Source organism: Chelon labrosus, assembly GCF_963514085.1.
Source record: "Chelon labrosus genome assembly, chromosome: 1".
NCBI lineage: Eukaryota > Metazoa > Chordata > Actinopteri > Mugiliformes > Mugilidae > Chelon > Chelon labrosus.
Window position 1 is genome coordinate 11,893,111 of NC_140337.1, and position 71,620 is coordinate 11,964,730.

The 71,620-nt window shown below is 42.5% G+C and overlaps 3 protein-coding genes across 5 annotated transcripts; 2 read left to right on the forward strand and 1 right to left on the reverse strand.

Annotated features, from left to right (window-relative positions):
- Positions 1 to 7,013: 7,013 nt before the first annotated feature.
- Positions 7,014 to 18,943, forward strand: LOC311486779 (phospholipid scramblase 2-like). Its single transcript, XM_084542783.1, has 8 exons — positions 7,014 to 7,460; positions 8,049 to 8,125; positions 10,946 to 11,235; positions 11,800 to 11,842; positions 11,978 to 12,198; positions 16,291 to 16,452; positions 17,032 to 17,193; positions 17,289 to 18,943. The coding sequence occupies exons 2-8, from the start codon at positions 8,113 to 8,115 to the stop codon at positions 17,346 to 17,348; spliced, it is 951 nt and encodes a 316-aa protein (XP_084398909.1). The 5' UTR covers positions 7,014 to 7,460; positions 8,049 to 8,112; the 3' UTR covers positions 17,349 to 18,943.
- A 1,293-nt stretch (positions 18,944 to 20,236) lies between these two features.
- Positions 20,237 to 32,566, reverse strand: tnk1 (tyrosine kinase, non-receptor, 1). 2 transcript variants are annotated; one of them, XM_084552518.1, is made up of 14 exons: positions 32,258 to 32,566; positions 29,662 to 29,840; positions 28,945 to 29,015; positions 28,663 to 28,842; positions 27,549 to 27,701; positions 27,172 to 27,449; positions 26,941 to 27,067; positions 26,621 to 26,767; positions 26,401 to 26,495; positions 25,646 to 25,891; positions 25,366 to 25,430; positions 24,312 to 24,799; positions 24,123 to 24,218; positions 20,237 to 20,800 (listed from the first exon to the last, which is right to left on the reverse strand). In XM_084552518.1, the coding sequence occupies exons 2-14, from the start codon at positions 29,822 to 29,824 to the stop codon at positions 20,639 to 20,641; spliced, it is 2,271 nt and encodes a 756-aa protein (XP_084408644.1). In that variant the 5' UTR covers positions 29,825 to 29,840; positions 32,258 to 32,566; the 3' UTR covers positions 20,237 to 20,638. The 2 variants fall into 2 exon arrangements, with proteins under 2 accessions (XP_084408644.1, XP_084408643.1); XM_084552517.1 differs by having other exon boundaries at positions 29,662 to 29,911.
- A 2,476-nt stretch (positions 32,567 to 35,042) lies between these two features.
- trmt44 (tRNA methyltransferase 44 homolog) lies at positions 35,043 to 52,502 on the forward strand. 2 transcript variants are annotated; one of them, XM_084553156.1, is made up of 11 exons: positions 35,189 to 35,593; positions 35,666 to 35,783; positions 37,086 to 37,305; positions 37,395 to 37,463; positions 37,860 to 37,967; positions 38,747 to 38,818; positions 41,473 to 41,579; positions 41,956 to 42,139; positions 43,709 to 44,057; positions 49,011 to 49,127; positions 50,915 to 52,502. In XM_084553156.1, exons 1-11 carry the CDS (start codon positions 35,257 to 35,259, stop codon positions 51,154 to 51,156), a joined length of 1,923 nt encoding a protein of 640 aa, XP_084409282.1. In that variant the 5' UTR covers positions 35,189 to 35,256; the 3' UTR covers positions 51,157 to 52,502. The 2 variants fall into 2 exon arrangements, with proteins under 2 accessions (XP_084409281.1, XP_084409282.1); XM_084553155.1 differs by having other exon boundaries at positions 35,043 to 35,783.
- Positions 52,503 to 71,620: the final 19,118 nt, after the last annotated feature.

A 71,620-nucleotide genomic window follows, 5' to 3' on the forward strand; every position in this document is an offset into this window, starting at 1 on the left:
TGCCGAGTGCCTATGACACGAGGCCACTCCTCCCATAGCAAGCTATGGGAGGAGTGGCCTCGTGCCATAGGCACGAGGCCACTATTGATCTTCTGCGTGTTTCTTTGCAGTTTTATTTTTACTTATTATTCATTTTCCGCCCTTTTTCGCCGATTAATGCGGCCCGAACCGGCGAGAGGACCCCAACACATGATATATCAAAACGTGTGTTTTGATCCCGAATCCCGTGCTATTACTTTTATAAGGGATTGACGAGTTTTTCGCGAATTTATTCGCGAAAAACCGCAGAAAATTTCCCATTGAAATGAATGGAGAAGCCCGAAAAAAAAAAAAAATCAACAGACATTTTCAACAATCAACTGCTCTGGCATACTTTCACCGAGAGACTCCATTTAAATTTTAAAACGTAGGTACTCTTGCCTTCTCTTCAGCGATTCACTTCACTTATCGACTCCTTTTACCGTTTTTAAACTATGAAGCCTCAGAGTTGTGTAGGTTTTTACTCAAATTTCAGGGTTTATAATGGGTGTGTATTGCGCGGAATGTTTGTGCCAGAGTGGATGACATCATCAGCTAGAGTGAGGAGGAGAGAAGAAAATTAGGCAAAAAATAAAACAGAAACTGCTCCCGTGGCCACAAATTTCACACCTCAGATATAATTTATACATAGAAACGTAGGAAAATTTGTCTTCTCGCTCAAATTCGTCTGCTAAAGCTGTAAAGTCTTATAGTTTTGGCGTGAGACGCAAAGATGCGCCAGCAACTCCCATCCACAGCTTCATAGACTGCCATGTTAAAAAGGCAGGGAAATTTCTGGAGGAAAGCAGACGTAACCTTTCTTTGAATCGCTCTAAATAGGTCACATTTCTTCATTTTACCCACAAATTGCATATGTAGACGTTCAGGAAAGCCTCAAGATGCCCAAAGTTAAGTCGGTTCAATGATTGGAAATACGGTTTGGCCACAAGTCCTTCCTGTTCGAGGCGTTTTTTCAGCATTTTCTCTCTCTCTCCCCGTCTTCCAACTGACATTCAAACAGGAGCAGTTGACCTTGGTAGCCATGACAACCAGGCCCCAACCAGCTTACACACGTTCACACACGCAGCTGCTGGGGACGAGAGGCGGGAAAAGAGCTCTCAGTGGAAAACATGATCTGCCAAAACATTAAAACCCCCCAAACCGTCTCCCATGGTGCTTTCACACAGCTGCTGGGCCTCTTAGCTATAGCTCTTCTCGTTGACTGAATGACAACTTCATGTTTGACCTTTTCCTTTATTTTAAACACAAATGATATCTGGCTGCTTTGCTGAAACTCCTGACATAACATCCCTGACCCGTTTCCTTCATCTCATTAGGTCAGTGAATAGCTTAACTGCTAACAGACGCTAACGACTAGCCGCCCAGTGATTTAGCCGACGACTAGCCTTCCAGCATAGCGCATGTATGTTAGCAAGCTAGCGGAGCTAACGGAGCTAGCTAGCCGCTACCTTAACGCCGCGGACTCAACCGCGGAGTTAGCCTCGAGCTAACCGCGAGCTAACCGCTAGCTAACCGGGATTTAACCGCGGACCCGCGGGAGTTAAACACGAATTAGCCGCGGCAGATGGCGTGAGCTAACGCGGGGGCTAGTGGGGTTAGCCGCCGGCTAATTCGCCGCCTTGCTAGCGGGTGCTTATCACAGTAATAATGTTGAAGTTTTACAATTTAAAGGGAAGATATTTTTAAATTAAACTGTGTCAAACTGAAAAATATATTATTCCACCACATAAAGTGGGAAACATTTATGGCTTGCAACAACATTAATGACAGTATATATATAATTGGAGTAATTTAATATAATATGATGTTTTTAATTAAATAAATAATGAGCTGTTGAACACTCATAAGAGTTATATTAAGTATGTTACATAACATTATTTGACATGTCTATTTGTCTGCCTATGGTTTTCCTCCAGCTGATCCAGACAGACTGCAGTGACGTCCAATATGAGACAAAGAGCTGGACTCACAGGACAATTTGAAGGTCTTCACTTCATCGCTGATTCCTTGTTACAGCCTGGATGTGTTAAGTTTAATATTATTGTTTTTCTAACTGTAAGACTGTGCCGTAAACTGTTAAACTATTGCTGAGGTAGGAGTAATGAGTTTTATTGTTAAAATTATTATGATTAACGATCAATTGCTACGATTTGCTCGTTCTTTGACTGGGGATCCTAGTGAGATCCCTCCCACTCTCTTCCTTATTTGATGCTGGCTTTCAGGTGGAGCTGGGAGGGGTCTGCCGCCTGTACCTGCCCTTCAGTTTGTAGAAGGGCGTAAAGGACGACCCTTCTCAGTGTCTCTCTCTCTCAGCCAGGCCTACTGCATCCTCCTCATCCTGTTTGGTTTGTTGTACCCTGCATGACATCAAACTCACACCCATCCAGTCAGAAGGAACCAGGCCTTAAATGACTATTTGAGTTGTGCTTTTTGTTATAGCTGCTGCTCATGGTAGTAAAGACATGCTACTTAGTAAAGACATTCGCAACGTAAGTCGCGAATACTTTCATACCTGTCTTGACCTGACCATTACTTTTTGTAGTCAAACATGAAATTATTTGCAACGTAAGTCGCAAATATTTTCACCAGGATTATATTATGACTATATGAACAGGTGATCATTAAAGCATCATAGCATCTTAGTATAATTGCATTGTAGCATCTTAGCATCGTAGCAACATAGTATCTTAGCTTTGTAGCATCTTAGTATCATAGCATCTTAGTATCTTAGCATCATAGCATTGTAGCATCTTGGCATAGTAGCATCATCATAGCATCGTAGCATCGTACTATCACAGCAATATAGCATGGTATCGCAGACTGCTGCGGCCACTGCATCACTCTCGCGATTTCCCGCAGGGGAATTGTCTAGTTTAATATAATATGATGTTTTTAATTAAATAAATAATGAGCTGTTGAACACTCATAAGAGTTATATTAAGTATGTTACATAACATTATTTGACAGGTCTATTTGTCTGCCTATAGTTTTCCTCCAGCTGATCCAGACAGACTGCAGTGACGTCCAACATGAGACGAAGAGCTGGACTCGCAGGACAATTTGAAGGTCTTCACTTCATCGCTGATTCCTTGTTACAGCCTGGATGTGTTAAGTTTAATATTGATGTTTTTCTAATTGTAAGACTGTGCCGTAAACTGTTAAACTATTGCTCAGGTAGGAGTAATGAGTTTTATTGTTAAAATTATTGTGATTAACAATCAATTATTACGATTTGCTCGTTCGTTGTCTGGGGATCCTAGTGAGGACACCCCTCTTAAAGGTGGGGGTGTGACGATCCCTCCCACTCTCTTCCTTATTTGATGCTGGCTTTCAGGTGGAGCTGGGAGGGGTCTGCTGCCTGTACCTGCCCTTCAGTTTGTAGAAGGGCATAAAGGACGACCCTTCTCAGTGTCTCTCTCTCTCAGCCAGGCCTACTGCATCCTCACACCCATCCAGTCAGAAGGAACCAGGCCTTAAATGACTATTTGAGTTGTGCTTTTTGTTATAGCTGCTGCTCATGGTAGTAAAGACATGCTACTTAGTAAAGACATGCTAATTGCTAACATTAGTGGCTAATGCTTTACTACCAAGAGCAGCCAGCGTGCTAGCTGCTCATGGTAGTAAAGACATGCTAATTGCTAACATTTGTGGTTAACGCTTTACTGCCATGAGTAGCTAGCGTGCTAGCCGCTCGTGGTAGTAAAGACATGCTAATTGCTAACATTAGCGGCTAATGCTTGACTGCATGTAAAGACATGCTAATTGCTAACATTTGTGGCTAATGCTAGAATTAGTGGCTCATGTGTGTAAGTATACATGTTAGAAATTACTATTTGAGGTGTGCTTTTTCAATACAGAACCCCGGCAACAGACGTGACCATTACTTTTTGTAGTCAAACATGGATTATATTATGACTATATGAACAGGTGATCATTAAAGCATCATAGCATGGTAGCATCATGGTAGCATCATGGTAGCATCATTAAAGCATCTTAGCATCATAGCATTGTAGCATCATTAAAGCATCTTAGCATTGTAGTATCTTAGCATCATAGCATCTTAGTATAAGGAAAACACACACTTTATGACAACTACAGATGTTTAACATGTGTCTGCTTTGTTATTAGCTTGTTGCTTACATTTACTTATAACATTTGAAATACGTTTCAATTTGTTTGCATTGTCTTTGATAGGATTAAAGGGTTCCTGTGCTTCGACAGCTGAGAGTGATCATCGTTGATTCATCGCCCTCAACCATCGCAGAGCAGTATCGCCACCTCACCCACACACATACATTCACCACACCTTCATCTACACAGATTTAATTTAAGTATAACATATTACATTAATTTGTCTTAGATTAGATTATTTTACATTAGGTAGTTAGAGTTTAGGTAAAGGTTAGGGTTTAGGTTAGTTTGATAGGTTTGATAGCCTGTTAAGCTTTGAAAAGTATTTTGTCTTGTTTTTTTTTTCTGTCTATTTTTTGTCAGCAGGATGCCTAGGAAGTCCAGACGTTCCATGGCGGTGAAGCAGCGCTGGAGGAGGCTCGACCTGGAGGAGCTGAGGTCCACCCCTTCCCCCCTGGAGGTATTTACACAGTAGATAAGCTTCTGTGCCACAATGACATCTGTCTGCGTGAAAATGGCTCTAGAAATGTTACATCTATTGTTTTCTCCTTAACTGCTGAGTTCTGTATGTGTTTGGTCTTAATGTTTCATCAGACGTCCCCCCCGGCCGGAGAGGAGCCTTCCCACCGACCCTGCTCTCAAGCTCGTCCCCCCGTTCGTGCTCGTGAGTATCTCTCAATGATCAATAAGTTAATTCAGCATCAGTATTGTAGCATCTTGGCATAGTAGCATCATCGTAGCATCGTAGCATCGTAGCATCGTACTATCACAGCAATATAGCATGGTATCGCAGACTGCTGCGGCCACTGCATCACTCTCGCGATTTCCCGCAGGGGAATTGTCTAGTTTAATATAATATGATGTTTTTAATGAAATAAATAATGAGCTGTTGAACACTCATAAGAGTTATATTCAGTATGTTACATAACATTATTTGACATGTCTATTTGTCTGCGTATAGTTTTCCTCCAGCTGATCCAGACAGACTGCAGTGACGTCCAACATGAGACAAAGAGCTGGACTCGCAGGACAATTTGAAGGTCTTCACTTCATCGCTGATTCCTTGTTACAGCCTGGATGTGTTAAGTTTAATATTGATGTTTTTCTAACTGTAAGACTGTGCCGTAAACTGTTAAACTATTGCTCAGGTAGGAGTAATGAGTTTTATTGTTAAAATTATTATGATTAACAATCAATTATTACGATTTGCTCGTTCTTTGTCTGGGGATCCGAGTGAGGACACCCCTCTTAAAGGTGGGGGTGTGACGATCCCTCCCACTCTCTTCCTTATTTGATGCTGGCTTTCAGGTGGAGCTGGGAGGGGTCTGCTGCCTGTACCTGCCCTTCAGTTTGTAGAAGGGCGTAAAGGACGACCCTTCTCAGTGTCTCTCTCTCTCAGCCAGGCCTACTGCATCCTCCTCATCCTGTTTGGTTTGTTGTACCCTGCATGACATCAAACTCACACCCATCCAGTCAGAAGGAACCAGGCCTTAAATGACTATTTGAGTTGTGCTTTTTGTTATAGCTGCTGCTCATGGTAGTAAAGACATGCTACTTAGTAAAGACATGCTAATTGCTAACATTAGCGGCTAATGCTAATTGCTAACATTTGTGGCTAATGCTAGAATTAGTGGCTCATGTGTGTAAATATACATGTTAAAAATTACTATTTGAGGGTATTGTGAAGCTATACCACACTAAGCCAATGCTAAAATTAGTGGCTAGCTCATCATGCTAATTGCTAACGTTTGTGGTTAATGCTTTACTGCCATGAGTAGCTAGCGTGCTAACATTTGTGGCTAATGCTAGAATTAGTGGCTCATGTGTGTAAATATACATGTTAAAAAATACTATTTGAGGTGTGCTTTTTCAATACAGAACCCCGGCAACAGCCCACTCGGCACTCTCAAAATTTCCTGCGGGAATTTTCTAGTATTAAAACTAACATCTGGTGGAAATAGAGAGCCGAAGTCCCGCCCCCTCTACTTCCGGGTTATGGGACCTATCTTTCGAAAAAATATGAACGGCAGTCTATGGCGAAAGATAAATTATTTTCTGGTCCCGATCGACTTGTGCCTTGGATTATACATATGTTGTTTTTCAGAATAAAAAAGGATTTTATATGTCAAAAATGTCACAGTTTGTCGCAAGATAGTTAAGTAAAACGCTATGGAAAATACGTAATTAAACGAACTACAAGTCCCGCATGCTGGCGGGTACAGAACCGACCAAAACTCCCTTCGTGTAACTACAACTCTCGACATGACCCGATTTATAATGATTTTCACCTCGTTTGATGCTTCTGCCTTTGTCCTGGAAGAAGACGGTAAAGCTCAACAAGGAGACAGCCATAGTTCTCTAGGGATCTCTAGAGAGATGTAGTTCACTAAGCGATCTCATACAAAACCTAATGTTGTTCAGCTTATTTACGTCAAATAATTTATGTCTTGACGTGAAAAAATATCTTTTAAATTCACACACATCATATGTGAAATTCATGGCACAATTCGATCGGGACCAAAAAATAATTATTATCTCTCCATAGACTGCCGTTCATATTTTTTCGAAAGATAGGTCCCATAACCCGGAAGTAGGGGGGCGGGACTTCGCCTCTCTATGGAAATGGAGTCCTCTCTGGAGCAGAGGCTCAGCAAGTACAGCTGCTCCAACTGAGGGGACAGAAAGAAGAGCAACATACAAATTGGGCAAACGCTTCAGTTTAACATTCAGTGTCCTACATGAGATATACTTTTAAAGCGGCGTTTGACTATATACTGACAATACTTCAACATATTGTTGTATTCTTTATTTTGTGTTTAAAGTAGTTGTTGTGTCGTACTGAGGAGAAGGAGGCCATCATTTCTGGGACGTTGTCGCCCTCTAGTGGTTGCGACCGACGCAACAGTTTAAACTCCTCCCCCCACCAGCTGCATGCACTGATAATAATGTTTTTCTTTTCCATGCGATAAAGATGCAGCCAACATCCTGTATTTATAAGTTTCCCCCCCACTCGACAGTAATCCACATGTTTAGATATGGGCTCCTTGGTGAAACGGCTGGACACAAAACATTTAAATGTGAAAGGGGAGGAGATTTTATTAAAAAATAAAAAAAAAAGAGATGGTAGGAGGAGTGACTGACGGTCACGAATAACCGGTTAGAAAGAAGACGACCAAAAAGAAAGACGCCTCCTGTGCTCCGAGGATTGCCCTTTATTTCCTCTTTCCATTTGGTTTGCTTTCCACTTTCACTTTTCTAATTTGGGCGCAGAAACAAACCAGCCGAGAGAGGTGAGTCTCCATGGGTTTTTTTTCAGTTGTTGTTTTTCAGCTAGGATTAGAGGGTTTTATCGGCCTTTTACCAAGTACCCTGTGTTCATGAAGCAGAGATGGACTGAAGATGTGAGGGCGGTCGGATCAGCGTTTAGAAGTTATCCGTTTCTTACTAAATTACCTCATATAAAAGGTTTGAAACTTCTAAATGTTGCCTGGGCTCATTTTAATGATAACCGAGGCTAAATGACACAATAGAAAGAGTAGGTGAAGATATGAGTGTTGGGGGCCAGGGGGAAAAATAAACCACACCCACCCTTGTTTTCATGCATCTTAGCTTTCAAACACTCAGCATCAAGGACTGCAGACCAATAAAAGTTTAAGTTGTGTCACATGATTTCCTTAATTATGGTGCTAGTAAACCCACAGAACCCACCATATACGTGTCAGAGTGAGTCTCAGCTCAGCTTGATAGTGTGACTGATTGGGACTGCACCTTTTTTTTTGGTTACTGTCACTTTGTATTTCTGTGAATCTCACTCCCTTCTTTCCGATTTATATCTCACCCCCCGCCTCCCACCTCCCCCTTTCCGCTCTTTCTTCCAGTTGTGTCAGGAAGTGTGACCTTGCTGTGGTCTGTGTCCAGAAAAGTTCCATCCAGCTCCTCGCCATGTCTGCTCCTGGTAAGTGAATTAAAGGGAAACTGGAAATTACCTAGATTGCCCACACGGTTCCAGTTTACTTCAGTTTCTTCCTCGACGACTCGTTCCTTTTATGTTTCGCAGCCGTTGTGAAATGAGCAGGTTCTTGCGTTTCAGAGTTTCCTCGCCAGCTCAGTGAATGAGCACGTTGTCCTCGGAGTGGCCTTCAGAAATCATATCCTCCACAAGGTGGAGAAGCTCGAAAGAAATTCCTTGAATGCTTGCTGGAATGCATTTCTGATTTTGGCCCAGCGCACCCCTTTAGAGGGTGAAAGGTGCTGTTGTACGGGCATGTCAGTTTGTGCTCATAAGATTAGATGGATAATAACCCAGAGGTTCTATATATATATTATTTTGTTTCCTGACATGCAGAGAAAGGAATGTGGAAAGAGGTTGAGTTGCAACGAGCGTTAAGGTTCACACAAACTTCACACACTTCCCTTTTTTTTTTTTTTTTTGAGTTTAGCCTGTTAGAAAGACTAAAGTGTCACCGAGGATTGTTTGCTTTCTAACTGTAAACACTGAGATTGTGTTTCATTCCTTTAGCTTTAAAAACTAAAGATCTCAACCCCGGCGGAGTATCAATTATAAAACCCGTGACCTTTGAAACAGTGGTATGCTTACCGCTAAACTAAAAACCAGTTTGGTCAGCTGTGAGGCAGACCGCCTACACCAACACCAGTGACATGACTATTAGCCAGACTATGTTTCTGTTACGCGGGCTCTATCTATCTGTGTTTTAATCACTCTTTCCATTACAAGTGAACTCTGTCAAAATCCACGTGACGCGAACAGATGATCATAAAACGCACATTGTCCAAGTTTTCCATTCCTAAACAAAACACACCCAGGTTGTTATACTGGCCACAGATTAGAAACAAAAAAAAGACTCACTGTCGTCACTGAGTAGGTGTCACAGATAAACCGCGGTGTGCTTTAAAGACAAGAAGTAGAATTTTAAAAGTAATTGTTTATGATTACTTTTTGGAATAACTGGAATATTACTTTTTAATATCTGATTAATCTGGTTAGATAGATGTTTTCTGGTTGCCCGTTCCAATTCAGTAACAATCATTTCAAGGAAAAGAGCAGAAAACACTTAGATTTCGAAAGACCTGAAGGGTTTTAATCGTTTCAGTCACTTCAAAACAGTCTCTCTGAGAGATTTCCCAATCGTCTAGCATTTAATTGCATTAAACACAGACGTGCCGGTGCAGTCCAGCTCCACGTGCGCTCCTTTTAGTCATTCAAAGTGCTCATTTGCATGATCCAGATGCTGTTTATTGCTCACATTAATTCCAAACGAGCTCCACTCAACATTTGAATTGCTTCGTACATTATTAAGTGAACCACTCAGTGCGTACTCCAGCTTTCTCCTGTGATGTTGTTGGATAACGGTGTCTTTTGATTGCTGCAGCAGTCGATGCTAGTCTTTGACTCGCGCCATAAAACGATTAGCGGGTGCTCCTGTTATTAGCAGATAAGTGCAGGCGCTTGTTCTACTTTATCCACTGAATCCTCAGGGCACCGCGTAAAAACCGTATTGAGACACGTAACGGGCAACAAACATTTCACGATCTTGTTCCCACGGTAGACGCGAATGAATAAGATCTTGATTAACTTATATTTTGCTAAAAATTGTACGCATGATTCCACAAGTTTTAAATATCAAACAATCAAACATCATACCTCACTGTGCTCTCCAAGGAATGGAAACAGTAGATACGATAGTCCTTTCTTAAGTCATTAAACGTCTGAACGACGGGTAAAAAAAATAATAAAAAGAAGCTTAATATTGTGCAAAGTGGCGGTGTTAACCCAACAGGTGCAAAACAAGGTATTGTGAAACCGTGGGCTGCCTTGAAGGCTGTGCAATAAATACTACAGAGCTACCAGTTGTACAAATTTCAATAGTGCAAGTGCATGGGGTTTCCATGTTGCACATAGGTCTCATTAAACACATACAAAATTCTGAATATTTAAGATGTTACACAAACAGGAAACCTCAGTGTGGTCCGTTACATGATTAAATTAAGACTTTCTTTGTATGAGACGAGATGGAAATGAAATGTCAAGCGGTACCAGCGCCCTGAACTGTCAGCTGAAAACCTCGCTGAGGAGTGGAGCTTGTCCAGATCGTAAATGAGTCACCAGCTGCTGAATTCCAGCTCCAAAAAAAAAAAAAAAAAAGCTTCTTATCATTTGATGGTTGTGTTTATACAGCTCGTACCAACAAGTTAAATCAGTGATGGTTATTACTCTTTGGCACGGTCCAGTTTTTTTCCGTTATGTGTACGTTCTGTTTGCTCCCTCCCCTTTGCATGCTTTCCATCTGCAGTATGGCTCAGGAAATAATTAGATTACTGGCTCCCTCCCCCCCACGAGTAAAAGTAGGATGAACCACGGTGAACACACATGCGCTCTCTCGCATACTTATGAGCACGGAGCGCTTGCCTTTATCCAGACTCGCAGAGATCATGACTCTAGTGTTGATGTGACTGCGGCGCCTCAGTGACGTAAAAGGCTCTTTACTGAATTATCTCGCTCTTGTCTCGTTGAAAGGTAAGATCTTGCTCAACATGTGACCGTGAGATAACGGCTTTAGGCTTTTTTTCTTTTGTGCATGCTTTGCATTTTTGCCCTCAATGCTATGGTTCACTTTTGCTCGTTGTTTGAGTTTGTATTGGGTTTGTTTCGTCTGTTTCACGGTTAAAATGCGTCGTTTCGTTCGTGGTTCTTGAAAGCACCTCTCCGTGTGTGAAGGTAAACATCTTTTTTTTTTTTTTTTTTTTTTCTTCCCAGGTTACCCAGGCGCTCCCAGCTACCCTCCCTACCCTATGACTCAGCCTGGCGGCCACTCCGTAGCCCCTTATCCAACACCTCACGGGGGGTACGGCGACCCCAGTAACGCCCCTCCGCCAGGCTTCAACATGGACTACAATGCGGGCGTACCTCCCGTCATGTACCAGCCGGGACCGGTTGTGCCGATGCAGGAGTACGGCGCCCCCCCAGGAGGGATCTCTCCAGCCCCGGTACAAGCTCCAGCTATGGTTGCTGTTGGGGTTCCGCCTGGGCTCGAGTACCTCACGCAGGTAGGCCAGAAATAAACTTTTCTCTCTTGAACTGCTAACGTATCTTATTGCGTAACACCCTAAAAAGCCACTTAAGGGAACACTCATATGCATAAATTGCTGTTCACACTCTCCAAGTTCCTCTTTGTGCTTCTGTCACATAGATTGTGATGACATGAAGTCTCGCTAATGCGTCTTCCTGAAACTTTAGTGTCCATCTGTCCACATTTAAAACAGACTAGGCCTTTTTTTTTTAAACACGTTAGGGCCTCACCCAGAACCGTTCTCTCTCTGTAGGTTTTCTTTTTGCAAATATTAAATGACAACAGTTCAAACAGGCTTTAACGTTTTCAGCAAGCAACTTTTCTTGTGCTCCGTCACAACAGGAAGCCATTTGTTCACGCAGCACACGCTGGTGGCACTGAGATAGTTGGTCTTATGAAAATTCGCTCGAGAAGGTGTTTTGAATTGCAAACGTCTGAAGTGACCGTGCAGCGGTTTCATTTGTGCGTGACAAGACATGACTTTCGGCGGCAAGCCGGCCTCTCCGTGTGTTGTAATTCTCGCACCTCGTGTTGTTTTCAGATCGACCAGGTTCTGATCCATCAAAAAGTTGAACTCCTGGAAGGTGAGGCGTGCTGTTTGTTCATTTGCTTTGTCCGTGAGCTTTAAACCTCTCGACGTGAATCATAAATGACAAAAACAAAAATCTGAATTCTTCACTTATCTGCGCTGTTGTTCATTTCCTTCCAACCCCGCCTAGCATTCCTCGGCTTTGAGACCAACAACCAGTACGAGATAAAGAACAGCCTGGGCCAGAAGATCTACAAGGCCAAAGAGAAGAACGACTGCTGCACCAGGAACTGCTGCGGCTCCCTGCGCAGCTTCGACATGAAGATCAAGGACAACACGGACAGGGAGGTGGTCCGTCTCGTACGACCTTACCGCTGCGTCTCCTGCTGCTGTCCCTGCTGCCTGCAAGAGGTCTGTGTCCAAACTTTGTGTTTGTGTGTTTGCGAATAAGTGAGTGAGTGTGTGTCAAAAGTTGATGATAATAGCCTGATATTAAGTTGATTTACTGCACCGATATCAGTATTGTTCCACTTCGATAGAAGATAACGCAGATATAATGTTGTTAATATTTAACTGCACTGAATGTCTGGAGCGTTCCTGATCATGATTATCTATTACTTTCTCAAGACGTCGATTCCTAGTATAATTAAATAATCATGTTATTGCCAGGAGGGGATCCTTTAGTAAATAAAAAGTGAGAGTAGTACAGATGTTATGGTCTTAAGGAGCAGCAATAAAATGAATTTTACAGCAGAAATATTATTACACAAACATGTACGGTGTCTTTATTCCAGGTTAGGAAGAGACAGACCCAGAAAAGCATTAAACACAATGAGACATCCCTTCTTCCGAGCCACCACTTTGAAGCAACGTCAATTACATGTAATGTGTGGCAAAGCTGCATCATCTGTCCGTTGTGTTGTTACAGCCCGAGGCCGTGTTTCACGATCCCCGTCAGCTTCTGTATTCATCTGTAATTCAATTAACGCGGAGCATTATTTACGCATCAGGCCGAAAGGACCTCCGCAAAGCATGCACCTGCGCCCATAGCTCCTCCGGAAAGCGTCAAGTAGCGTCAAGCGTCACATAAAGCTTCTTCGGGTGACAGGATCAGAGAAGGCCTCAGCTTTCGTCTGAAACTGTTCTGGTTTTAAACGTTTTTCATACTACACTACATAAAGCTAGCAGCAAGCAAGTTGAACACATGTACTGACTATAAAATTAACACCACACCTTAAATATAAAGGTAGGTTCACACTGTTGTATGAGGTTTATATATTGTTATGATTAGGGATGCACCGAATATTCGGCCACCAAAAAATTTCGGCCGAAAATGGCCCAAAAGTGCATTTTCGGTTTTCGGCCGAAAGACTTTTATCACCGAAACAACACGGCCGAAACAGGATGTTGTGATGACGCAAGCAAAAACCGCAGCCAGCACGGGCATGTCTGCCGTGTGGTTGCATTTCAATATATAAAGTATTATATAAAGTATTATATAAACACCCACTGATAGTGATTTGCATTTAATATGTCACCTGAACTCCAAACATCAGAACAAGGAAGTTCCAAACAAAGGACTTCGGGGCTTTCGGCCAAGAATTTTCATTTCTGTGCATCCCTAGTTATGATAACATTACTTGTGCCAATGCACACTAACTACAAGAAAAACACACTTAACTTCACTTGTGATTTATCATTCAGCACCACTAACACTCATATTATCATTTATAAAGTCAGTGCAGCATACCATACACTTCCAAGGACAAAATGTAATCAATCAAAATACTGCACAAGTCACAAGTCGTTTGCGGTTCATCCCGTCTTACTTTTTGTTAAACTATGTGTATGGTTTTATCTTGGGGACACACCTAAAAGTTGAGTTGGTCGGCTGGAGTTATATCCTCCAAATGACCTATTGCCTGAATCCAGTCCACTCGCCGATTGTATTAATTCTAAAGTGTTCTGTCGTCCATGCCCTGTCACCTACATCAGCATACCTAGGGTGTGTCGTCCGATGTCTCCATTCATCGATGTATCTTTAGTTGTTGTAGGCGGTAGCAAGAGTGGAGAGCCTTGTGGGTGGAGGAGAACCTGTTGAGCACCTTTTGCCACTTTCCATCAGCCTGATCGTGTCTTGCAGCGGGCCGATCTTGGTTTGTAGAAATCGCACCTGGTCCTGTAGCGCCACAACGCTGAGACGGTAGCTTGCCTTTTAGACTTAGACTTAGATAAACTTTAATGATCCACAAGGGAAAAAGCTTGGCCACAGTAGCTTAGTTGCACATAAAAATGTACAGAATTAACATATGAACAAATGTACAAGAAATAGAGATGGAAGAATATATATTATATACATAGGAATGATAGGTGCACCAGTGTCCATTAACATGAATAACATGGAGTTATCTGTTACAGAAAGGTGAGTTGTTGGACAGCTGGATAGAGTAGGGTATGAAAGAACCCTGTGAGAGCAGAGCTGGATCAGTCTGTTGGAGAATGAGCTCTGCTGCCCCTCTGTTGTCTGGTGTAGTGGATGAGATGGATTGTCCATGATGGAGAGCAGTTTGTCCAGTGTCCTCCTGTCAACTCACTGAGACAAACGTCTCCAACTCACTGCCAATAATATGAATAGCCTTTCGGATCAATTCGTCAATCCTACTTCCCATGGCTTGTTCTCTGTTGTCACTGTACATGTGCACCTCAGCTACTGTAACCAAGCAAGTTCCCTTGTGGAAGCAATAAAGTTTATCTAAGTCTAAGTCTAAAAAGCACGCTGCCGTCTCAGAATTGTGGTGTTTGCAGGACCAGGTGCAATTTCTACAAACCAACCAGCTCGCTGCAAGATACGATCAGGCAACGTGACAAAGGTTTTCCTTATGTGTGGCGTAGGACATAAAACTCCTTCAGATAACAGGATCAGAGAAGACCTCAGCTTGTCTGACGATTCTAAGTTTCTTCTGAAGACGGGACTGTGGAGCAAAAAGTTCCTCCCTTTGGGCTGGGTTTTTCCCTAAACGTGTTCAGTGCAGATTATTTTGTGCTTACTTGTGTAAATAACTTGCAAAAGTCATGTCATTCCTTCGAGATGACACAGCGGCATTGTTTTCTGTGTCTGCAGCAGGAGGACGTAGTAGAGAGTGGTAAAGAAATGAGAAGACCCCTTGGTCTTTTAACAGGCTTTGTTGCGAATGTGTTTTATGTTTTAAAGATAGCTGTATTGTGTCCAGGTTTTGAAATATTATCTGTGACGTTTCTGCTGCCAGTGTAGCGAAGGTGGAACTACGCGTGCTTCATATTTGGCGAGACACTGCGTCTATTCTCAAACAGTGGCCTGCTCGCGTTGCGCTTCTTTCTGAGGATGCTGATATCGCACAGTTTGTGTGTCTAGAAACGGGTAACACTAAAACTTAAAGGGGAACTACCGTTTTTTTACAACCTGGACCTTATTTCTAGCATAAAATACAGTCGTTTACTCACCCATATAACTTTTGTGTCATTTGCACTCGTTTAGGAAATAATTAGATCAACGTAAATCTATACAGTGGGAGTGAATGGGGCACCGAGACGCAGCCTCTAAATAACGCATTATCTGCCGCGAAACTCGTTCATTTCACCAATATTTTGTTAGGATACCCTAGTGCTATTCCCCGTTGAGTCCAGAGTTACCTGTTATCATCATCTGAGGGTCTGTAGATTGACCTACAGACCCCTGATGATGTCTTCTGACCTGGACAATGTCATCTCTGAGCGGCGCGCACACCCGTTACGGTCGGCTTGTTTACCTGTCCTAAACAGTGCAAATGACGCAAAAGTTATACAGGTGAGTAAACAACCGTATTTTATGCTAGAAATAAGGTCCAGGTTGGAAAAAACAGCAGTTCCCCTTTAAAACTTGCTCTTTAACAAAATATGTTTTCAAGTTAGCGATTCATATGTTGACTCTCTCTCCAGCTGATGAACTTCTTCTTCACTTAGTTCCTATTAACATAAAAACCTGCTACCTCATCGCTCCCAGTGGCTCGCCTTGTGTTAGCTTCGCCGAGCGGTGTTTTGATGTCTTTGTGCGCCCCTCTGGTCAGGCAGTGGTTTGTTATGAGCATGAATGGCCCTTTGTCGGTCCAAGCTGCCTCTTCCCTCCCTTACCCTCTGCCATTCCTCCACTGAGGTCTAACTCTCCCTTCCTGTCTAATCGTCGTTTGTCTGCGTTACGTTCCCACTGGACTGAACTCAAGCCGATACACTCACACACTCAGGTCTTGTCCTTGGTTTTCTGCCCAGACAGCGGCCATGTGAGATGTATTACCTTTGTTATGTGGTTTTACAACGGAGCAGTCATTCTCACTTATCATTCCCGCTGTCCCATGTGACTCTTAACCTGGTGATATTTTATTTATAGCCGACAGTGTCAAGGGTTGATTGTGGATCTATAAAAACAAAAAACAAAAAAATAGCCTTCTGATTTTTTTAGTTTGCGAGTCTAACTATGTGTGTTACCCGCAGATGGAGGTCCAGGCCCCACCAGGCACCACCATTGGGTACGTCAAACAAGACTGGCACCCTTTCCTGCCAAAGTTTTCCATCCAGGATGCGAACAAGCAGACCGTGATGAGACTGGAGGGGCCCTGCTTCGCCTGCAACTGCTGTGGGGACGTCAACTTCGAGGTGAGCGCTCAGTGGAGGCTTGTGTTTGTGGGCGGAAATCAACGAAGCCTTTTGATAAATTTCGTGGAGCTCTGCCAGGAATATGTTGCTGCAAATCCTTGGACCATCTAAACTGAAAATGAGCTTTTCACCCGCAGCGGTCGGCAATTACGGAGGCATTAAACATAGGGCTTCACATTTGTAGCCCACCTCTGCCCAAACAAAAGTAGATCCTACCAGCAGTTCTCATTATATCCTGTTTGTTCAGTCTGTAGAATAAAAACAACTTAAAATAACTTGTACTTTTACACAACTTGTGTTCTGTGCAGGTTTATTTCAGCTGTTATGGCACGCTTCCAGGATGTCATTGCACCTAGTTAAAGATCTTTGGACTGAGTCAGACCATTTGTTTCTCCTCCTGCTGGTGTCATATTTCTCATCAAGAAAGTTAATAGTGTGTAAATATTTCCAATAAAAGTCAAATTTTTGGAAACACCTCAACCACACCTCTGTAGTTTGCAGAAACAGCCAGACCTGAGCACTAACTTGAGCGCTAACTCGAGAGTATATTAACAACCTGACTTTCTCATCGTTCCGCAGCTGCTGGGGAAAGACGGCGGCAAGCCCATCGGCCGCATCAGCAAGCAGTGGAGCGGCCTCCTGAAAGAAGTCTTCACGGACACGGACAACTTCGGCATCCAGTTCCCGCTGGACTTGGACGTGAAGATGAAGGCCGTGCTCATGGGGAGCTGCTTCCTGATTGTAAGTCCCAGACCTAAGTCACCCGTCGCCTTTGTCTTTTTCATCACATGGGATCTTGCCAAATAACGATTACTTCATTCTTTGTTGCGTTTCAGGATTTCATGTTCTTCGAAAAGGTCGGCGAGGCCAACCAGCGCAGCAGCGTGTTTTCGTAAGGGCGAGGAAAAAAGGAGGCGGAAATGACGGCACGAGAGCGAGCGTCTTGTCCCTTTAGGCATTAAGTGTGCTCCTTTTTGGATTTTTTTCCGTTCGTGTCTGTCCCAGAATCCATTTATCTTCACATATCAAGCTATATCATCTAATAATCAGTCCACTCTCGGTGACGGATACTGGCTGCCAGTATCCCGGTGTTCCCCACACTCCATACAGTCTCTAGTGAATGTACCTGCCAAGGAAAAAAAAGCCAACTTCACCCTGAATGTCTTCTTCGGGGGCCTACAAATAAAAACAAGAGTGTAAACCCATACTTTTCATGTCGTGTAGCATACGCGTCTTATGCTACAGTGGCACTGACATTTCAGCTGATGCTTTATGTTTGTATATTATTATTATTTTTACACTGTTGTAATGCTTTAAGGAGAATAGCAGTAGTTCTAATATAAGTGCAATACTGTTATGGTTGTAGAATTCATTGCTAACCCGAAAGCAATGTCCGTCTATTGGTTCACCACTTTTGTCATTATTTGAAAGCGCGTGTAACCGCCTGTCCGTCCGTACTAACTTCGCTGATCACTTTTCACGTGCTGGATTGCTTCTGAGCTAATCCCACTCCCATCTGCCTGAACATTATCCCCTGGTAAAGATCCGTATATAAATATTAGCATTATGAAAATATTAGCATGCTCACATTAGCCAAAAAAAAAGAACAGCTAGCGTATTTGTCTGAAGCTTTATAGAAAGCCTGCATGTTAGCCGCGGTAGAGCAGGCTGTCATTATTTAGCTCTTATAAGGAAGCGGTGGCCGTGTTTGTCAGTGTGCAGTGAGGACAGCATTTAGCCTAAGATTCATAGTATTTACCAAAGTGCAATTTCTCTAGCCCTCCATTGCCTTTTTTCCCGCTAGTGTCTTCACCCTCAGTGTACAAAACAACACAGCACTTAGGCCTCCAGCCTGAGTGCTCTCAAGCTCCTTTGGTGGCTTTTTGCGGTTGCCTTGGACACTAGCCACAGCCGCCCCGCCTCGCCCTTTCAGTTTCTCTGGATACCGCTGTGTTGAACGCGTGCCAGTGTCGCCAAGGAATCGCAAAGTTGAAGGAAAACCCCACCAGCAAAAGGTTTACAGGAACAGGAGCGGAACCCGAGAAGGACTATTGTTCCCAGTTCATCCCATTATATGAACAGTTCTTTTGAACATGGCACGTTCACGTTTGAAAATGTATGCCTTTATCTGATACACAGTCTCGCCTTGTTGAGATGAAATGGGCGTGCCTCCTGTGGGACTTGCTCGCAGCTCACTATTACACTTTCACTAATTTTCACTGGTTCATAGCAGCAGTAATCTGACCTCTGATAAAGAAATGCAGCCAAAAGATGTACAGTGCATTTAATGCTGTTATTAGTTCACTTGCACTAAAATGTTAAATGTTAAAGTTTGTGCTTCTTTTTGTATCAGCTATACGTGCAGCTGGCGGGAGCTGTGGTATCTTTATGCAAACTGATTTGTACCATGTTTCTTGTCTTGTGATTGTACATTTTTTTTTACTGAAACACAAAACATATTTCAGAAATTAAACAAATGTTATGAAATTGTCAGCGTGTCGCTTTTTGTTTTTTTTTCTGGTTTCTGGTTTCGCTTGGAAAAAATGAGTTTGGTTTCAGAGGGAAGTCCCGTCCCTCGCTCTCTGGCTCAGAATGAGTCCGAAGTCCTGCTCTGCTGGTGCTGACACCATGTTACGTCCTGTGTGTCTGCTGAGGACAGTGAACATTAACAGAAAGACTATACATACTGTAGGTATAGCAACGTCTCTCCAGTCAGTTACTGGATAACTTCCACCTCCACCTCCTGGGGGCACATGATAAGCACATATGTCTACCTTTAGGAGCATTGTCTGCACATTTTCACCCCTGCCACAGAGCTGGAAATAACTTTAATTGTCGTCAAGTAAAAGCACAATCGCGTGGTTCTTGTTGCACAGGAATAAACAATTCAACTAGATTATGGGAGAGCTCTGAGTGAATAAGTTGATTCAGCAGCAGGAGTCATGAGCTGAAAATAACCTGAAACTTAAGCTCCACGCAGCTTCGATCCTGAAGTTGAGGCAATATAGGGCAGGGATTCTCAAACTTTTCCATGCCAAGGCCCCCCAAACAGCATTAGCTTCTGGCCAAGGACCCCCTTTGCAAACCCACGGACAGTGCTACAAAATATGTAAAGAAACTTCAACTTTTAGAATGTTTTTTCTTACCTTTATTCACTACTCAATATCTATTGCATTTGTTTAGCATAAGTGCTGCCTCATATTTTCTGATTTTAGTTGGCCAGGAGTATAGGTTTTTTTGCAGCAGTGTCCTCCACAGCAGGACTGTTGGTCTGTCCCTTCGGTCTCTTTCTTGTCAAAAACCTGTCCATTTTGCGCCAGCTACACGCTAGCTTGAGGGGCAAAGCAACTTGATAAATGGTGAAAACCCCCAGGTCTACACAGATTATGAGGACATGATGTTTTGACTGGCAGGAAATCAGAAAGATGAGCAAATAACATTTCAATTTGATATATTATTAATAATTATATTTTATGATAATGATTTAAAAAATAATTCGATTTTTTTATTTTTGCAATTTTCTTTCTTATCTTACCTCCAATTGTCTGAGGCCCCCCTAGCGCCCCCTGGCGGCCCCCCAAGGGGCTGTGGCCCCCACTTTGAAAACCACTGATGTAGGGTACTACATTTAACAATATTATTTTTAAGACGTTAATCTTACTGAACACACTAAAACAGCTCTGTGTATTAATATACAAAAGTATTTTAAATGCACAAAACATTCATTATAATGAATCGAACAGGACCAAAGATTCTTGGTCAAAACTTGCCTACATTACCCACAATGCAACTAATATTAAAACTAACATCTGGTGGAAATGGAGTGTATCTACTTCATTACATGTATCCTGAGTGCAGTCTGACAACAAACCAGGACAGAGAAACGACTTGTCACATGACAGATCATCACTTTTATTTATTAACGAAACAATCCTTTCTAATAAAATATATACAAACTCATTAAGATACAAAAACTATCTGCAAAAAAAAGTGTGCTGATTTGAAATATAAAAACACAGTTTAGGAACGTTCTGCTAAATTCTCACGTTTCTAAGAAATATTATTTTCAAGTTCACATTCACCCGCCTTCATTCTTCGTGTCATATGCGCAGACAGCTCCCGTTTAAAAGGAGCCAGTGACGGTTGTGTTGTGTGTAGCTCCACGGTATCGGACGCTGCTGATCCTCTAGACAAAGCCGGGTCGCTCCCTCTCGCCTGGGCCGGCCCTCTCCTCCCTAGACATTCGGATCAGGTAGCGGCTGGCCAGCTGCAGGTTCCACTGGTGTCTGGAGAGGATCCTGAGGCAGTCCTCTCTGGAGCAGAGGCTCAGCGAGTACAGCTGCTCCAACTGAGGGGACAGAAAGAAGAGGAGCAGGCTCAGAAACAGCAATCAAAAACAGCAGAGGTCGGACAAACGCTATTTGCTTTATAAGGGTCGAAACTTTAGAAACAACTGCTGTTTATTGTACTTTATCACAGTTTCATTAAAATATATCAAATTTCTATTTTATGCTAAATTAAAGCTGCACTGTGCATACTTTTAACCTCATATACAAGACAAATGCCTGTTAAGTACGACTGTATTTAACTACTAGTGCACCTCAAGACACAAATTCACTACTGCATATCTGTCTAACACAACCCCCTACCCATGACCTCCACCTACTGCCTTTTCAAGCTTATAATAAGTTCACTGCACACAGGTTATATATAGCAGCGACGCTACAGGATCAGAAGGACACTCCTACGCAACATTTACTGAGCCTGGCCCCCTGGTGCCAGTTTACTTAATGGTATTTGGATTGCACATTCCTCAAACAAGCAGTTTACAGTTGTGGTACTAACATGTCGCAAGCCCCCCGACAAAATCTGCAGTTATTCTCGCTTTAATCGGATGCTAAAAGCAACTGACATGCAGCCAATTGCCCAAGTTCAGAGCCCTTGGTGATTCAACCTCGGCTTTTGGCTGGAGCGTGGGATGTTTGTCACATTCGAGCTACTTGAAAGAAAGCTCTCCTGGACGGGGGGGGGGGGGGGGGGGGGCGGTGCGGGAGTGTTCACCTAGCAAGTCACACTTACCATGTCATCATATATGCACGTGCCATGTGTGGGTAGGTGCGATAATATAAATTATACCGTTGATAAAATAAATTCTACCCTAAATGCAGGGAGGGACTCGAGTTGAGGCAGCAGCGAGGTGAGCCTCACCTCGGATTGCGCAGTTGCACAAACTGGGTTAGGCTCGTGTCCTAAAAAATGTGTCCTAATTTAGCCTAGTTAATGTATTTCATGTATGAGTGTAACACATTTAGTCTTGTTTATCCGACATTAAACCGCACTGAAAAAGCATGAGATGAGGCAGCCAGTACGTCTGCCTCATGGTAGAGGGCGCTAGTGAGCCACGGGTTCATGCTGTTGCTCTTCTTCTACGCTGATTCAACTGTATGGCCGTGGTCCGTTTATTGGGATCTTTTCTCTAGAAGATTGAATATCTAACCTTAAAACATTCTCAAAACTAGACCTTCTGTCAAAACAGGAAGTGGTAAATGATGGAAGATTTGTGGTTTAACAGTGTATTAAAAATGGATCAGATAATCAGAAGATTTAACAACTCAATATTACTATATATGATGTGATTAAAGTGACGATCTGGTTTTTCTTACTGATTACTCTCATGTTGACTGAGTATGATTGAACTGTCGAACTGCAAAGGCAAACTCTCTCTTTGATTAGACTTTGGCCAAATATGTACCTTATACCTATGCTCATTTGAAATTTGAAACGTAACCAGTTCGTGTGGAAGCAGCCAAGTGAATAGTGAATTCGAGCTATTCCATTGGGTTCATAATTGTAAATCGGTGCCTCAACCGGCCACAACTGTCGCCGCACGTAACTGGTCTAAACGCCCGGATGTGTTCTTAACCTGCCTGTTTTAGGGAGCGTGAGAAGGGAACTTGACTTGGGACGGCCAGGTTTTACCAGAAAGCAGAGTCGACCTACTTAGTGAACTACTAGGTCCTGGTAGTACACAAGTCTGAAGTTCAAGTACTTAGTGCTGATGAAAGCTCTTTGTGTCGGGGAAGAGTAAATTTGTACTGCAGGTACAAATGGAAGCAATTTGTGTACTTATATAAATATTAGGGGTGGGACTTCAATGCGTTAATTACGATTAATTAATTACAAAAAATTTAGTTTAACAAAATGAATGCATTTAATCGCAGTTTGTATTCCAAACAACGCAGAACTTTTGTCAGTGCACGATTTCTTGGTACACCGATTACACTGATGCACACGTCAGAGCTCGGATCAGAGAAGGCAAATTTTATTTAAAAAAGCCACCTCACGGAAGCCTTGATGAAAGCGGGGTTTTGTGAAAATTGTGCAAAAAAAAAACCAAAGTTTGCATACCAGCACTTCAACCCTGCATCTAAATGCAAAACATGTTACAGTGAGCGCAGAAACTGCCGGAGCTGTTAGCGCTAGCAGTCCTGGTCCGAGTACGGACAAGACGTGTCGGCAACCCAAACACTTGATTCGAGCTATTCCATTGGGTTCATAATTGTAAATCTGTGCCTCACCAGCCACAACTGTCGCCGCACGTAACTGGTCTAAACGCCCGGATGTGTTCTTAACCTGCCTGTTTTAGGGAGCGTGAGAAGGGAACTTGACTTGGGACGGCCAGGTTTTACCAGAAAGCAGAGTCGACCTACTTAGTGAACTACTAGGTCCTGGTAGTACACAAGTCTGAAGTTCAAGTACTTAGTGCTGATGAAAGCTCTTTGTGTCGGGGAAGAGTAAATTTGTACTGCAGGTACAAATGGAAGCAATTTGTGTACTTATATAAATATTAGGGGTGGGACTTCAATGCGTTAATTACGATTAATTAATTACAAAAAATTTAGTTTAACAAAATGAATGCATTTAATCGCAGTTTGTATTCCAAACAACGCAGAACTTTTGTCAGTGCACGATTTCTTGGTACACCGATTACACTGATGCACACGTCAGAGCTCGGATCAGAGAAGGCAAATTTTATTTAAAAAAGCTACCTCACGGAAGCCTTGATGAAAGCGGGGTTTTGTGAAAATTGTGCAAAAAAAAAAATAAAGTTTGCATACCAGCACTTCAACCCTAAAATGCAAAACATGTTACAGTGAGCGCAGAAACTGCCGGAGCTGTTAGCGCTAGCAGTCCTGGTCCGAGTACGGACAAGACGTGTCGGCAACCCAAACACTTTTTTTTTTTTTTTTACCATTTAAAGTCAATACTGTTCTAAAAAAGTACTTAAAATACTTACAGTGGCACTTTAACTTTAGTTATGTTCAGTTCTGGCCAGTGATATTTTCTTTCTTTTTCTACTGTTTTGAATTGAAATACAATTAAATGCATTTTTCCAGACGTTAAAAGAGCTTGAGTTTACAATATTCATGTCTGTGTCTATTATTTGATTCAGTCGTCCACAAAAAAAAATCAATTTTAATCAGTCCCACTCTTAATAAATATATTTCCATATGCTTCAATTTCCTCTGTGTAATATTTCATTAAACCTTATTTTCCTATTGTTTGCCTTGTTAAATGTATTTGTTTTCATATCTTGTTTTTTTAAATCCTACATAAAGTGCTGTTAAACGGTGTGATATCCATGAACAGATCTATTTTCCTGGTCTAACCTTGAGTTGTTGCTCAGCCCGCAACGGGTTCCAGTCGTTACGCTGAAGTGCAGCATGAACCTCTTCAATGGTCACTCCATGTACAGCCTCCATAATCTGACCAGGGCAACAGACACACACGTCAATCTACACAGCATGGCTTAAGGTTGAAATAAGTTTCTTGCACGCGAGAAGAAACTCGTCTCTCACCTGTGGAATGAGACTGTCTCTCGTGTTCTGCGCGTTAGGCGCCTTCTCCCGATTACTCATTCGTTCTCGATCTCTCTCCCTGTTGTCTGTATGGTCATCCAGCTGTGGGGTAGAGCGCGCCAGCTGGGACATTTTAGCCAGGTTTGAGTTTACGTTGTCTTGTTGAGGTGGGGGCTGAGGTCGAGGTTGAGGTTGCGTCTGCGACGGAGGGGACAGGACCACCGCCGGAGGCCACGAGGAACCTGGCGCCGTTTGAGCTGCGGCTCTCCTCTGGGCTTTCATCACCAAGCGCTTAAAGTTCGGGGGTGCTGGCCGAGGAGGGGGCATGATGCTGGCGTCGCTAAACCGGCGGTGATCCTGCACCATCACGCTGTGAGCTCCCGTCCCAGGAGGCATGAGTCTGCCGTGCTGATCGACTGTCAACGCCCCGACTGTATTCGCCCGGGGCCTTTGTCCACTCAAGACTGACTCCAGGCTCCGAGACATACCTGGAGACACAGGGAGGAGTTAAAAATGACACTAGTAAGCAGGTCTAACAAAAGTAAACTCTCACTAGAGAACAAACACGTTGTTTTAAACATGCAGCCTGCACAGTTTAGTAGTGTGGCATCTGTAGAGCCTCATTCAGCCAGCAGGGGGCAGACTGGTCTAAGGTGAGTAGGTGAATGAGCTACTTCCTGGACAAGCTAGATGCTTCATGTACTTAAATATGTAAACAATAATAACAAAAAGGAGCTTTTAAAATGTATTTAATATTTAAAATGTATTAATAAAATGTAAGGGTCTGGGATCTTCAGCAGAGACTGTACAGCAGTAACAGCGGCAGGCAAAAGAGATGGCAGCCATTTGTGGAAAAATTACTAATAAATAATTGAGTAATGAGGATGTGTGCTGTCCACTCTTATTAGATTAGAGTACATAAAAATGCCTGCATACCTGCCTTCAGACCACGAACATTACAGATAAGTAAAGTCTCAGGGTATGGATCATATCCAGACAGATTTTTATGTCCATCTTATTTACTGACAACGTTGGGTCTATTTTTAGTTCCTACCTGCCATGTTCTGCAGATTGGACCCCTCCTTCTCCCTGCCAGGGCCCGGCCTCCAGCTTCCGCTGCTGCACATGTCACATCAATAAACACATTAAAATGTCAGGCTCGGCTCGATAACTGTATTATTGACTTGCAACGGGGGAAAGTTCACTGCGACAGTGAGTTTAGCACAGTGCAATAAAACACAGGAAGATGAAACGCTATAGGGTTTGGCTTAAAAGGGGAAAGTCAGAGCTAGAGAGAGAGAGGATAGATAGAATGGATGAAGAGTATTACTGACTCTTCCATTTTCTCAGGAGTCCCCCAGGAGCGTTCAGGTTTGATGTCTCCGTGCCCGGTGTGTTGTAGACTGCCCTTCAGTGGGGTTGAGATAAGGGCAGTGCTAGACGCCGGGGTGGGTACGGGTTTGCTGGGAGCGGCGGCGACGGCAGCAACAGAGGGGAGCGCCGGCGCGATAAGGCTCGCGGGAAACCAGCCGACACCGAGAGTCCTCTGGTTCTGGCCTCGCCACTCACTCAACTCTAGACTGTACAGAAAGATAAAGATATTGTTTTTGAAAACTAAACCTATGTGCTGAACAGACGTCAGTGAACTGACTCTGTAATGTATCGAGTATCACAGTATCTATAGTCTCATTTTATCTTGACATGACGCATCTAAGTAGCGTCACTGTGAACTAGCAGTGATCCTGCCCTCACGTATCCTGAACCTTTACATCGCCTGCAGACCAAATTTTTAAGAAACACTGTATTTATTTTTGTAGATATTTATTTTTGGGATTTATGTGAAATAAATCTCATCCTGATCGCAGCTCAGTTACGTAAAACAAAAACAACACTAAAAAGACAACGTCAAAGCCGCTAAACTTGTTCCACAAACGAAGCACAGATGCATTCGAGGACTGGATGAGATTACAGCTGGTATGCACTTGTGAGAGGAGGGCCGACTTAAACCCCTGTTTCACCGCAACAAAGGCCTATTGTGTCAGACGAAGTTTTTCCTTTCGTCTTTTTGTCCCACCCTTCTTTCACCCACCCGTGGTCTATGACGGTCACAAGGTCGTTGGTCACAAGTGCGAGTTTTCTGGACTCGGAAAAGTCTCTCGTTGCCTGCACCTCCATTGGTTTAGCCTGCAGAGGAAGAAAGATAAAACAAATATATGAGGAAGTATGAAACATTCCTGTACATTAGATTAATGCTCTGATTTTATCACCAAGGAGAAAAAAAACCTTAATATATATATATATATTCAGACCTCTGCCACCATCGTGCTGAGCTGGGCAAAGCTGGGTCTGTCACCAGGACTGCAGGCCCAGCACTTCCTCATGACAGCGTAGAGCTCCTGAGGGCAATCCGGCGGCTTCTCCAGGCGCTCTCCCTCCCGCTCCACGCGCCACAAAATCTAGATCGAAGAGAGTAAATGTCAGCGATGCTTAAAGTCTGAGTCATGCCGCGGATCACGGAAACAAACAGCGTGAAGGCGTGAACACGCATTCCAGTCACAAAGTCAAATATGACGCTTGGCACGGAACAATAAAGGGCAACGTGAATGTTGAACAGCTGACACGTGCGTACCTGTCGACCTGACAGACCGAACCACGGTTCCTCACAGTAGGTGAACATCTCCCACAAGGTAACGCCAAACATCCAGACGTCTGACAAATGGGAGAAGGAGCCAACCCGTAGACTCTCTGGGGCACACCTAGAGGAAAGGCACATACACAGACCAGAAAGTAAGAGGTGATTAATTCCACTTTTAGGTGCTTTTAAATATTATTAGTTATTCTTTTCCCTAAAGACTCTCACCATGCGAAGGGGATCCTTCTGTGCGCCGACATGACGTAGTGGTCCTTCTCTTGGCTCAGGCCTCGCATCAGACCAAAGTCCCCGATCTTCACCATCTCCCTGGACGCCAGCAGCACGTTTCGTGCAGCCAGGTCCCTGTGGATGAATCTCCTGGTCTCCAGGTACTCCATACCCGACACAATCTGGGTGGCAAAGAGCCAGAGGCGTGCCAGAGGGTACTCATACTGACGTGAGCGCAGGGTGTCATACAGTGAGCCCAAGGGCGCCAGCTCTGTTACCTAAAGGGAGGGAAATATAGGTCAGTGTGTATTCAAGCTCCAAAAATCACGAGGTTTGTAAGACACGATGAATCATCATGAATGAATGAATCATCTTACCATCTTCAGCGGCTGCGTTAGCACAACGCCATAGAGACGTATGATGTTGGGGTGGTCTAAGGACTGCATGGTGGTCACTTCTTGGAGGAAGTCTGTCAGCGTGTCTGTCTGTCTGGACATACTGCTCCTCAGTGATTTTACCGCTACAGGCAGCTGAGAAGAGATAAAAGTGGAGGCTCAGGCCCGAAAAACCCTAAACTTAACCATAACTCAGAGTGAGTCAGCAGTTTAACTTTAATAACAATCACATACACAGGGGTGGATAACTAGGTTTCATGTACACGTAAAAGGAATTTCTTTTCACTTAACCCATCCATTTTCTACACAGAAAGAATAGTGAGTTGTCATGCAAAGCCCCCAGAGAGCAGTCTGGGGGCGTTACAGTTCTTTCTTAAAGGGGAACCACCGTTTTTTACAACCTGGACCTAAAATACAATCGTTTACTCACCCACATAACTTTGGAGTCATTCAGACGATATTTACATCCGTGTATATCCATATAGTGGGAGTGACTGGGGCACCGAAACGCAGCCTCTAAATAACGCATTATCTGCCGCGAAACAGGTAACTCCGGACTCAACGGGGAATAGCACTAGCGTATCATAGCAAAATATTGGTGAATTGAACGAGTTTCGTGGCAGATAATGCGTTATTTAGAGGCTGCGTTTCGGTGCCCCAGTCACTCCCACTATACGGATATACGCGGATCTAATTATCGTCCGAACAACTCGAATGAATTACACCAAAGTTATATGGGTGAGTAAACGATCGTATTTTATGCCAGAAATAAGGTCAAGGTTTGTAAAAAAACAGCAGTTCCTTCTAAAGGCACCTCAGTCCTGGACGTAGAGGGGGGTTTGAACCAGTGACCTTACAGTGACAAGTCTCTGTAAATACGAGTGGTCAGCTCATTAATATAAAAGTACTGATTCATGTATTTAGTTTAATTTTGGTACGCTGTCATCATAACACACAAGCAAAGTTTTCAGAGTGGGTTAAAAACCCCCAAAGTAAAATAAAAGCGTCTATAACTTTCTTTCTATACATGGATATTATAAATGTATAGCACCGTTTTAAAACTTAATAAAAGTTGAGGTGATCTCTAAAATCTTACCACTCTCCCCGTAGGCGTGTGCCACTCTCCCCTCTTCACCACCCCGAAGGACCCGGAGCCCAGCTTCTCCCCCAGAATCAGCTCGGTGTCTTGGATTAGACAAGGAAGAGCCCTGGTCTCCTGGGACTGACCCCCTCCGCTCCACTGCTCCCCAGCATCGGGACCCCGGCCGCTTAACACCTGCGAGCATCAGCGAATGAATAACAACGCATACCGCCCGGCTTGATCGCATATAGTTAAAACATATAGGAAATGACAAATAATATGACAAAGGTTTCGGACCTTGGGTATCCATGACCGCAAACGTGAGCTTGTCTTGTAACGTTTCAGAGCCTCCCACAATCTTCTTTGTGCTGCAAGGAAACCACACGTATGACTTCAGGCTGGAAAACGTCACCTCATTACTTTGGACTCTTTCATCATTTTTCACTCATATCTGGCATATGATGCATTAAATGAACTGATAGACTAGTTCCTGATAAGAACGATCACGTGTTACTCCTATTACTCATGAAAACTGTCGCTAGTTGTAGCCCCGGGATGGAAATGTTAAATTAAATGTGAAAGAATCAACACCAAGATACAAAAAAAAAAGCTTTAAATCGACCTGAAATATCATCAAGATTTCATGACTTAAGCATCTCCAATAATTGAATTTTTGTGTATTCAAACATAGAGCTGTCAATATGAAGAGTCAAAATGAACACTGAGTAGCCTCCGTCTGATGATTATAATGATTATAAATATGATTGTTACGGTCAAACAGTTAATGCAAATGGGCCTCGAGTCCATCAATAATGCAAATCTCATATTGATTAGGAGCCTTTTAAAAACAAATACACTACTGTGGGCAAACAGGAGATAATGCTTTTGCATCAGGAGCAGCATAAACCCAGACATCCCTTCCTGAGCCGGAAGGGAAACCTCCTTTGTCCGCGGTAGACCGCATGCATTGATTTTCACCCGGTGCGAGTGATGAAAGCAGATGATTGTGCTCACCAGGTTTGCTGATTCCTATCTGCTCCAGGTCGGACTCTTTCACGTAGGCGAAGTGCTCCACGCGGGTGATGTTGAGGCCATCTCTGACCCGCACGTAGAACTTCTCCAACTGGACCTCGGCCAGGAGTTGGTACAGCCACTGAGTGTCCTGGTCCATCAGCATGACCCGGCCGACCTGCCTGTAAGGTTACAGGTCAGAGGTTAGAAGACGGTGACGGGACTTTTAGAACGGAGGTGCTCTGTTGTGTTTCTGGTAAGACAAAAAAAAAAAAAAAAACACAGATAGCCATTATGACACAGTCTTGCTCAGTCTTCCTCATCTCATTGAAGAGCCACTTTAACAGTTGCTTCACTGCCTCTTGAGGCTTAATAGGTTACCGTGGAGACCAAACAAAAAGCCCTTGGTGAGTGATGCCGGAGGGACATTGTTAATCTTTTAGCTGAGTACCAACTTTTGGCATGTATCTGTGAGAACCTCATACTACTTTCCTGTCGTTCCCGTTGTATCACCCACAGCCTGCTACAGAATTTCAAAGCGCTGTTGTTTGCATCTGCTCATGCTTTAAATCAGGCAGTCAGCTACGCAAATTGAAGTACAATCAGACAGGGAAAATGTTAAAGGCTGATAGAAGGTGCACTAAAAGTAGTACTAAAAAGAACAGGTGGACAAGGGTACGCGGCACACAGGGGCCGAATTCATTTTCCTCAAACGCATGACCAAAAAAACTTGCAGAAGCTTGAGGCTGATTTTGACACCGAGAGACTAAATGATCCTGAAGCAATGCGAAAAACTGAAATGTGGAAGCGTCAGCCTGTCAGTGGTGAGAGGCACCAGTCCGACCGGATCCTGTTCACACAGTATTTATGTGACTACTGATACTGTGTGTTGAAATGACTGTGAAACAGAAGCATGACTTTGAATGATCACTCATACCGTGTAGGTAGTCAGGGCATGGTATTGTTTTTCACATCAACTGTTGTTGCAAACTCTAGGGACATGATGCATTCATATTCGGTGTAAGGCCTCCACACCCTTTTGATTTCACCTTCCTGTGTCAACAGACACGGCCCCTTTAAGTGGAGCTGAGAGTTTTGCTTATCAAGACAAATAATGCAAAGAGAGCAGCAGCTCGGCTGAAGTTACTACACTATCTTTAACGTCGTTAAAAAGTTAAGACTGCACTGTAACAGTAAATGAGCTAGCACAAACGACAAAGTGAAACTCAGTGGATAGTGTTCTATTTCCGGCTTGTAAAGTTATTTAAGAGTCTGCAATCCTAAATCACCTGCTTATCAGCACACCAAGTCCAGAGGGTATGAGTCAGGGAAGACCTTCAACATTCCCCATTCAGCTACCTTGGACAAAATTAACGGCCAACACCTACCAACTGTGTCTTTAGCAATCCGGCTACTTATTCTTGTAGTCAAATAATGCTTTGGAAGACTAGTGCAAGAGGGCACTAGCCTGGGCTTGCTTTAACATACAAGGGCAACTCCCAATTAAATTTCCACTCTGGTTGAGTGAGCAAATTCTCTGCAGGTTCTGATTCAGGGGGGAAACGCTGGGCGCGAATTTGGTAAACAAAGCGAGCTCTGTGATTATGCTCTCTATGTACAGAGAGATGAATCTTTAACCTGAGCGGCTACTGAAAAATCCACTCAGTCTAATGGCATGTGTGACCAAGAGTTCAGCTATTTAGTAAGCAGCATACAATCTGGCCGGACTGTCACGTGCAAAAACCAGCCCAGCTTTTATACGTCCAAGCCCATATTTGCAGCTACACGTGATAATGAATCTGTTTATTCAGCAAGGCTCTGCTTGTTTACACTGCTGATTCCTGCTTCCTCTGCCCGGGCCCATGAGCAAATCAAAACCAACCATGAAAGACACTTTCAAGCCATTAATCACTGACACAGGAAACTCTTAAGAAGGCTCAGTTTGGGCGAATGTGCATAACTTCAGTCTGTAACATTCAGACCTATCATCAAAGAGGTGAAGGGCGTGCCTCTTTAGAAAGAAATGTGCAGAAAATATGAGTATGTGCACAGTAAAGAAGAGACTATGTAATAGTAGGAATATTGCAATATACTGTAGCAGAGCTTGCAGGTATTAGCAGAAAGAAATACAGTTAAAATATAAAATATCAAAGCGCTCATGCAGCAGAACAGCCATGGTAAGTCTTCTATTTTTATACGGTTATCACTGATGGATTCATGTAAGCAGCATTTTTCACATTCAGCCAGTGGAGCTGATGTTAAAGTGATTTCATTTATAAAGTGATCTGTAGTACTAATTAACCATATTTTGTAATGTTTTTATGTACATTTTGAATAAGAAAAGTCAACATTATAGCTGCTAAATGTATTTCTCAGTTAAAAGTAAGTGAAAATGAATAAAGTTGCAGCACTTGTTGTAAACTGACATGAATTTGGCTACCTGCCATTAAAATGTATTCTCAATTACACTCCAAAACAACATTTTATGCACCATTATTGTCAAAAGGAACACATCATTCACTGTTTTTTCATTAAAACCGCAAAAAACTTTCTGATCGTTTTCCTTCAGACACACAGGTAAACAGCTTGTGAAACTCACCGTTAATCAAAATGACTCCCTGATGTTGACGGCTCTTTCTTTAACCACACACGCCCCGAAACAAGGGATCCATGTCGGGATTCAAACCTCCAGCGATATCGACGGATGACTTTGCAATAAATCACAACTCCTGTCTGAAACCACCAAAAAACTTCTTCTTGACGTGTCCCGGTGTGATAGATCCGAACTGTTCACCCGCCTAATGTGCGATCAATGTATTTATATTTCCTGTCCCTGTGAGAAGCTGAAAGTGTGTTAGGCAAACACCTGTACGTCCTCCTCGACTGCTCTCTCCGCCTCTCTCCTGTAGACCACGCCTCTTCCTGGGTGTTCTCACCTGAGCAGCTTCAACAATACAGGAGAAACCTTCACACTAACAGTGATAACAAATGCTCCATTATATTTATGGATAATTTTTAAAGTAGGCATTTCAAACATACATAAACAGAATTATTATTAAGAACTAATAAAGCCGATTATAAGGCTAACTTATACTAAAAGAGAAATTGCATAAGTGTATCTAGTTAAATAATGTGTTAGCTATAAGCAGTCCACCAAGACAGAGTCAATTAGCTCAATAGCTAACCACCTCAAGCTAATGTGTGTTAATGTAAGTACCTGCAATACCATCTAAAAACACTTTATTATTAACCCGTGCATTATGTGTAGCTAAATGGTTCCAGCAAATGAGCTGAACCAGTTAATTAGGCCAAAATGTTAGGTTGCTAAAACTGATGGTGTTAGCTAGGAAGCTGAACTGTTTTAGGCAAGAGTAGGCTACCTAGCTAAAAACCTGTTTAGGAAATGTTAGCCAAAATGTTAGGTAGCTGAAACCAGCCTTGCTTATGTTAGTTAGGGGCTGAAACAATAGACAAGTAGATAAAATAAGTTTATTATGCGTTAATAACACTTTTACCTAATGTTAGCAAAGAGGCTTAAGTCTTTTGAAAAATGTACTTAGCTAAAACCTGTTTATGAGAGATATGATATGTTAGCTGAAACTGTCCTTGTTTGTATTAGCTAGGGGGTAAAACTATTTTAGAACAACTCTACATTGCTTATTAGTTTATTAAAATTAGTTTATTATGTGTTAGCTAAAACGTTAAGGAGCTAAAACTGTTCTAGCTAGTATTAGATAATAATAGTATTAGAGGATAATACTTTTAAATTAAGATGTGCTAAGCTGAAACAAGTGTTAGCTAAAACTTTTGGGAACTAAACCAGTTTAAACTAGTATTAGTGAGGGGGCTAAACCGTTTCTGCCAAGTACCAAGCTAAAATCTGTTTTGTATTAGCTCAACAGTCAGTTACAGCCAGCGTTTACTAGATAATGTTATCTGAAGAGCTAAAACAGATGCATGAACCTAGCTTAAACCAGATGTCTGTATATATATATATATGCTAGAACTGTTCTAGCTATGTGTGTGCCAAGTGTTTAAGGTTTGTTTAATAGCATTAGTTTTAATTAGATTTACATCATAAATGTGTACTTGACATTTTAAATGTACATTATCTTCTAACAATAGAGCCAACCTATTACATTAATTATGTGTTGATTGTTGTTCCATAATCTCAGGACAATACAATAACATTAATGTGGTTTGGAGTGCAACTTATGATTCAGAATAAGATGATACATTCTTTCCATTAGCCATATTTATTTATGCTTAGACTCAGATGAAACTTGCCACAAGCTATGACTCAAAGAACAGCAAATTGTTTTCTTCCTCTATCTTCTTTCTTTCCTCCATACCTGCAGTTGCCAAGCAAGTTTGACTGGATATTTTCAGAGCGACAAGAAGCTGATCATTTGAATGCAAACCAGGCACTGCAATGGAGGCCGCCTGTCTGAACTTTACACTTCCTGGTACGGTATCTCTTGCAGTCACTCCTCCCTGCTTACCTGAATTAAACACAAACAATAAATTTCAGTAAGACAGCCATTCAAAGGGCCCCGCAAGCAGCAACGTGAGACGGGAGATCCGTTTTCACTTATTTTTTTGCTATATCAACAAAACTAGGTGACTGTGTAATGACTGCAATTGATCAGTTGCAGGACTACTTTCAGCTTTATGTTATCGCCAGGAATCAGTTTGGTTTTATTTTTACATCATAAAACAGCACCCATATTTCCGGGATGGTGATAAACACCTGATTTCCAGCTAACAAGGTATAGGGTGGAGTGGACATTTACGCCTCTTCTGCCTTAAATTTCTTCACGTTTGTCACTGAGAGCATACAGTGTGCAGAAATCTGTAAATGTTCCATGTGTGAGTGAAAGTCTTCACATTTTAGAGATATAGAAATTTGATAAATACTGTATGAGCCAGTGTTGCCTCAGGGTTGTATTCAGTATCTGCTATTGTCATCAGCTTATTGTGTCTCTTTTTGCTTAAATGAGAGAGAAATATGATGCATGAAAGATGACAAAGATCCAACAAGTCTGAAGCAAGTTCTTTGAACAGTCTGTTTAAACTTTTCTGCTGTTATATATTTTTAAGAAAAATGATGCCGATAATAATTTGAGATAATAATTTGAGCTATAACATACACATTAGTTGTATTTTGTTTTCTGTCTAGTCATAAAATACCATATACCAACACACAAAACGAACACAATAATGAGCAGAAATAGAAAATATGTCTTATTTCCTAATAAATCACCTGTGATGGTAAATTGGCTGCTGATTAAATCCAGACGAGGCTAAACAGCGCCCTCTACTGTATTAATGTGATATTATTGTTTAGCCGGCGCATACGTCATAAACCAGCGACAATATTGTATTCACTGTCACTGTAATGCACTGAAATGTTAAAGAATTTGTAGACGTACGGCTGTTTTTGTAAGTTCAAAAATAATTCGAAAATGCAGTTTTAAAAGTTTTATCGTAGATTATCATTTTTTTCTTAAACTGCCTTCGACGTGCAAAATAAAAACCCCCGGAAGTTCATTCAGTGATTGTAAACACATGGCTCGTAGTCGCCTCTGATGCTCAGCTATGCCAAAAATCTCCGAGATAAAGTTTCCCAGAGAATGTAAGACTCTTCCTGAAGGCTTTTGGTCAGCAGCAGACGTGTGGATAAAGAAACCTCATGTTGTAAACAAACGTCTTTGCGGAGTCAAAGAAACGGAGAGTAAAGATGTGAGCGGAGAGGACTTGCAATCCCTGCTGGATGATCCTGACCTCTTTGAGCGTGTGCTGTTCTTTCTCACCTGCGGGGTTTCAGCTGCGCAGGCACACGAAAATGACAAAGCATGGCCCTCCAGTGTCAGAACATTTATTCCTAAAGTGAGCCGTTACGAGACATGCCTGCAGAAAGAAGTTATACTGAAAGGTAAGGACGCTGGCTTTGGATCAAAGGCTGAAACGTTTCTGCTCACTTCTAATGCATTCTTGTCTTCTGCAGACTTTGGCAGACAGCAGGTGGCCTTTCTTCCTTTTGAGGAGGATGCAGAAGGGAAAGTGTCTTTCAAGAAAGGCAACATTTATAAGATTCAGCTCTGCAATCAGGACTGTGAGGAGTGGTGAGTCTGAAATCACAAACTCTCCTTCAGTGTCCTAAAACAGACGTCTAGTCAACAATACAACAAAATAAGATCCCTGGTTTCCTGATTCTAATTATTCAATGTCACTAATGATGTCTGAGGGATTCTTTTACATTTATAAACACTGAAAACTTGGAAAAACAGTATTTTAGATATGTAAAGTATGTTTTTAAAGACAAACACCAGCTTTTAAAGTATTCAAACTAGACTAAATGAAACTGGAGTTGAGAATCGTGTACAGTTGTATTATTTACTTGCCCTCAAACAAATAAGTAGACAAGGATAAAATATACCTGAATAAGTATATTTATTTTTAAGGAAACACCTAAGGCAGGTATTCCTGTTGTTCAGTTGTGTAGAATAGCTGTCGTGCTATTTGTGGCATTGATACACAGTACGTATTGTTGTGTTTGGCGTATACAGTAGGCCTATGTTGAGATATTAGTGACGGAGGCCTTCTTCACCCAAGACATTTTGAACTGTCACAGAAAGGAAATTTTTAATGCTACTACTCTTTCAGGGTGCTAGAGCATCACTTGTTGAGTAGTATAACTCTTGACTAAGTGGGACTAATTCACATCAGCAGAAATCTTATGCCTCCGTGAGTTTATCAGTAACATATTTGGAAAAGAGTGGCCACAGTCAGTTTCCAGTGAGTTCACTCATGTTACTGTGTTTAGTTTTTTTCAGCGGAGAGATAGGAAGTAATGGACTGAGTGAGAGGGGAAGACATGCAAATGTGTCAGGCTGGAATCGAACCTGCGCCAGTGAGAGCAGACCATGAGTGAGCCATGTTACCACACCTGATGGGGCCTCTGTTCAGAATGTGTCACTAGGTGTTACCTTGGAAACATGTTGTAGGTTTTAGTTCTAATTATTGATTTGTTAGGACAGACAGCTTTATTCGTCTAATCTTAACAAATGTTCATCGTCATGACTTACATGGGACACAATTAATCAAAGCCATCAGAATTTTGGGCGATAATGTTTCTAGTAACACCTGTGCTTTGTCTACAGTATGACCACATAATAGGACGAAAGAATGGATTTTAATTCAATTCAATTCAATTCAATTCAGTTTTATTTATATAGCGTCAATAACGCTATATATTATATAACGCTATATAGTGGTTATATTTCTGTCTGATATTTAAGAAATTTTCTCGCCATTTTCTTTGTCCAGAATATTAGACACACAGCTTGATTTAGTAGTACATTTAACTTATTATTAAAAAAAAAAAAAGGAAACAACATGGCTGATGAACCTTGCTTCACCTGCAGGGCCTTGGAGCTGCACGTGCTGACGGCGGATGCGTGGTTCTGTGACGGCGTCGCCTACGCCAAGCTGCCGTGGCTGACCTCCGAGCTGCTGCCTAAACTGGTGCGCTGGGCCGGCGAGTGCAAGAGCAGCGAGTTCAGGAGCACCCTGTCTCTGCTGCCAGTGGAGAAGTACAGCCTCATGTACCAGCAGCTGAAGGAGAAGTACAAGGCCATGGTGAAGGTGAAGAGAGTGGACGCTCTGAGGCTCACCTGTACTTTTATTCGCTGGATGCGCTCATGTGTTTGTTTGTTTTTTTTCTTTCTTTTTAGGTTTGGCCCGAGGTTACGGATCCTGAGAAGTTTGTGTACGAGGATGTTGCCATTGCTACATATCTCATGGTGGGTTCAAACCTGTTGTTGTAACAAAATCAATACTTTAGTTGGTCCAGTATCGCTGTTTTGTACTTGAATTGATTCTCAAAGTTTGTTATGTGAAGTGAAGAATAATTCTGACCATCTATAGGATCATGTCTACGCATGTATGTGAAGGTGAAAGCCTCCTTTATCTGTCACATGGCCACAGGCGATGCAGCTACATGTGGGTCAATCAATGTGGGCATGAAAGCCTCAGTCTATTCATATGTCATGCTAGAGGCAGGTGAAAGGAAGGGTGTCAGCAGCAGCAGCAGCAGCAGCAGCAGGTGTCACACTGCAGTTGTAAATTGGACTTAACAAAAATGATGGAAAGCTCCCTGACCATACAGTAGTCGTGATTCTGTGTCACTGTGGCTGCAGGTGCTGTGGGCCGAGGAGAGAGCAGAGAAGGGTCTGACTGCCAGACAGTCCTTTGTGGACCTCGGCTGTGGGAACGGCCTCCTGGTTCACATACTGGCCAATGAAGGGGTGAGTTACGGGCTGTTTCTCGTCTACGAACCGATCTGTTACTTCAAAACCTCTCTGAATAAGTATCTTGTTTTGCATTTGACTTCCCTTCGTTGGTGAATCAAAGCTGATATAAACTGTTACCCCCTGGTTAATATCACAAAAAATACCACAAACTCAACCACGATGTGAAAACACTATTGCAGATACTTGGTCTCAGGCCTGATTGAACAACGCTAACATGGGCCTAGTTTGGTATTTATATGAATGCAACTCTTCAAAAATACGTCAGACTGAGGTAAGAATGAAATGAGGACAGAAGCTGCCTTAACGTAAGCGTCGTATATGATGATGCAAAAAACACATGCACACTACACTGTACAAAAATATGTCTATTGTCAATCTGTACAGTCTTGGTGACAAAGGCTTAGTAAGGCTTTATGCACCTGTCTTTACAGATAGAAATCAGATTGTATCATACATAAATATTTAACAGGAGATTTAATTAAAATAATTGAACACTGATTATAAAAGAGGTGGTAAATAGTTCTTACACTCTACTTGTCTAGTAATTGTGTTACTGTAGCAGCTCTAGTCTGCAGTTCCAGAGCCAATAACAAATGTCTATATATAGGGCCGGTCTGCGCCCAGATGAGGGGACTCATGTCACGGAATATATTAAATCTACATAACTGTGACGCAGTAGTCGCCCGCCAGAAACCAGGACAAGTGTAATTGGAATTACACACGGTCGTCACAGGGCGATTAGCTGCTGACCGTCATGCCGTATTGTGTTGCAGCACCCTGGAAAGGGCATCGACGTCCGAAAGAGGAAGATCTGGGACATGTACGGCCCCCACACTGAGCTAGAGGTGAGCGTGGATGGTTTTTAATTTCGCATTAATTAATCGCGTGAAATTGGGAACCTGGATCACATGCAGTTCTTTTAACTGGTATCTCTGCTTTTAGATGATGCTGTTTACAGCCATGTTAAATTGTGTGTGTTAGGGCGTGAGAACATGTTTTTTTTTTTATCTAAACATAAAATGTACAGTACTGTGTAGTGCTAGTGAAGTATTTGCAGTTTTCTACATTTCTGCCTAAAAATGACTTAAAACATCAACGGATTTTCACACGAGTCCAGACAGATGACAAAGAGAACCCAGTCAAACAAATGAAATGCTTCTGTGTTTCTTTATTCAAGAAAATGAATTATTTGTGCGTGTTTTTGAGTTGTTGTTTTCAGTATCTGCTGTGAAGCAATAACAGCGACCAAATGTTTCTGGTAACTGCTGATCAGTCGTCTACAACGGCTTGAAGGACTTTTAGACTTTTAGAACAGAACCACTTCAGTTCTCAGATGTTGGTGGGTTTCCTCACATTAACAATTGACTTCAGGTCCCTCCATAACATTTCTATCAGATTCAGGTCAGGACTTTGACTTGGTCATTTTGAACATTAATTTTGCTCTTCTTTAACCATCCTATTGTAGAGCAACTCATGTGCTTAGGGTCTTTGTCGTGCTGCATGACCCAGTTTTCGTTAAGATTCACCTCATGGACACATGTCCTGCTGGTATAATTTCATTGGTCCATCAGCGATGACAAGTTGTTCTGGCCTAGATGCAGCAAAACAGGCACAAACAACGACAACACCAGCCCCATGTTTCGTGGATGGGAAGAGGTTCTGATTTTGATTAGTCTCCAGACATGAGCCTCTCATTTAAGCCAAACAATTCTACTTTGATTCCCATCCATCCACAAAACACTTTCCAAATGGTCTTCTGGCTTGTCCACATGATGTTTAGAGAGCAGCAGACAGACAGAAATGTTCTTTTTGGAGAGCAGTGGCTGTGTCCTTGTCACCCTGCCATGCACACCATGGTCATTCTGTTTTCGCCTAATGGTGGATTCATCAACATTAACATTAGCCAATATGAGAGAGGCCTTATCGTCTTAAATCTCCTCCATTTGGTCACAGTCTGACTCTTTACAGATGGTTATGTAACCTTTTCCAGCCTGATGAGCGAAGGCAACCCTTACACTGCCACCAATCATACACTTCCATGAACATGCGTTGTGAAGATCAGACTGTGACAAACCCCTGATTTTTATTTTTATTTTTTTAACAAACGGGGAACTTAAGGACACCTGAGTCTCATTACATTGATCGGGAACACACACTGAACAGATGGACTATAATTTGGACTTGAAATCAACTTGTAATGCTAGAGGTGCTCTTTTGCACCTCACAGATATGTAATATTGGCTCATTTTCTTGAATAAACAAATTCAAAAGCATAATATTTTAGTTGAATTTGTTTGATTGGGGCAAGTTTTCAAAGTTCAGTCTTAGGCCCTCATGTTAAAATGTCCATGTTTACAGCAGAAATAAACATGTCTACAGCATGGGACAATAAAAACAAAGATTTTAACTGCTGTACCACTTTGAGTGACCGCTGGGTCTCCCTAGAAGTCAGTCGTCAGTTCTGTTGCCCATTTTTGAGTTAGCTGGGAATTAGGAAGGTTCGGGCTCTTTCTCAATATGAGTTCTTGTCTCTGCTTGTCTGTTGTAAAACGTCATCACCTGCTGCACAAGTTCTTTTCCAAGTCAAAGTGTGCATCTGGCCACGTACAGTATGATCCAAATACCCCGGATGTGTTCTCGTCCCACTGGTTCTAACAAAGAACCCATCAGGTGGTGACTTGCGTGGACTTAGTGGCTGTCAGCAAGTACGCTGCTGTTCCAGTTACAGCATAACCGTCCTCCCATCCTTCAGTGTCTGCACGTCTGAATCAATATTGTCAAGTACAAACATGTATGCGCACTTGGTGACGATAAATGAGTTTCAAAACTGCCCAGTGTTTCAGGACAGCTATGGCTAAGCTCACACACGTTTTTTGTCCATCTTTACGTCAATGCCTTGGACACGGTACGGTGTGATTTCATTGTAACTGAGAATAACTGTCCAAATATCCACAAGCTCGAAAAGAGCTACTAAATGGACCTTTTCACATCAATCAAACACTAAACTACGGGACTACAGTTGAATTCAGGCAAATTCATTTGAACGCACACAGAGAAACCTGCCCCCAAATACAGCACTTTCCTGTCTGCCTCCCGGCCACAGTCATTCATTTGACAACAAGCCGCTGACTGCTTCCATTTCAAGTCATCTATTATTGACTGATTTGAGGGGAGCGGACGTGGCAGACCAATCTTTCTGGGCCTCTGGGGCTGCCGTCCTCGGTCCTAAACCTTCATTTGGAAGCTCGCTGAACCTCTTCAGACCTCTTAAGTTACATCTTTTGTGATGTTCGTGACGGGGCTGCCTGTTGAAATATGAAAAGGGTTTACATAAATTCTGAGCTGCTCAAATCGTATCGTTATTTAGCACGTTTTAAGAAGATTAAAGAAGTTTCTGTTTCAAACAATTACCATAAAGTGATTCTGAATTCAATCGTGCCGCTGTGCATCTTCTCTGCTCTAAGGAGCTCTTGTGCTTTTTGGGTCTTTGCTATTTCAGGAAAAGGCAATTACTCCCAGCGAGAGCTTCTTATTCCCGGGTACAGACTGGCTGATTGGGAACCACTCGGACGAGCTCACACCGTGGATCCCTGTTATAGCATCCAGGCGAGTCATCAGGAGACACAATCACACTCAGCCGCTCAAGTGCCAGCTGATCTCTCCAATTCGGAATAACATTATGGGCACGGGATGATGTGTGAATAACAGTGTGTGCGTGTGTGTTGTTTGCTCCCATACTTGTCAGCTTACAAGTTTATTAAGACGACCACCTGATGGCGACGTTGAGCCTCAGTCTGAGAATCAGCTTTTCCTTGCATGTCACCACAGCAACATCTCCAGTTATGGCTCTTTGCTTCCCGTCTGCTAAACAGTTTCACTTTCAGAACCTTAGAAAACACTTAAATAAGCACAAGCAGCGCATACACTCAGCACATTAACCACTAAACATTTATAATCACTATTTTCCTTCTTCAAATTGCAGGTCGTCTCACTCCTGCCGCTACTTTGTCCTCCCCTGCTGTTTCTTCGACTTCTATGGAAAATACCAGAGACGCCAGTGTAAGAAGTCTCAGTACAAGGAATACATCGACTTCATCACCGAGGTCAGCCAAGTGTGCGGCTTCAACACTGAAGAAGACTGCCTGAGAATACCCTCCACCAAACGGGTAGGCGTGCACGGACGAGAGGCGGCTTCATAGTAAAAACATCTGACTTGTGTTATCTGTAAATATTTGTTTGACATCTTTATGTTCTTTTATATGTGCCACAAAAGTCACACAGTACAATTAAAGCCACTTTATGTTTTGCCACTAAGATCCTAAGATCTCCTTTTAAACCCACTCTTTATGAAAGCCAGAGGCCTAAACTGCATACTTTCTAGTTTGCTGCTTGACGTCTCTCCCTTTTCACTTCTGCTCTCAGCTATCAAATAACTTGAAAGCAAAGAAACAAAAACGTGTCTAATAGGACGTTGTAATACGGACACACAGTCCCTGCATATGTATTCACCACGTTCCTGTCAGTATTTAGTCGAGGCGCCCTCGGCTGCAATTACAACACTGAGTCTTTGTGGGTAGGTCTCAATCAGGCTTGCTCATCTGGACACTGCAATTGTACTCCATTTGTCGAAACTGTCGGTTTCGCAGGAATCGGCTGTGAACGAGAAAACTACAAATTTACATCAGACTGAGGTCTGGGCTTTAACACTTCCTTTCCGGAAAATTCACTTTGTCGTCTTTAAACCATGTCTGTGTAGCTCTTGCTGTATGCTTCAAGTCTTCTCCCAAGTCGTGGTTCTCGGATCGTCCTCCTGGATTTCCCTACGTTCTGGTGCTTTCATTTTGCCCTCTATCTTTGCCAGCCGCCCAGGTCCTGCTGCCGAGAAGCGTCTCCACAGCATGATGCTGCCACCACCATGCCTCACAGTGGGGGTGTGGTGTTTGTGCGGTGTCTGGGGTCCGCCAAACATAGTCTTCCTTTGCGCAAGTTGCTTGGAGTGACCATTTCTCTTCATGGTGTAATTGTAGCCAGTGATTCCTGAATCCTGCATTTTCCATAATGCAACTGGACCACATCTTCTTTAGAGTCTTCTTGTTTTGCTCTTTCAAACTCCTCTCACTCGTTCTCAATCCTTCTAAATATTAAAACAAACAATCTAACCCCTTTAAAAGGTAAAGTTTGCAGCTGAAACTAGGCAGACCGATGGCTTAACAATGTGATGTACTCTCGTAAAGTTTGTCATAAAATTTTTCGGTATACCATGGCTATTTTACGGCAGTTCTTTTCGAACACAACTCCATAACCGCAGAGAAGGTGTGTCTGATCTTTCGATAAATATATTGCATGCCCATATTCATAAATGTCCCCAGTGCGGTGTGTAAAAGACCCCACAGAGCTGTAATCAGTGGATGGATCAGTGTCTAGGACTCACTCGCCGATGTGTGTCCACGCCTTTTCTGAACGGACGTAAATAAATCAAGCCTTTATTGTCCCCTGAGGGGTGTTTGTTTAATACCTTGTAGTCATTAAAAGCTACGGTACACGTGCACACATAAAAAGAACAGGCAGTTATTTACTTCAATGTCAAGCTATCAAGTTTGTTAAGTGCATATATCCAAGAATATGTTTATTATGTTGCCATAGTTATTTCATTCATCGTCTCCGTTTTGAGTTTCTGGTTTTACACTTTCGGCACCCGAGGGAGCCGTGTTGACGTTCAGCTCTTCCTCCTGCAGGTGTGTCTGGTAGGAAAGTCCAGAAACTACGAGCCGTCTGACGAGGCCGAGTCGGAGCACCGACGGGCTCATTACATCAAGAGCCGCCAGAGCGCCCCCGGGGTCGCGGTTCAAAGGCCAGCCGTCGGAAATGATGGGGGCTGTTGCCACGGGAACGCAGACGGCGACAGGACCCCCGGGAGCACCTGGGGAGCCGGGTTCCAGCCTCGAGAAAAGGTTGAGACGGTCAGAAACTGCGCCGGTCTCCCGCGGGACTTTGTTGACGGTGTTGTCCTGCGGGTGGCTAATGTTCTTCTGGGAATGACTGCGGGTGACGGCGGTGGGTCCTGCAGTGACTGGAACCGAGGAGGTAAACTGGCAGCACAACAACAAACACATGAGATTAATAAAAAAAAAAAAAAATAATTACAGACGTGTCCCTGGACATGAGCTACTACTGAAGAGATGAACGGGTTCAGATCAAAACCAGAATATTATGCAGTATCTATAAATTATTATTATTATTTTTAATCCTCCTGGGTATTACTGAATGTGTTAAATTGTGGTTAAGATAAGATAATCCTTTCATTTATCCCACAGTGGGATAGAGCTATGCTGTCATTTAAAAGCAAAAATAGGTAAGAGAAACATCGTTTAAAGTTTTCAGGCTGACTAGCAAAAGGCTCTAATACCTTTATTTGTGCCTTTTGGTGTATTTAACATAAATACTATCAACATAATACTTAAAAATACTCATACAGCTCTCTGTGAGAAGAGAGTGCGGTATCTGCTGAGGAAAAATGTCAATTACATTCCCATGTTTTTTCTTGGCTTATAAGATTTACACAGGTCAGCCATAACATTATGACCACTGACAGGTAAAGGGAATAACACTAATGACAGACTTCTTTCATCACCGTGGCACCCGTCTGTGGGTGGGATATATTAGGCAACAGGTGAACATTTCGTCCTCGGAGTCGATGTGTTAGAAACAAGAATTTGAAAGGATTTGAGCAAAACAGATGGCTAGACGAGCGCGTCGGAGCATCTCCAAAAGTGCGGCTCTTGTGGGATGCTCCTGGTCTGGATCAAAACTCAAGCATCTGTGGGACGTGCCGGAGAGATGATTCCGGTTTCGCGGACACCCCCCGCCTTGCGGCTTGCAGGGCTCGTCGCTAACGTCTTGGTGCCAGATTCCACTGCGCACCTCCAGACGTCTAGTGGAGACCATGCCTCCAGGGTCACGGCCTACTCTGTACTAGGCAGGTGGTCATTGGCGGATTGGTCCTGCTCTGTTATGCTAGAGTTAATATTAACCTTCAAAGAGTCTAATTTATTTAGTGACTCACTCAATTACCGTGTTAGCATAATAAAATTGATGTATTTTATATAAGGGTAATTAAAAATCTGTTAAATTAGACACCTTAAAGTGTAAAAACAAAAATGGAAAATAGTTTGAGAGCTGGTAAATCTCTGGAAAGAGATTGTGTTTGTTAAATATGAAGTAAATTGTGAACAAAAGGAAATGGCCATCTGGACGAAGCATGGAATTGATATGTGTGTGCATTTTAGTGTCTTTGGATGAACCAAGCTAGCTCATTTCTGTGTTTCTAATCTTTATGCTAAGCTAACCAGCTGCTGACTTCAGGTAATAGAGATATCAGATTTTCCAAATGATCCCACTGTTCCTGTAGCTCCGTTTTGACCAGATATGCTCCGATTTGCATTATCTGATTTGTCGGGCAGCGTGGCCGCAACCCGACACCTCCAAAACGACACAGATGAATCACTCCTCACATTTGTTGGCAGCACCTTCTAAAATATATTTCTGGCGGCTCTGTTGCACGTCTGCAGCCTGAACCTCCCGTCTGATCCCCTCCCTCCGCCGCCCCGTCCGGCCTCCCCCCGCCGCCTCGCCCGTCACACCCCGTCCCCTCTCGGCATCAGTCGTCAGGGCCGCGCCACTTTGAACTCAGTATCTCACCCTCCGCCAGTCACTTCCTGCAGCTCACGGTACAGAGTGTGCCACACGCATAAATGCACCGTACACAGCGCCCACGCGTCACCTTTTGTCAGCGCCTCTGCACCCCCCCGCTGCCACACACACACACACACACACACACACCCACACACACACACACACACAAAATGAATGAGATGAGGAGGTGAAGACTACTATGATTAAAACAGAAAATTCCCTGTCAGGGTGTCGGCGCTGAAATTAGAGGGAGAAAATATGAGGGCGAGCGAATAAAGGGAGTCTGTAACTCTGTATGGAGATGACTGGATGAATAATGCACCGCCGCCTATGATTTATGCATGAGTATGCATTTGTATTAAGGTATTCCTACCAGTAATCTGCTGCGTAAGAACAAAGGGTAAAATCAGGTTGAGCCTGCCTGTGTTAAACAGATCCAGAAGTGTCTCAGAGTTATCAAAAGGACTTTGTTTTTCTCCAATCCTAACACACCTTCAAAGACTATTAGGATTTTTGGTATGTTAATTTATTCCTGTTCCGTTTTTAAGGAGAATTTTGATCACATAGGTTTGTGACTTTGCTCTGTTTTCAAATTCTGTTCTGTCTTTTCTTTTATGTCTGAATTTAAGCACAAACCTTAAACCTTAAAAGCATACATTTAGCGCCAAGACTAAAAGGATCATTCAGATTTTTGCAGTTTATGAAAAGAACAGTTTGTAGCCTGTTTGTAGCTAAAATAAACGTCACTTGCGCTTCAAACTGTTGTCGTGTGAAGCTGACCGCTTTAACTTTGAGGCGAGTTACTAATTCATGCGGGCTGCACCGCTGACTGGGCTCATGGAGTTATGTAATCATGCTGAGGATGAAAAGCTGTGTGCAGCTGTACGTACTGCGTGCATTTCACTCTGCCACACTGAATGTCCTCTCAGTGAAGGTACGGGTTATGCGCACGACATTAGACTGAGCAGATACGGCTTGCGTGGAAGAGGCGATGGGCGAGAGAGAGTGGAGTATGTTATTCAACGTTTTTGTGCTTCACACATGAATATTAGCTTTTTTGGTAATAAACTGTATTTTAGGTTTCTGAAAATTGGTTCAGAAAAACAAGCAGTTTGAAAAAATTGACAGATTTGTCTCTGTTTTCAGACATTTTATACTCCAGTTCTGTCATAATAATTTACTCATGTTAAAAACAGCAGAACAACATGATATATAATAGAACATTTTGGGCAGTGGTTAGAACTTGTCTTGGTTAGTATGTAAATTATTATTATTAGTAGTGGTCCTCTGGTCCAAATTTTTTAAATTTGACCCTTCATGTAAAACCATACATTTGTGGGCTTTTAGCAAGTCAACCATCCTTCAAAGATTTTTGTATTTTCAATAGCGCTGTTGAGGTAAAACTCCAGAAATGAATCCAATGTGAGCAAAGTTAAGAAAAAGATGCATTTTATTTATATTCGGGGACCAAACTCTAATCTTTTGGGCTGAAAAAATTAAAATGCCCAAAGCTGCAGTTCCTTTAATGGCCACTTGAGGCTGGCTCCAAAAGTGAGTCAATCCCCGTAGACCTATATGTTAAAAAGCCCAACAGAAATAAAATTTTTTACAACATGGTACAAAAAAAACAAACAAATTTTGTCTCTTAATTGTTTAAATTATAATAATTTAGGGCATGGCCGCTTTGAATGACGGATCAGTGCCATCTTAAATTGCTAGCAATTTCGTAATTAGCCGGTTAGTGAGATGGTGACAACCGGTGCCACCCACAGTGAGGTTCAAAACCGCTCTTCAGATATCTTATGTGTAATGTCAGGGAGTGGTCTTCTTTCTGTACATATATAGTCAGATTTTCCAATTAGCAGGTTAGGTAAAGATCTGTTTTTAGTTTTCTATAGACAAATGAGCATAACAGCTGATGTCTTGGTGGCTGAACGTCCTCCACCCACCAGTTTCATAGCTAACATATCTTCACAGTCTGAATTGGCTTAAGCAGCAACAACAATCCTCCACTACAAGCAATCAGTTGCTGGCCATCCTTGGCACGGGGAGCGTTCAGCCTTGAACGAGTCCAACTGTACGTCAGGCCAAGTCATTAATACCCGTCTGCGGCTGGTCTTAGTCCAAACAGAACTCTGTCGATACCGTCTTTCTCCCATTAATCCGCATTTACATGGTAAGCAGTAAAGGGCAGCCCTAAACGGCGTATTGATATTATATTGAGGCCTGGAGCTCTCTGGCGTCGGAGCTGCAGGACGACAGTCTGCCCAGTTTCACACTCTGCATCACACCACTGTGTTTGGCCGTGCTAGCGTCTGCGAATGTGGGAGTGTGTTGCATATTTTGGGGATTAACTCAGCGGTTTGACCAACTAAATTTAGGACATATTTGGGTGGACAATATGTTTTTTCGGATCAATTTCAGTGGCAGGAAAACTGTTTTTAAAGAAATTGCAAAATAATTGTAAAACGATACTCTCTTGAATTTGCATCAGAGGCACAGACAGTGCATTTAACAGCGAACTTCTCTCATGTCTAATAATCTTTAAGCCGACTGCGACCGCCTGGAGTGTCACCAGAGATTTGGTGCGGAAGTATGATGAAGATCGCATTAAGATGTCTGCAGATTTAGGTCAAACATTGTTATGAAACGGCACAAAGGAGCATTGGAAGTCGTGCGGCGTGTCCCCTCTCCAATATGTCAGGGAAAAGAGGAGGAAGATTGTCATTTGTATAAACCAAAGGTCAGCTCTGATTGAATTCTCATCTGAGGGGGGAAAAAGGGTAAAGCCAGAAATACCAAAAACTGAGCCCAAAGGTGGAGCTCTGTGAACGAGAAGGGGTAGCTTATTTATCTGCTTACAGTCTGCTGAGCCTCGAGCTTTGTACATTTATTTATTATTTTTTTTGTTTGCTCTTTGGTGTCTAAAATTTGGTGGCGTGACGGCAACGGCTCACGCTCTCATCTCCCAGCGGTGAGAAGCATGCCGCGTTGCTCTGACAGCTCGTTGGAGCAGCTTTAATTGAGCACACTTCACAGCCCTGACTAACACCGAAAGACGGTGACTGAAGTGTTTTTCCTCTCCCTCCGTCTAAAACCGTCCGTACGCAGCGTTGATCACCTTTCCTCTGCTGGAACAGAGGAGTTCAGGGACGATCCGGTCGCATCGACTCGAGCCAGTCGGCTGCATCGGGTTCCTCTTCTCCGAGCCCGAGGTGCTGGATAAAAATTATTTCTGTGCCCGCCTGTAGCAGCGTGTTAATATATTGATGAATGTGGCATCGATAGACCTCCTTCTGCTCCTTTGTCACTCCTCTCTTTCATCATCTCCTCCCTCCTCCTCAGGCAGTCTGTCTGTGAACGAGGTTGCCGGGCTGTTGGAGCAGGAGACCTTGCAGCTCCTGAAGAAAGAGTGCGGAGGCCTTCAGACGCTGCTCAAGAACAACCATCAAGTCTTCAGAGGTAGTTTTGCTGCACTGCCACTTCTCCACGTCTTATTCTGGCTTATGAAGTACATCAAAATACTGTTGGTATTAAATCGGCGAAAGAATTGAGAAAGGAATAGTATAAATATAATAATTCATATTAATAATTTACATTCAGAAGTCTTTTTACTGACTACTTCTTGTTAATAATTCTCTCAAATGGAATTTGTTTAAGTAGTTTTACTGCTCTAAAGTTCCATCAAACAATATCAACAGGAAGATTATTCAGAGAAAAGTTGCTGGCAGAATATGAGTCTGGTAACAGAGCATTGGGATTTCTTCATGGTGCGTGTTTCAAACGATACAGAGAATAAAAAATACTTCTACAATCAATCAGAGCGATGAATCATCTTGCTGTTAACTGTTGTCTCTTTAAAGTTAATTTGTTGTCAATATCTATTGCAGCAGACGCGTTTGGATTGGCTTTAGTGCGCTGGTGTCTCTGCATCGTCTCATAGTCACAGCTCTAAGTACTACTACTTGTGCACTTCCAACAGCGGCTCATGATGGAGTTGGAGCTAGTACATGCTGAACAACGTTTACTTTCACTGAAATCGCTGCAACACAGAAGAGATTAGCTTTCTGTGTTTGTCCCGTCACAACGAGACAAAGACGTGGAAATGCGTTTCAGACCAGTCGTAGCCGTTCCGGTCTGAGACGTGTAGCACAGAGCTACCTTCCACCTATGGTACCTTTCTGTATGAAAGTTTCAAGATGGTGTGACTTCAAACATTTGAGTGAAAAACTGTGTCACATTCTTCTGAGTACACCTGAGTACACCGATCAGCCACAACATTAAAACCACTGACAGGAGAAGTAAATTGACCATCTTGTGCTGGGAAACTTTTGGACCTGGCATTCATGTGGATGTTACTTAGGCATGTAGCACCCACCTAGACCAGACCAGACCAGACACCCCCACCCCATAGCAATGACACTCCTTGATGGCAGCAGCCATCCCCAGTAGGATGCAGCCTGACACAGACACACACAAAAACAGTTTAGGACCAACTAAAAAAACATGAAGAAAATCACAAGGTGTTGACCTGGCCGCCAAATTCACTAGATCCCAAACTGATCAAGTATCTGTGGGATGATCCACAGAGACCTCTCCCCTCAAAGGCCCCCACTAACAACATTTTGTTACCAGACACCACAGGACACCCTCAGAAGGACCATGTCCATTCTCTGATGAGTCACAACTGTTTTGGAGGCACAAGGGAGACCTACACAATATTAGGAAGGTGGTCTTAATGTTATGGGTGGTCGGTGTATATTACTTAACAAAAGCATTTTGAGTATTAAGTTTGTCTGTGTTGTCATTTAAGTTTATTTATATGTTTTAATTTTATATCAAAGAAACTGTTTTTCCTGGAGTCTGACAGTTGTTAGCGGCGTCTTTAGCTTCAGGTCGGACCGCGGGTTCTTTGTCGCGTGTCACTTCCTCCTTCTCCCTTCATGTCCTGTCGTTCCTGCTCTGTCTCTTATCTAATAGAGCTGTACCCTCCACCAAAAAAGAACAAGATAGTTGCTCGTGTTGTGCGCTGATGATTCAGCCGAGAGGGTTTCGAGCCCAAATGCACTCAAACTGCCACTCAGCTATTATTGTCTTTGCTACGCACAAAACAGACAGGCTGTTTACTTCTGGGAGCCTGGACGCCTGAAATAACTCCTCCACTCCGCTGCTTTATAGGAATGGATTTATCTGTAGCATCTGAGAGGAGTATTTTATCATGTATCACCCTGTCACTCCTTCTCTTCCAGTGGAAGGAGGGAGAGTCTACATTAGAGACTGGCGGGACGGGAAATCTTCCAGGGTGGATACAAAGAGGAAGCCCGTCGCCCCCGGTGCCCTGAAAACCCGTCCTTGCTGGTTTCACGCCCACCACCCTCAGGGATGCCCCCTGCGGGCCGAAAACTGCGCCTTCGCCCACGGACCAGATGACCTCAGACCCTCGACCAGACCTCTGAAGGAGAAAAAGAAGGACACCTTTTTATTGACTTGATTTGAACTCGTATATTTACTTTATTCTTTAACCGGTTCACTTTTTAATTAAAAGGCTGAGCTCTGTGTGTCGACACCCAGCCTCAGAGAGGAAGACGTTCTCGTCCAGAGCAGAGCGAGTTTTATTGATGTGAGATTTCATCATTTGTGGGAATTAAGGTCTTCACAGTTTCACGGTGTCCTGTTTTTTTGACGCTCCGTGGTGCAGCTGATGGTTTCACCGCTGCGCCTTGCTGACACCTCTGGGTTTTGTTATTTAATGAAAATGAATTTCAGACCATTCCTTTGCCTTTCTGCTCATCTATTTTAATAAGTGTGCAGTTGTAAAGTTCAGAATCTCTTTAAAGGACAGTCAACTCTGTCATGGAGTTTCTCAACATCCAGATGAGGGCTTTACCAAGCACTCAGAGTACTTTTCAACTTATTTTTTTCCTCCACTGCATATAAACTTTAAAAGCTTCTGTATACGCTCTTGGAGCATTTACCTCGGTGTTTCCCTCAGACACTGCGTTCACTTCAGACGCGTACTTTGAGGTTCACAGACGGGGCGGCGGATAAAGGCCGGACAGCGTTTGAACAAAGTAAATGTTAGCGGTATGAATTATTTGTTGGCAGGAGTTGAGGGGTGAGCTGTGTGTCGCGCCCCCCCCCCCCCAAGATGGGCGCTCACTGCTGTGCCTCTCTAACGCCGGCTGCCGTCGCCCCGTGGCTCAAATGTCAAAGACAGTAAGGCCCTCCCGGGGACTGCAGCGGGGCATTGAGAGGAGGGAGCCTCCTCTGGGGGTTCGTTTGTTTGTGTGGCCAGACAATAATCAGACCTCTGGCACAGCGCAGCGCAAGGACGGATAGAGTTTATATCTGTTTGACAGACGGGCGGAGGAAGAAGATTTGGCTTATTTGTGCCATTTAGAGGCACTAATGTGAAAACTGACATCTGAATCTTAAACGTTGATAAGTTAACCCAATTTTGGTTGTATTTTTATTTATTTTTTTGACGTTATTTCTACCATGACAGTTAAAATATGTAAATTGTAGGAAAAAAGCGACACGTGTTTTCAACCAATCAAACGTATTTTCTGTATTTATGGCACATGGGATAACCATTAACTAACATCAATACATTGACGGGATTACTGTCTTGTGCAATTACACCTATTGACTACTGTCATCAATATACTGCTAGGTGTGACATTACGATTTTCTCCATCAAACCTAGAAACAGGTCCAGAGATGCCCCAGCCACAAAACTTTAGTTGAGGAGTTTTGTTTCCCGATTCTGATGAATCAGCCTTACTGTGGTCGTAATTTTGATTTACAGTCATTATAACTGGCTTGTAATACCCGATCTAAGGTCACAATTATGAGGTTTTTCTTGCATGTATTGGGTTCCATCAATACAACATTCAGGAAAGGAACATCCCTGAATGTTTGGGTGAACTGACCCTTTAATTGCAGTTAATCACCAGACTAAATCACAGAAAAATAGGTGATTCCCATTTATTGTTGGTAGTTGCTGCGTTCCTTCCTCGCTTGTCCTTTTCAGAAGATAAAAATCCATACTGTGGTTGACGGGGACATCCTAAGGTTAGTTACATATTAGCAGCCGTGACGCACACATATCCCCTGGAGCTCAGCAGATGCACGTGGATTTGCTTTGTTTCGGGCGGATAGTTTAGATAGTTTTCTTGGGAATTGTGACTGCTGAAAACATAATTCTACCAGCAATGAAAGGCTGTTTAGACATAAACGACGCTTCAGCTGTGATGGACATGACCTGCTCAACGAGAGGAGCTGGAAGTGAGGGTGGTTTTGACAGACGGTGCTCAGTCATAATGTGTGAAGCTGCGACGGTTTTAATGACTTGTTTAAAGCATTTCTCCATCTCCCCCCCACCCTCCCTCTCGTGTCATTACGTTTCCTGGAAGGAATCAATTTACGAAAATTCTCCTGCTGCACCAGGTCTGCAAAGATCATCCCACCCAATCGACCTGCTGCCCTACATTTAACTGCCGCAGACGTCCCTCTCCTACGCGGCACACACATAAACACATTTTTTTGCCCCCAGCCCTTCCTGACCTCTGCCGAATAAGGCATCGTTATGACTGTTTGTGCCCTCCCTCACACCGCGGCCCTGGAGACCAGAGGAGGAGAACCTCACCGATCTCATTGCGCCCTTGTCCCATGTGTAAACACATAATAGTAAGTCTACCCATCTAAAGAATGCGCCAACATGCCAAAAACAACAACCGATATAAACAAAAGCATTTTTCCCACCACAATGCATGTATGTGCTTTAAATGAGGGATGCAGTAAACACAGCTTTAACAATTCGCAACCGAAGATGTGCCTGTGAGCTAATGTTAAAACAAAATGTAAAGGCATTCCCTAGGATTAGCCATTATTCCTTAATAATGTCACGTTTTTACCAAATAATGTTGGGTTTCTTTCCTTTTACTATAAAACATAAATGTCGATTCACCTTTATTGGAATATGAGGGTAGAAAAAACAGAACTGACCTTAACGGGCACTCGTTAAATCTTATTTGTTCCTCCAAAGACTATCTGTGCCTCGATTCACCTCATTAGTTCAGAGATATTTCACAGTCAACATTTATTTTACATCAAAACACGGTCAATCCTAAGACTAGAGTTATAAGAGATGAATGTAAAAATAGCTGATGGCAATGGGAAGTAACCTCTTAATGGTGCATTCAAGGACCAATTATAATTAGCGTTATAAGATAAGATAATCCTTTAATTCATCCAAATTCAAGCACTAGATAAGAGGTCCAAATAAGACTTCACAAGTGCCCAAATCTGACTCGAAAAGCTTCATGCTGATGATGCATTCAAAGACCAATTACAGTTAGTATCAGTATACAGTATTTGTAAAAATTTGTTCATGTGTTTTTATGTCACAAATCAACACACACTGTCCTCAGAGCCTCCGTCTTTCACAATAAACCCTGACGGGAAGTACACTGGAAGAAAATCTCAGGAAAAGTCACAAAAAATCCTTCATGCAGAGTGGTTGTTGTGATTGAAAACATATGAAAGGTTTGATAAAGACGAATGTTGAGCAACTTCCATGTGTACACGCAGATAGGAAACAAACATGCAACCAGAGAGAAATCCAATGAATACATGAAAACGTGGAAGAGTCATGGAGAAGCTGGATTGAAGCTGGATTAAAAATGATGATATTGACGGTCACCTTTCTTGCCTACAGCTTGTTCCTAAACCAATACTCGCCAGCACTTAGTCTTAAGTCCCCACCAGTCATTTAGAACTGGAGAAATCACTTGGATGAGTGGGGAAACATCCACAAACAGACGAGTCCAGTTGCCTTTGGTTTGGCTTCGCTGTTAGACCATGACAGACATGCACGAAAACTATGGAAGAATGGCTCCATACGTCCTACTTAAAGTTGACTTAAAAGCTTTAAAATATCTATGTAACAATATCTATGCCCAATAAGGTGTTTAAATAATCCATGATTAAGAGAAGCTATGATCATAGTTACCTTGAGACACCATACGGATTTGTTGCAGGCCTAACTGTAATATTATTGGGCTCGCTGGATTCCTTGGTGTGTAAATATAAGTTGTTGAGAACAAAAACATTCCTGTAACGCTAATCTGTTTTGATTTTTTCTTGTGCTCTTGTGTGAGTGTGTCTTGGATACAAGGGTCATGACTCAAAGGAAAGTCAATCCGTGTCCAGTTTAAATGGTTTCCAGATAGCAGTTATATCCTGGTGTTGCTCCACTGGTAAACTATGTGAATCATGTGAACTTTATAAACAAACTGTTTCCTTTAAAAGTAGATTTGGCTGATGCTGCACAGGGACTACACTTATTTTTTCTCTCTGCTGTTTCATTTGTATTCCTGTGCAGTCGCTCGAAGAAATGGCATACCTGTGTAGGTCTGTTCTCACACGGTGTTTGTGCGATGTCCATCAGAGTTGAGGTATAAATTAAGAGACGGTGAAATCAAACGAAAGGATTGAGGGAACACATTAGTAAACAAAATGACGCCCCATGCCAGAAATCTAGGTCAGGGAGAAGTGGCTGCATCTCTTATTCCTAAGTTAACAACTTTCCCCGTGTTTCCCTCATGCTTTATTCATTGTGGCACCATGGGGCTCAATGTAACGTCTTATTTTGGATGAACAGAAGTCTCCCTCAGCAAAGCAAGCCACGTTGGATTATGACGCTGACAGCTGTCACAGCAATGAATCCTTTTGTTTGACTGTTACTGCTTTAGAAAATCCTCCTTTCCCCCTCACTTTCATTTTGTTTGTGAGTTCTACTGAGAGACTGGTGCTTTACACAGTTTTATGTCTCTATCTTGTGAAATAAGTTAAAATATGTTTAGATTTTGTTCCCTGGATTTACGAGCTTTCATAAGCAGATTGTGTTAGCTTTAGCAAGCTAATTAGCTCATGTTAGCTTCATAAACTAGCTGAAAATTCTTTCACCTGTTGGCACCTGACACCTTTAACAGGAACCATATATTCTTAATGCACTTGTTGCCTACATGCATGATGTATGGCTTGGGTTAAGGGTGTATGATTCCCACAAAGTCAGTGGACTAATGCTGCCTTCAGACAGGGTGGGGTTTACCGTGTTTACGAGAAACCTCCATGTGAGGCGGAAATTTATTGTACTTTAGTTTTCCAGAATTTAATGATGAGTCTGAGGTAAATGTCGATGTTGCCTCATATTTCTATTCAGTTAACCGTTTGATCATGTTGCTAAACTGTTAACCTCAGTTGCTCTAGAGACGCTAACGGTTGCCTAGCAGCGGCGTGACTTATCGCTGATGTTACCACTTCAACACCAAGTATGTTGTGTATACAATTTGTCATAATCACAAGCTAATACCATTTGCCAACTAAATTTTCAATAACACGTTGGTTCATAGTAGTAGGTGGTAAGCTAATATATTGTAATTTAGTGTTACAAAGATTTTGTGGTAATTTTCTGTAATATATTTTAATAATACATTCAAGGAAAATGTTGATAATTTAAACTGCCTCATGCTTTTGTCGTACCTACATTAAATTTCCTACATTAAATGCTTGTTAGCCTAGTTAGCCTGTTGCCTAGCACACCTTACGGCTGGTGTTACTACTTGAAAGCCTTGAGGTGGACTTGAAGTTAATAGTGTAATTTTGTTGTATAGAGTTCTAACATCCTCATCCTTTCATTATTCCTTCACATTTCAGACATCGATTTACGTGGCTGTTAGCTTGCTAAACTGTTAGCCTCATTTTGTTCACACTGCATCCCATGTCATAACCACAAACTCACTAGTACCATTTCAAGGAAACATAAAAGTCAAGGACAAAATGTGGCTTGCAGCAACTGATAATGGGTTTAGCTGGGTTTGCTAGAGTATAAATGCCCTCAAATCTAGCAATGCAGGACAGAGGTGCATGCACTAGCCTGTGATATTGTGAACACAGCAATCTTGTAACTGGATTTAATAATATAATGTCAGTGGCTATCTTTACAGTTAACAATAGCAGTACTTAAATTCCTTATTCCTTGTACTTTTACTCTTGTATGTTTGTAAAGCATCATCTAAACTCTTCATATATATGTCACCTATACACACCATTATCTTTAGTTATGACTGGGCAGTGACTTGTGTATTGAAATCCAATCCGGACATGCTGTACATACTTGGCTGTAATTAATTAATTTGTTACCAAAACCATACAGTCTTCAACCATAAGTCTCTACCAGCTGACGGTTTTGATAGTTATTAGTATTCAGCATCGCTCCATAAAAACTGACTTCTCTAACTGCTGTGACTAAGTCGCTTTACAGGAGAACGACTTATTCACCCCGGATGACCTGCGATTATAAATTAACAAGATATCAATGAGTCATCTCGTGTGTGCTAATGTGTGGAAGCAGAAGAAGGCCGGGAGACATTTTTCCCCCACATATCTGAACTAGCAAACATTTGACCCGCTTTAAAACACTGCCCACGGATTAAAGTGGTAGGCTAAACTCAGTCAAATGACACATAACACTGACATCTTGTAGTGTCATTTAATAATTTAGATCGACCGTAAACACTGATTAGTCACTGATTCATCACACCCTCAAAATCATAACATGAGATTCATATTCAGAAAGAGTACTACAGGTTTTACACCAACAGGCCTTTTATTATCAAATATACGGTGGTTTGGTCACATTTAACGCCGCAGCTACAGCGACAGTCCAGACCACACGTAAGCCCGTACACATTGCGGCAATGTAGACCACAAGACCTGTGATTGGTCTGCTTGGTAGTAGCGTGTTTCCGCTTTAGTATTTCCTGCTGCTTCTCCATCTCCACAATTTTTTAATCGATTGTTTTGGATGGCTATAGGTTACGCCGTCTATGTCCCGCAGAAGCATAAACCGCGCTTAAGACTAGATGTGTTTGATACGGTCCAAAGACAGCTTTTCATAAAAGAACCTCATACCCACTGTGAAGCATGGTGGTGGAAATGTCACGGTTTGATGTTGCTTCTCTGCCTGACGAACGGGGCAGATAGCAATCACTAATTCATTATAAATTCTACTGTGATAGTAGTATTTTAGTTCAGGGGCCACATACAGCCCAATTTGATCTCAAGGGGGAAGGACCACTAACACAATAGCATATTAACCTATAAATAATGACAACTCCAAATGTTTCCCTTTATTTTAGTGCAAAGAAGTACTTTATGAAAGTGTTTACATTTAATGAACTGCACTATTAAAAAACATGTAATGGACAACTGGACATTTCTTAAGAAAAAGACGTGCAATTTCTGTTTAGTCCTGGGACTCAGTGTTGTGTTATGTCCACAGCTCTTACTAAAACTGTGAAACCAAGGAATGGCAGAAAACTTTAATTCGAAAAATTGCAATTAATGTCTTCAGTGTAATTTTTGCACTTCGCAAATTCATCCTGCGAGCATGATTAGACCCCCTGGCGGGCCGTTTTTGGCCTGCGGACCGTATGTTTGACACGTGTTCTATGATATCGAGGAGTGGTTGAAGCTAAAGCGAGGCCATTTGTCTGACAGTTGAGCAGGAACTGAACCTTTTAACAATAATCATTAACAATGATTCTAAGCACTCCAGCAAAGCCACCATGCAATGCCTCAAAAAGAAGAAATGAAGGGTTATTGAATGACCCAGTCAAAGCTCGAAGGAATTATGCATGGAAGAGGCAGTAGCCCTAACCCCTGTCAAGCTAACGTCAGAAAGTGGTGGACGATTATGCAAAACGCTTTCAAAGAAGTTATTTATGCCAGTGGGGGCAGTGCCAAGGCATATTGAAAAATGTTTGATAAAAAAAATTTCCTTTTGGTTTTGTTCACATCGATTACTTTAGCCTGTATGTACAGTTTCAAAGATTATCAAATGTTTTGCTTCTCAAAGAAAAAAAAGTCTGGGATGATATTTTCGTTCAGGCCCTTGATCAATATTTCAAAGTTGACAAGGGATGACCAGAGCAGATAACACATTCCTCTTTTGTGTGTCCTTACAGAGTATCACACTGTACCTGCAGGAAAGCCCTCTTCACCCACATTATGTCTCCTCACGCCCTTCCTCCACAGTCCTCGTCAGCTGAGTTCCTCAGACACGGGTGACACTCAGAGATAAGGCTGTTCGACTCCCCAGCTGTCATACCTGGTGCTCCCACCACTTTGGCATTGCATGAACGTGTCCTCCACCCCCACACAGGGAAAGAGAGAGAGAGAGAGAGACAGAAGAAAGGAAAGGTTTGTTTGAAAATGTTTCCATTTGACATTTCACCATTCAACACGTATTTCATTTGAAATTCAAAAAGTTTAAGCGTCGTGCCTTTTCCAGTGGAGAAATGCCAAGCGTGGATGGCGCTTCTTCTCGACACTGAGCTGGAAAAACATAATACACACATGGACCGTGCCGTGGCATCGGCCCAACTCGCTCAGTTTTACATGCAGTTAAAATTAGAACACGGTTAATGCAAATATCCCTGCGAATATAAAGCTACCAAAGCCCACACACATACAAAAGTCCATCTCATTTTTATAAAATCTAAACTCTGAGATTTCTTCTTTATATGTGCCGTATATGCCATATTTATGCTGTTTCACATGGGAGCTGATCCACTGAGTTTTAATATTTGATGAAATGTTAATCTACAACCGTGTTCCGCACAAAATGCGATGCCTCGCATAGTGTGAATTCCCTCAGACGGTTCTTCCTTCCTCTCACTGCTCATCTGATCAAAATATTTATATATATATTTCATGCAATATTTAAATTTACACCCTTACAGCCTTACTTTATAGTAAATGTAGATAATTCTGACCGAAGGGTTAAAAACATGGAGACATAGTGCTAGAATGATGATTTCCCTTCTGGATTAGCTTTCTGTCATATCAACCACATCAGGATCAAATAATCAGAGGTGACACTTTACTGACTCGGTGTTGCTTTCACTCAGAATGTATCATCTTGTCAAACACCCACAGCTTTTTGCTTTTCAAGATTTAGGGTAAAAAACAACAACAAAAAACTGTTAGAAATTCACAGATTTAGTGGTGTCAGTAAATGGCTGGGGGCAGGCAGTGAGAGTGGAGTCCATAAATTCTGGTAGTGTGACAAAATATTTATTTAGATTTGTAGAAGAACCGTAGAAGGGAGTTTTAGTTACTTATATTGGTTGTTTGGAAAACAAATTTAACTCGCCTCATTAAAGACCAGTTAGTGGCGTGCTGTTTAATTCTGTATATTTTGTTTCAGGCAACAATGAAAAAAAAAAAAATAGTTTGGGAGGCCACCCCCTTACTGTCAAGCTCAGTCTGTTGTGATTGATTGGCTCAGATGGCCTGAGCAGGCACCGCCCACACAAGATGGAGTTGAGAGGGGGAGGGGCATGAAAATCTAGAAAGCGTTTCATTGGATGGAATATTAGTACACACCCCTAAGTGCAGGATAAGTCACCAGCATTTCTACATGTTTTCCAAGAAATTAAAAAAATTAAAAATATCTTTTATTATATGAAGTATATAATTAAGAACAGATTTAAAACTACTTTTTTGTCATTGTTGGATCAGATACTGCTCTACTGATCTATATAGGATAATACATTGTACATAAATTGTGTATAATCCATTTCACATAAAGAAGCAAGAGATTATAGGTATTATTTTGGTTATTGCACTTGTATGACATATTTACTTAAAGAAGTATTTGGGGGATTTTTTTTGTCTTTAATAGTTTAGAAATAGGCTGACAATAAAAACTGTCAATTGAAGGGATTATTTAAAGTTAAGAGAATACTATTAAAGTTTTACCTTCCTACATTTGTAGCTTTGAACAAAAATTTAAAACGCTCAGAGCTCACGTCCTTTAAGATGACCAGCTCCGTCATTGTGTTTGAGCACCATCATCCCGCTGCACAATAGCATCCCCCTATCTGTGGTAGTGTATCGATTTCATTTCAATAATTTAGTGTTCATATTGAGCAGAACACAGGGCTGAACTCCATTGTGTCTCTCACGGGACATTCAGTCGTGTACCCATCAAACATAATGCGATCTAACATGAAAAGTGCCCCTCTGCTCTTGACATCACACCTTTGGCTGTTGCTCGTGTGCGGGATGTTAGAGGGCCGCGAGAGTCCGGCCCCCACGAAACGGCTCGCCTTCGCAAACTTGCCAAAGTGAAAAGAGATGATACGTCTGACCAACATGAGAGCGCCTCAGCGGCTCCGATGTGGAGTGAAAATGGGGGTTACTGCGGAGGCAGGCACGGGAGGGGGTGTCGTTACCATGGGCGACGGGCCGAGGTGACCCAGATGGCACAAAAGCAGCTGTGCCTATTGGGCCACTGTGCTGTGACAGCTACACTTAGTCTGTCTGATATGATCAAGAAACAGCCACTGATGCTACATTACCCAGAAGTATCTTGTCAAATTAAGCTCACACCCCTGATTGAACATGAAGGCAGTGTCCGTTGCGTCCTCATTCATTCATTCATATCTGCCTGTATAATTAACAATCAACAGTTCACTCAACACTAATAAGAAAATTATATTTTGGACCCTTATGATTCAGTAGCATGATACCATGTTGAAATTGTGCATGAAACAAACCCATCGATGTTTGCTTTTAATTGATCACAGCTTTTCTAAATACTGCTGATGTGTTTGCCTGAAGGTAGGCACCATTGGCAGCCAATAAGGTAAACTTAAACAGTGGGAAGGGCAAACAATGTCAAAAGAAAAACTGTTGTGCTGTTTGTGGCCATTTTTACACATCTAACAGTCCATTTATCATTTACCATGTTGGGATATATGCAGATTATGCAATTAGCTAAATTCCCTGTGTCCTCACGTAATGCGTAAGAATTAGATTGATCTTGTCTAACTCTTAGTCAGAAAGCAAATAAGATGATAATTTCCAAAGTGCCCAGACAGACTGCACCCTCAGATGCTTTCTGTCTTCTTTAAGTCAGACCAGTTCACCTTAAAATAGCCATAGAGGAATCTACTTCCCTAAAATTCTGAGTGCTCTGAGAGTATTATGGTCATGCGTCATCATCTTGTCACTGCGACAAACCCAGAATTGTAATGACATTTAATAGTCTGACGTTCAGTGTCTTTAGTAACACATGGATCATGGATCAGAAGGACTTCCTGTTTTGAGATCTAATCACCTCTAAATAGATTCTCTGACTCTTCAACGTGACATCAAACCACCCAAATCCACATTTACCAGACGCCATTATTGTTTAAACCATCACCGTGTCCGCAGTCCAAACGAGCATGTGCTTTGAGTTGGCCTCCCTCAATCTAATCACGCTTTGACAGGACCGTTTGGTAGCCTCTTCTTTGCTTTTAAAGACTCCCCCTGCCTCCCCAGAGAGGGTGCGAGTGGGCGACGCCGGCTGAAAATAGAACACGTTCAGAAAGGATGAATCAACGCTGCACCTTATGCTTAATTAAAGATTAACGAGAAATTGCTTGCCTGTGTGGAGGTTTCTCAAAGCCTCGCTTTACTTCTCTGATTAGGGTTACGTAACACTTGTTAATACTGCATGGGCCACGCTAAAATAGTAATGACATCTGCCAGTGTGGCAGCATCAGTCCTGTCATGACAAATTCTAAGCTGGTGCGTTGCCAACACATTGATTAATTGTCTGCTCCCAGCAGCTAAATTAGTTAAATCTGACTGATTTGTGCAAAAAATCTGAAATCTGAATTAATGATGAACCCCTCATGGAAAGGTCGAGGTGGTGGACCTCAGTTTGTCATCTCAGTTGGAAGCATTGACAAATGGTTTTTCTGATTGATGCAGATTGTTAATAATGTGCTGCTGACCCCAAGAGCTCACATAAACCAGATGCACTCAGTTTGCATATTACCTTATAAGCAACAGAGCACTCTAATGAGGTCTTTCCTTTTTGGTAATCCAATTGTCTGATTGTATACAGCAGAGCATAGACGGGAGTAGAGCAAATCTTGGCTCATAACCGTTTTTTGCAAAATCAACAATTTTGTGCTGAGTTGGCATGAAAGTCTAATTCATTTAATTCAAAAATCAAAGTGAAAAAATGATGCAGCACACTAGTTCATTTTGCTGAAATTTCATTGCAACTGCTCGAAATGGTACTCAGTAGTTTGTATGGCCCTGACAATGTCAAGCTCCCACTGAGACGACGGATGGTTTTCCTGGGATGTCTGCTCCCAGATCTGGACCAGGCCATCACTGAGCTTCTGGACAGTCTGAGGTGCAACCTCACGGGGTGGGATGGACCGAAATATAATGTCTGGAGGTGTTGTGTGAGGGGCCAGTCAATGGTGTCAGTTCCTTTGTACTAAAGGAACTACCTGCATACTCTGGGGCGGGTATTGTCGTACACCAGGAGGAACCCTGGACCCACTGCACTGGGGTAGCGTCTGACAATGGGTCCAAGGATTTCATCCCGATACCTAATGGCAGTCAGGGTGCTGTTGTCAAGCCTGTAGAGGTCTGGCTAAAACCCATTCGTGCTATGCTCTGATTAAAAGGTGTTTCTTTATTTTCGGGGGGCTCTTTGGGATCATGTAATAGGTATTTATTAATCTTTGGGGATGTTGGAAACCTCCAAAGATCTGGAGGAGGGTTGGGACAGAGGGTTGGATCACTAGGAACAATCCATCCAGCCAGTTTAGGATTATTCTGTTCTTATTCTGTAACAGATGATCTTCCTTTTTTATATATATAGTATATTATAGTATTCTAGTAAGTATATCTGCTCATCAATATGCTGAATCTACTCCCAAGGCGCAAGATGTTTTGAAACTGAAAATTTCTCTTTGTTGTATTAATAACTCATGTTTGTGCTAGCTAGACAATCTAGTTTAGTCCAGTATAGGGAACAAAGATACCACTGTCATACCCTGTCCGTAAGCGAACTAACACATTGTGTTTGTCAAGCAAAGCCCTTGAACAAAGCTCTTTTAAATTGTTAACTTAGCATCATCTTTCAATTCCAACGAGATCACTGGAAGCTAGCCGTCATCCAGCCAGTTTCAGATTTTTCTACTCAACAGATGCTCTTCTCTTTTGTTTTCCCCCATTTTTGTTTAATGTTTCATTTGCGAGAACTTTAGTGTCCAAAGAGTTATTTCTTAAATTTTTATTTTTTTTACTCTGGATTGTCTTTGGGCAGATTTTGTGCCGATACTCTGGTCCTTCCATGGGTCCCGCCTGTGTGGTTTCTCGTTTCACTGGCAGCTCTTTACCTGAATTTCGCCCACTCTGTCAAAGTACTTACTGTATGTTCCAAGGTGCTGGCAAAAAAGCAATAAAACCTTTTGGAAGTGTAAGCTACACTCTAATATGGACACAGCCATTGGGCGTAGTTGTAGAGAAAGGACAGATTACACACACACGCACACTTGGGAACTGCCTAGTACAAATACAGCCTTGTACTTGTAGCAACTGAGCCGTGAACCTCGCTCGCCAGCGCAGTGATGATGGCTTTTGGGGAAGGGGAGCACGTTTCCATCTGTTCGGTCCGGTTCTGTACCTAAAGCTACAACTACGCATACTTTAAAGTTCAAGTGTAAAGTCGTTGTCCTGACACTGAACGGGTGTGTGTAGTGACTTCTTTTATTTATTCTTTCTCCGCTCAGCCCTTCGTGACTCATGCGACTTATTTAGCATGAGTCACCGCTCTGCAGTCCACACCTTTGAGAGCATCCAAGCCTGGAAAATGCCTTGAAGGATGGTCGAAGCAGATGTTTTTAGATACTGCCGATTTGGGGGGGGGACATCGGGTCCTGGAGGCCAAAGTTCTGCAGTGAAGGTTAGACGATGATGAGTTAAGAGCGGAGGTGAGTGTGAGATGCGCAGATAGGAGAAGCCGCAACGACTGGATCTGTGTGTGCAGGGGAGCAGAGGGAAAATAGGCAGAGAAAGAAGTCAATGCTTGGGCTGTATTTACTGTAGGCAAAAGGCCGGAGACAGCTAGTGACATTATAGATCAGTGGCAGGAAACGTAAAATCGCCAGCAGCATCACGCTTCCGTAGCTGCCCACTTCTGCAAACAAAAAAAATCTGCAATGTACTTGAAATGCTGCCTCAGAAATAATCAGGAAGCCTATTGTACAAACCCAGTTGTGTTTTGATATTTGATTACAAAGAGACCCATAAATCATGGGAAAACAATCCTGGGGCCAGTATGCGAATCCCCGAAGCCCTACTTACATTTGTGCTTGTCAGGCTTTTCATTCCTACGATGATAAAGGGGCCCGATTTGCAGTCAAAATTCATAGTAATTTTTGAAACAATGGATCCTTGATTGTGGCCTGTCATTTTTTTTCCCAGCAACCACTGATTTTGCTCTTTGAATTAGCTGCTGGCAGATTTCCTCGGCTCTAGCGAGCTAGCTAATTATGCTAACACAATGAGTCGGTTTAAAGCGGCATCTCTTGTTAGTGTTTCAGTGTGACATATTTTAAAACAAGATTCTGGTACGACGGAGTAGACAAAAATAAGTGTAAAAAAGAACGAGAGAGAGAGAGGAACCAGGCGGGAGCCACTGACTTGTGTTGCCTTGTTGTTGAGTACTTCCATAAAAGATGTTACGAAATAACAACGGAGGGATACTGTTTTAGCGAGGCACTGATAATGAATAATTCTGTCAGTGACTCACGAATCTTGATCCAAACACTGAGTGGCACAAAACGCTAGTCACGTTCTTGCGCTCCTTTACTGACACATCACGCTGAGTTGTTACTCAGTAGTGCCAGTTAATCTGGAAGAAAGTGGGCAGTATGATCAATAAAGAGAATCATGAATTAATCAATAGCTGATGATTCATAGCCTCTCCCATTCAGTCCTCTGGTGATCTCTGCAAACGGATATCTGCTTGTGGATGTGTGGAATGTGCTTACGAGATTTTCGTATCAGTGGCTTCCTGGTTTCCCAGAACTATGTGACAAAAAAAGAAACGGGTTATTTGACTGAAAAGTCAAATATCCAAGATATAAGGTACAAGTTGCCATCTCAGGGTGCATTTTGGAACGAACATCTTGGCACAAAGTGGCAAATGTGGATTTCTTTTAACGCGAAACCTCCCGCTAGCGCGAGAATTAATAGAGTTAGCCAGACATGCTAATGTTTGCCGCTCATCCATGAGTGTGAGCAAGTTTCGCAGGAAAAGACCTGATGAAATCGCTCCGTGACTAAATGTACCGTGTGTTCTGATGTTCGCAAAGAAGCCTCGGCCAGTTGCGGAGTTCTCAGGTTTGTCAGTTTGGAGATGTGCAGTTTTCATCCAGCAGCAGCAGATGAATAACAATGAACATTTGTTCTTTTAGTAAAATGCACACCGTGAAATCCATCTGTGTCGCAATGTAATGGTGTAATGGTACGGTGTAATTGCAGACGGTTATTAAACTGGGGGGTTTTGTTATGGACGACAGTCGTGGAGTCATAGATGGATGGATAGATGGATACTTTTTTATCCCAAGGGAAATTCAATGTCCAGTAGCTTCATCCCATAAAAAAACACATATGGAATAATAATAATAATAATAATTATAAGCTAACATGAAGACAAGTGAACAATCTCCATGGCAACTCATAATGTTTTCCCCTGAGATGGGTTTTGAAAACTGGAGAAGTTATTTATCTTATTTTAACTACGAGGAATCAATAGTGAATCTAACTTATTGACTTTGAAAGAGGAAATTTTGTGGCACCCTTTGTGTCAAATAATTTTCAGAAAGCCTAAATCGAAGTCCATTGTTTTAATTTAGTAATAGACTGCTACGCTATAAAAGTCACAGCTCTCACATGCGCTGTTCCCACGTCAGGACATTATCACTTCCGAGGGGCTGGACTGTTTATTGCATCCTTCCCCGTGAAAGGCCTGTTAAGTAGTGTTTTCTTCATCAGTGTGCCTGCACGCTTTACGAGCCTCTTTTCGTAGCTTGCAACAGAAGCTGTAATGCTCCGTCACGTGCCTGCTACGGTCTGCTCTGTCTGACCACCGGAGCCCCGGCTGGCTTCAAAGCGCTCCTGTCACCTAATGATAATGAATGCGGTGTGTCTGCTCAGTGTGCTCGGAGGCTCACTGTCAAGCCGCTCTGCTCGGACTCGGGTTACCTTGTGCTCCTGCGCCGCTCTCTCTGAAAGAGCAACCGCTGCCAAGGAAGGCAGCTTTCCTGGTTCACTTGCCCGTTGGCTGCTCCAAGGCCGTGGTCGTGAACCTTCTGCCGTAACAATGGGTTTGTGACCCTGTGGTCCAAATCAAAAGAATGCTCTTTAAATCCAAGGCAAACACTTTAGTTTGATGCTTCTGCACAATTTTACCCTTGAATCTTTTGTAGAGGCATCCAGGAAGCTACTGTAATATATGTCAAAGCTTCATAAAGGAGGTATAAAAGGATTGATGAGGAAATCAATACATGGGCAGGGCATTTCCTACTGGGTTATTAATAAAACACTAAAGGAGTCCTTTCAAGCGTGGCTTTATGTGGGCTGTCCTCACTGGGTCAAAGCAATCTATTTATGTTTCTTCCTCACCCCTGCTATCTCCCTGTCCACTCCTTTAGGTCTCCAGATAAAAGAGTGGCTCATTGTGAACAAAGCAAAGGGGTTTGACAGAGCTTTGGGCACCCGCAGCGGACCAAACCATTCTGTTTGCTCGGGTTCGATAAAACAGAACGGGGGAAAGACCATGTTATGATCAAGCGCCAGATGTCACCGCGAGCTAAAGACCGACGGCCTTAATCTAACGACGTAAGACTCTGAATGCTGCTGAAATGTCCACCTTGTTGCAGAGATACCATGAAAAGCTGCTTCTTTTAATGTGTGATCTTAAAAACAGCAGCAGACAAATGGGGGGGGGGGCTTCACAACCCCCCCATTAACGACAATAACAAGCCCCATGTAAATGATATTTACATCCACAGCGAGAGCATGTGCTGCCAGAGATGGTGCGATAACTTCTCAGACGGAGGCGTTGCTATGGGAACATGACTCATCACAAGTCTTCCTGCTTTACCTGTGGCAGCTGCACGGTACTCATGAAAGCTATTTCATGCTCCTTTTGTTTGCCAACCAGCAGTGCAGAGCCTCAATTTTCAATAACATATCATATCAGGTGCCCGGGAAATCACAGTGGAACACAGGTGCTAAAAAGACTTCTGTTACAAGAAGATTTCTTTTTTTCTTTTTTGTTTTCACAAGGTATATTTATGAGCAGGTTTTGAGGATTTTAGGACACGACTTTCGAGCCCGAACAGAGTGAGACCGTGACAGGCGTATAATCAGCCTCTTGATTAATCACATTAAGGCCTTAACTGAGTAAGAGGTGGCGGAGAAGGAAATTAGACACAAACAGTTCCTGAGGAAAATGCACATGATTGCTGTATCATGTTGCTGTATGGTGGTGTGAATGTACCAGTAGAGTTATAAAAAGATTTGGAGCCAATAGGTGCTTGGAAATGACGCTAATTTATGCGTTGTGGCACATTTTATAACTAATTATGATCTTCCTCTGTGTGATTTATCAGGGTACAACAGAGGGCACTTTGAAGTTTGAATGCAGTTTGAACTGTACACAAGTATCAAGTTGTAGTCCGACTGAATGCGACTAAGTCATACATGCCATCATAGTGGCACATAGCTTATTTACAGTTGAGTGATTTCATGGCAGACATTTAGGCTTGTCACAGTCGGGAAAGCTCTGGTATATTAACAATGGCTCATTTCAATTAGGTGTCCCAGTGAGCCATGACAGTAAACCGGGATGCACAAAAGCAAAATGTCCTCTGTCTGGAACTAGATGTGATTAAGACACCTGCTTTCCTGTCTGGGACATGTATGTCTCCTGCACAAAAAGGTGTGTTGGTCAGTGTGAAATAGTAAGCATTATGAAGTATTGGACGTTGTTTGTCTTACGTACAGTAACTGGGACATAAGGTCCGCAGGTGTCTGAGCAAAGCTTAAAAATAAAAAACAGTCAGTGACAAAAGTAACGTAAGCAGTCATCTGCAAAGAATTGCACATTTTTGGTATATTACAGTAGCGTTTTAACTGAATAAGCAGTGGGGAAAAAAACTGCAAGTGTATATGAATATTCTAAAAAGACAGAACAGACACACAATAATTAAAATGAATAAAAAATAAAGAGGAAACAGAGAAAACAAGAGGAGCAAAGACCAACACATTTTGATCTTTATTTCCGTCTCTTCCGGGGTGCGAAAAGTGACGCGCGCATGAAACGCCCGTCAGCTGTCGAAGCAGGAACAAAGCACGTGTGTGGCAGATGTCTGGGTTCACTTTTGTTTCTGTGCGGTGCTTCAGGTATGTTGTCATACACCCGAGAAGTGTGGAGGAGGCCCATCTGTCACAGCACTACTAACCCTGTAAACAAAATCCTCTGCTGTCATTCACAGCGCGCCCACGTCTTTGGCTACTTATCCCAGCAGGCAGCCTTGGCGAAGGTAAAATGTATATGCATAAATGAAAGACAAACCGTAAGCTTTTGTGGTGTGCAGGAAAAGTCCTAGGAATGTTCTAGGAAGACATATTTTATTATGATGCGCTTAAAGGGGAACTACTGTTTTTTACAACGTGGACCTTATTTCTGGCATAAAATACCATCGTTTACTCACCCATATAACTTTGGTGTCATTTGGAGTAGTTTGGACAATATTTAGACCCAGGTATATCCATATAGTGGGAGTGACTGGGGCACCGAAACGCAGTCTCTAAATAACGCATTATCTGCCGCGAAACTCGTTCATTTCACCAATATTTTGTTGTGATACACTAGTGCTATTCCCCGTTGAGTCCAGAGTTACCTGTTGTCTATTCGTAGACATGCAGCGGTTTGTTGCTCTTTGGCCAGCTGTTCGTCTCTCTGCCTCCGCATCCTCCTTTCAACGAGCTCCTCATCCGTATACTCTGGCTCAAAACAGTAAGGACGTCCATCATAAACAAAGTCATCGTCCACAACCTCAGAATCGGAAAAATATTCAGCCATGTTGCAAAAAACTAGCAGTAGCAAATTACAGGTAAACAAGAGATGGCATCAGAGATGACATCATCCAGGTCAGAGGTTAGTAGGTCAACCTACAGACCCCAGATGATGATAACAGGTAACTCCGGACTCAACGGGGAATAGCACTAGCGTATCATAACAAAATATTAGTGAAATGAACGAGTTTCGTGGCAGATAATGCGTTATTTAGAGGCTGCTTTTCGGTGCCCCAGTCACTCCCACTATATGGATATACGCTGGATCTAAATATCTGACGAATTTCTCCAAATAACAACAAAGTTATATGGGTGAGTAAACAATCGTATTTTATGCCAGAAATAAGGTCCAGGTTGTAAAAAACAGCATTTCCTCTTTAAGTGAAAGTCATAGTATGTTGCTCCAGGTGGGCTGAAAAATCAATTGTTTGCTGGAGAATTGTTTTTCTTTTTTTTTTGCTAACATTAAGATCAAATATTGATTGCTCCATGATGGATCATTGCAGTATGAGATTGAGCATGGCACTCTTTAAAGGTTAATGACCTCTGACCTTGTTTCTAGCCCTATTTGTATCTCCGTCCATATACTGGCTCAGTATGAGCTGACCTCTTGTCAGCATAAACACAAGTAATCAGCCGGGTAGTTAAACCGAGTGTGTTTCATTATAGCATGCGTTTTCTTTCTGCAACTACAAATCGATGCAGTTTTTTCTTTAAGCTGCAAGTATGAAGGCGTGTTAAAAAAAAACAACAAAAAAAAAACTGTTAATATGCAAATAACCACGAGAGAAGCAGTGAAAATGTGACCTTCCTCTGAGGCAGTTGTAAAAGTGACTTCCAAAATTTCGGTCACAGAGTGATTTAGAAGGTGATGCAGATTGTCAGCCTGAATTAAAGAGCGACGAATACAAACAACCGACTGACTTGATCATTTAGGAAAGATCCACTACAAGCAGGAGCCTCAGACAACAATCTGATCAGTGTGAGATGAAACCGCGTCTGAGTTAGCAGTTGTGCTATGGCGATATCCAGAGCGAAAATAAAGGGATCAGAGGTCAAGTAACCACACTGTATCGATCTCATGTTCGCTGCAAACCTGCGGACTGACTAAGCTATTTATACGCTCACCTGGAGTTGACCGAGCAGCGAGGCAAGCCGACTGAAGCGTGTGCTGAACTCGGACCACGCTGCACGTTTTCCAAGTAGATTTCTTAGAATGATGTTCAGCTTTCTTTGCGGCTGCGGGTCAAATTAATTAAACTTTATGATTTGACAATTAACTGAGAGCTGAACCTTGCTTGAGACACGCCGTCCTTTTACTGATTTGTGAGAGTCAGTTGACTTTACACTGCAGCTGCAAGCAGGAAACGTGCACCTTGTGTTTTTTTTTTTTTTTGTTATTGCCAGGAAATGCTATGCGAAAACTAAAACTGTGTTTGTTTCACCGTACTTTGCAGAAGACAATCAGCCCTTCGGAGCAAAAACTGACACAACGAAGCAAATTTTTCCCACCCGGTGACGACGGACTCAAAGATGACTAAATGTTAACTATATGTTCACTGTATTTATAGATAATCTTAGCAGCTTTACGCGGAAAACATCAATCAAAACTTATGGTAATTTTTGGAGCAATGACAGTAACAGACAAGATAAGTAACATTTAGTTAGGCTGTGTGCAGAAAGCCAGTTCAATCTGTGAATATTTCAGCAGTCGCATACCTCATAGTAAAGATCTCTGCACTGCTTGAGACTCTTTATTCCGTGAACCTGTCCAAAGGCATCATGTTAGCCATTGCTGTATCTTCTGCTGTGATTCTGAGACAAGACATGCCCACTGCAGAGTTACCTAACGCGTGTCCTGAGATCCTCCCCTCCCTCTTCCTGTCCTCGGGCGATACTCTGTGCTCTCGGGACACTGTAAAAGCAGTGGATTTAAAAAG

Coding starts and splice junctions, on each gene's coding strand:
- LOC311486779 (XM_084542783.1), top strand. Junction 11,843..11,977: donor AAAAGTTGAACTCCTGGAAG/GTGAGGCGTGCT, acceptor AACCCCGCCTAG/CATTCCTCGGCTTTGAGACC. Junction 12,199..16,290: donor GTCCCTGCTGCCTGCAAGAG/GTCTGTGTCCAA, acceptor TGTTACCCGCAG/ATGGAGGTCCAGGCCCCACC.
- tnk1 (XM_084552518.1), bottom strand. CDS start 29,824: ATGCTGATGGACCAGGACACTCAGTGGCTGTACCAACTCCTGGCCGAG. Junction 27,450..27,548: donor TAACGCAGCCGCTGAAGATG/GTAAGATGATTC, acceptor CCCTCCCTTTAG/GTAACAGAGCTGGCGCCCTT. Junction 27,068..27,171: donor AGAAGGATCCCCTTCGCATG/GTGAGAGTCTTT, acceptor CCTTTCCTCTAG/GTGTGCCCCAGAGAGTCTAC.
- trmt44 (XM_084553155.1), top strand. CDS start 35,257: ATGCCAAAAATCTCCGAGATAAAGTTTCCCAGAGAATGTAAGACTCTT. Junction 38,819..41,472: donor GCCCCCACACTGAGCTAGAG/GTGAGCGTGGAT, acceptor TTGCTATTTCAG/GAAAAGGCAATTACTCCCAG. Junction 41,580..41,955: donor ATCCCTGTTATAGCATCCAG/GCGAGTCATCAG, acceptor TTCAAATTGCAG/GTCGTCTCACTCCTGCCGCT.